The 72,089-nt window shown below is 39.8% G+C and overlaps 1 protein-coding gene across 1 annotated transcript in view; it reads left to right on the forward strand.

Annotated features, from left to right (window-relative positions):
- Positions 1-757, forward strand: part of LOC143117687 (uncharacterized) — a 6,684-nt gene extending 5,927 nt beyond the window's left edge. The window contains exons 7-8 of the mRNA XM_076279288.1: positions 104-389; positions 738-757. Coding sequence (XP_076135403.1) covers positions 104-389; positions 738-757 — 306 coding nt within the window. The remainder of the gene's footprint in view (positions 1-103; positions 390-737) is intronic.
- The last annotated feature ends 71,332 nt before the right edge of the window (positions 758-72,089 follow it).

Here is a 72,089-nt window from a genome sequence, read left to right on the forward strand (position 1 = left end):
CTCTCTCACACACACACAAACACACACACTCGCTCTCTCACACATTCTCACCATCTGTCACGCACACCCACATCCCCAAACTCTCTCTCTCTGACTCTCTCAGATTCCACTGACAGACAGGACGTATGAGGAGATCAAGGACCTCAGACACCCAAAACCGACTGAAGCCACAGACACCAACCCCAACACTGTTTATGTCATGGCTCAATTACCCACAATCCCATCTGATGACCCCACTTACTCCACTGCTCAATTACCCACAATTCCATCTGCTGACCCCACTTACTCCACTGCTCAATTACCCACAATCCTATCTGATGGCCCCACAGGTTCCACTGCTGAATTACCCACAATCCCATCTGATGGCCTCACAAACCCTTGTGATGATGGTACTTATTCTCTTGCTAAATTACCCACAAGCCCCTCTGATGATAATGCTTATGCGTTTGCTCAAACACCCATAATAACCCATTATGATGATAGCACTTATTCCTTTGCTAAATTACTGACAAACCCTTCTGATGAAGGTACCTACCCAGATAGCAAAGGGGCGTTGAGGGGCGTTGAATCCACGTTTGTTTGAAGCGGCAGAGGTTGATTCAACGTGGATTCAACGCCCCTGTGCTATCAGGGTATTCTCTTGCTAAATTACCCACAAGCCCCTGTGATGACCCAACATACTGTACTGCTGAGCTCCCATAAGCTCCTGTGATGATGGGAACTATTCTCTTGTTCAGCCACCAACAGACTCCTCTGAGAATCCCTTAAACTGTACCACTGCATTATCCCCAAACCTCACTGCCCAACTGCCCAACAATCCCTGATGGTGCAAACTGTCCTATTGATGCCTGTATTGAGATCAAAGTAATCAGAACGATTTGAAAACATTTATTATTGTCAAGCGACACTTAGACTGACCATATGAGCAACACCCCCAATGTGAGCCAGGTGCCCGGCTAACCCATAGTCCCCAATACACACCAGAATGCCCCTTACACATTTATGTTGTGTGTTTAATTTCTGAACTGGCTGAATCCTACACAGATGTCTTTTTTGTTTGGTAAATAAAGCATTTTACAATTCAAAGCGCTGTGTGTATGAGTTTCACAAACATGTGCAGATGAATGTAGATTAAGTAAAGACTGGTGTGCAGCAGACACTTTTATCCAAAGCGACACACAAAGGTGGGCCATTAAGATGATGCTGTTAAACCACAACCCATTCTGACCCTATGCAACTGACCTCCAGGAAAGATGATCTCTTGAATGAACTAATGGGGCTTGGAGGTAGACAAATGAGATCAACTATATTTAGAACTAGATGTACCGCATACATAATATGACCGCCGCTCAGTCCTGTACATCCGTTCCGCGAAAATAAATCACACTTCAATTTGTCTCCATATTTTACTCCATCCCCCACTCTTGAAACTTTTGTGTATGTTTGTTTGGCATGCCTGAGTGTGTGTGTGCGGCTGCACAGAAAGTAGCCTACTGGTGCTGAAAAGGTGAATAGATTGTAGAATAGCCAAAGAAGATGTAGCATTGTTATAAAACCTTTAAAATCTCTAAACAATCACAAGTAGGGCAGTTCATCACAGTTCATCCATTGCAACTGGATTGATGAAAGGTCACTTACACCTGTAGGCTACATTGTATTTGGGAAAAGCAAAAGGTATCAGCATAATTTTATTTATTTATTTATTTATTTATTTATTTATTTATTTATTTATAAATAAACAAAAACATCTCTGTCAGTTCCATGCCGTTTTCAACAGCTATTAAAAACAGAGGTCATTTTTGGATGGATGGATTTTTTGTGAATGTTTCTTCTTCTACATAAGATTTTAGTCATCTTTAGTTCATGTAATATTGTCAATGCACAAATTAAGTAACAGTAGTCTGAAACGTTATTGTTAATGCACAAATTAAGTAACAGTAGTCTGAAACGAAATGCTGTTTCACATCTAACCAGTGGTGCAAATAACTGACATGTCCAAATGGGCCTTGATGAAATGCGTCGCTAGACTGTTCATACACATTTTAACGGGCCAAAGTTGAAGAGCTGTTGTCGGATATTGTTCGTGCAAATATAGGCTGATTCATGTTCCCTTGCATTGTGTAACTGAGGTCCATGGCTAGTCTGGCTTTCACCAGACCAAGCTCAATCTTTAAAGAAATCAAAAAATAAATAGCGGGCAGATCAGGCTGGGTTCACCCAGCCTAGTCCATAGGCACCCGATATTGTTTAATTTTCCGATTGAGATATCCACGCTCTGGCTATTCTAAATGCAAAAATGCATCAGGGAGTTATGACAAAACTGTAACTAACAAACTAGATCCTAATAGAAAGCTGTTAGCTTCCCTAAGCTACAGGTAGGCTTATAAGGTAGGCCTATTTACAACATAGGCTAAATTGTCAATAGGCTATGCTGGCGACACAAATAAAATCTCCTTTGGAAACCAATGGCTTACGCCTTACAGTATCAAGCGGACTTAAACTGCCATATCGTGGCGAAAAGTTGTAATAAAATTCACACAGCTCCATGAGTCAAGGAAAGCGTGAATGAAGTAGCCACTTCTAAATGGGACCCCACTACACAGTAGCTTAACGTGTGTTGTTGCTAAAGCAGCCATAATGAAATGAAGGTGTCATTGTTTGGATACTTCACACACATGTGCTTTTTAATTTCACAGACTACAACTACCAAGCTGGAATCAAAGCACATCGATTCCCCTCTCACACCCTGCACGCACTTAAAACAAACAAAATAAACAGGCGTCTCAGGCTCACGCATGTATAGGCAAAACTGTATCAGACCGGTGTAACGTTGGTAAATCTTCCATTGCCCAGAATGCATAGGTGCCAACTCTCACGCATTGGCCGTGAGACACACGCATTTGATTAGTTTCACACACTCACACGCCACACCCCCGATTTCTCACGCTGAAGTGTCAACCCGGTCGGTCAGATGCCTGAAAAATGAGTTTAGCCTATCTATAGATATACCTGTTGAGCCACGGTTATGCTTTCAGAGACGGTGAGAGGGTTCAAGAGCACCCCCTGTCTGTGGAATTTTCTAAATGTTCTCTCATTTGCGATGCTACTTCAGAAGCCGTCCAATATGGAAAGCCGATTGAGCATTTATTCTGATATCTTGATATCAGGCATAATTGTCATGTACATGTAAGCCATTTTTGTCAACTAGTTAACTAGTGAGCCATGTTTCTGTGAACTAGTTAACTAGTGACAGCCAAAATGCTCACTAGTTAACTAGTAAGGCCCAAATTCTCTCTAGTTAACTAGTTCATATGTTTCTTATCTTACTAGTTAACTAGTAATGCTCAGCATGTTCACTAGTTAACTAGTGGACATTGCAATGTGCACTAGTTAACTAGTTTAAAGACTTCTATATATTACTAGTCAACTAGTAAGGTACAAAAATGTTTACTAGCTGACTACTGAATGTCAAATTCCCACTTGTTAACTTCTATGTAATTTGGCCAGCCGCTTAAGCATTTATTCTGATATCTTGATATCAGGCCAACATGCAAGCCATTTTTGTCAACTAGTTAACTAGTGAGCCATGTTTGTGCACACTAGTTAACTAGTGAACACATTTCAGCTTCACTAGTTAACTAGTGAGAGCCAGAAATGTCCACTAGTTAACTAGTAAAGGCCAAAATGCATACCAGTCAGCTAGTTGAAGGCTTTTGGGTCTCACTAGTTAACTACCAAACTGCCAAAAATGTGCACATGTTTACTAAGGCAAAACACCTCACTAGTTAACTAGTTGCAGTAGGTCAATGTCACTAGTTAACTAGTGAACCATAAATGGCTTACTAGCTAGTTAGGTGATGGCAGTAGTCTCACTAGTTAACTAGTTGATGCATCCTTTGTCCAAACTAGTTAACTAGTGAGGTCATAAATGTATACTAGTAAACTAGTTCAAGACAAAATTCACACTAGTCAACTAGTGGCGCAGAATTCAAATTAGGAGGCGGAGAATTCTGGAAATTGAGGCTTTCTATTGGCTCCCTATGTCCAAATAGAACATGACAACCAATCACAGCGCAGAATTTCACAAAATCCCACCCACAACATTTGCATGTGGCACACAAGTTAACATGCTGGCCAAAGGAACTTTAACTAGTAAACTAGTGGCTTCAATGTGACACTTACATGTAAACTAGTGAAGGCAGAACAGCTCACTAGTTAAATAGTGAAGACACAAATGCCCACTAGTTAACTAGTGAGGTCTAAAAAGTGTCACTAGTTTACTAGTGTGCACCAAAACACCCACTAGTGAACTAGTCACGGCAATTTCCATTTGACTAGTTAACTAGTGAGGTGCAAAAAGTGTCACTAGTTTACTAGTGTGCCCCAAAATGCCCACTAGTTAACTAGTGAAGGCCATTGCAGCCCCACTAGTTAACTAGTGAGATGCCAAAACGCTCACTTGTTAACATGTAAAGGCCAAAATGCCCACTAGTTTACTAGTGAGGGTGTTGTGGGCCTTACTAGTTAACTAGTGGCATGCATATTTTGTTCACTAGTTAACTAGTTACACCTAAAAACACAAACAAGCTGACCGTTTTTGTCCACTAGTTAACTAGTGGAACAATTTAAGTCTTACTAGTTGTGTGGCATGTGTGGCAGTGAAGCAGCTCACTAGTTAACTAGTGCCTGAAACGATCATTATGCATATTCTAATGAGAGGGTGGGTAGAAGACTCCTATTGGGTATCATGTAAGAATCCTACCCAGTCTATATGTAAATTTACTGTTCATAGCCTCGCGATCAGGTCCTGATGGGTGCCCCTAGTGGCTAAAGTGACACACTGCTCTGCAACGGTACTTCAGTATAGATAGTAAAGCAGAACCTGCAGTATGCAGTATCTCATATTCTGTCAAAATGGTTTTTAATAATAACAGGGAAACCCCATGCAAGGGATCGATTTTAATATTATTCTTTGTTTATTGTTGCTAGGCAACCACAGACATGTATCCATTCAGTCGCGCTTTTCTGATTAATAACTGAAAAACAAAAGATTGTACACATTAACTGCACACATAAACTGCACATGGTTTCAAAAGTAATTAAAAGCTCAAGAAAAAAAATTCATGCACTTCTAAGGAATTGAACCCTGGTCTCCCACATGATCTCCTGCTGCTTAACCACTTGAGCTACACTTGCCACATCAGCAATGCTATCATCAATGTTCATGTTACTGAAACGTTTCGTTGCTAGGCAACCATATACAAATGCCTCCAGTTTTATCGCGATTTTCAGACTAATAACTGAAAAACTAAAGATTGTAGACATTAACTGAACGAAGATTATAGCAATACACCACAACTTTGTCACTAGACGTGTTATCAAAACATATTTTTATGCCCAAATGATCTTAGTTTATAAAAGTTTGCTCTTAGAACAGCCTGGATGAAGTCAGCCATGTTTTCTAGGTTTCTGAGTCCTAAATGGACCAATCAAAATCCTTGTTCCGCCTTCTTCATTTGCATGTAAGTGCGACATTGCGCACTAGTTAACTAGTGGGACAATGTTACGTCCCACTAGTTAACTAGTTGCACAAAATGCAAGCCGTTTGTGTATTTATTGTGTGAATGGCATTTTTCTCCTGCTAGTTCATTATGGACAGTGTTTTGTCCTCACTAGCTAACATGTAAGGCTCAAAATGCCCTCTATAAGCTAGTGAAAGGCATTAATAATGCAGATATGCTCACTAGTTAACTAGTGAGCATGTCCTGTTCCATTACTAGTAAACTAGTAAGGCCAAACATGTCAACTAGTTAACTAGTGAAGGCCAATGTGTCACTAGTTAACTAGTAAGATTACCTTTTGCATTACTAGTAAACTAGATAGCTCCAAAAACAGCCACTAGTGTGTGTCTTGTGCGCACTAGTTAACTAGTGAGCTGCTTTACTGTCACACATGCAAACTAGTAAGACTTAAATTGTTCCACTAGTTAACTAGTGGACAAAAATGGTCAGCTTGTTTGTGTTTTTAGGTGTAACTAGTTAACTAGTGAACAAAATATGCATGCCACTAGTTAACTAGTAAGCCCCACAACACCCTCACTAGTAAACTAGTGGGCATTTTGGCCTTTACATGTTAACAAGTGAGCGTTTTGGCATCTCACTAGTTAACTAGTGGGGCTAGAATGGCCTTCACTAGTTAACTAGTGGGCATTTTGGGGCACACTAGTAAACTAGTGACACTTTTTGCACCTCACTAGTTAACTAGTCGAATGGAAATTGCCATGACTAGTTCACTAGTGGGTGTTTTGGTGCACACTAGTAAACTAGTGACACTTTTTAGACCTCACTAGTTAACTAGTGGGCATTTGTGTCTTCACTAGTTAACTAGTGAGCAGTTCTGCCTTCACTAGTTTACATGTAAGTGTCACATTGAAGCCACTAGTTTACTTGTTAAAGTTCTTTTGGCTAGCATGTTAACTTGTGTGCCACAAGCAAATGTTGTGGGTGGGATTTTGTGAAATTCTGCGCTGTGATTGGTTGTCATGTTCTATTTGGACATATGGAGCCAATAGAAAGCCTCAATTTCCAGAATTCTCCGCCTCCTAATTTGAATTCTGCGCCACTTGTTGACTAGTGTGAATTTTGTCTTGAACTAGTTTACTAGTATACATTTATGACCTCACTAGTTAACTAGTTTGGACAAAGGATGCATCAACTAGTTAACTAGTGAGACTACTGCCATCACCTAGCTAGCTAGTAAGCCATTTATGGTTCACTAGTAAACATGTGCACATTTTTGGCTGTCACTAGTTAACTAGTGAGACCCAAAAGCCTTCAACTAGCTGACTGGTATGCATTTTGGCCTTTACTAGTTAACTAGTGGACATTTCTGGCTCTCACTAGTTAACTAGTGAAGCTGAAATGTGTTCACTAGTTAACTAGTGGGCATTTATGCTGTCACTAGTTAACTAGTGTGCACAAACATGGCTCACTAGTTAACTAGTTGACAAAAATGGCTTGCATGTTGGCCTGATATTAAGATATCAGAATAAATGCTTAAGCGGCTGGCCAAATTACATAGAAGTTAACAAGTGGGAATTTGACATTCAGTAGTCAGCTAGTAAACATTTTTGTACCTTACTAGTTCACTAGTAATATATAGAAGTCTTTAAACTAGTTAACTAGTGCACATTGCAATGTCCACTAGTTAACTAGTGAACATGCTGAGCATTACTAGTTAACTAGTAAGATATGAAACATATGAACTAGTTAACTAGAGAGAATTTGGGCCTTACTAGTTAACTAGTGAGCATTTTGGCTGTCACTAGTTAACTAGTTCACAGAAACATGGCTCACTAGTTAACTAGTTGACAAAAATGGCTTACATGTACATGACAATTATGCCTGATATCAAGATATCAGAATAAATGCTCAATCGGCTTTCCATACTAATGCCCATAATTGTCTCGTTATAGCCTTCACCATGGGTCTCCAACACGTTGCTCTCTACTCATCACTAGCAGCCCCCTTTTAAGCTAGCCAGAGGCTGAAGCAGTATGCTAATACATTTAAACACAATTGTTGCCGCGAGGCATTCCAGCCCACGAATTTAATAACAGTACACCATGCATAATTAAAAAATAACTCAACTTAGGCTACACAATGAGGTTTCCATTACAGCACAGTGCACATTCAATGAATGAGTGAAAGTGGCTGACTTGTCTCGCAATAGGCTACAGCTGGAAATTCCGACACTTTTTCAACTACATGAAACCTCTATATTTAAGTGCCCATCAGTCTCAACATTTAGAGATATAATAAAACAGTCCTAAAGTAAATGAAGACCCAAACCAAACCGAAAATCGTCTGCTTTTGATAGCCTGGTATGTTGCTATATATAGATCGACTACGGATATTTCACATGATGTTCGAATGCAGGACGGCCGACAGACCGTTCTTGGTTAGGGCCACTGTTAAACCAATGAAGTTGCGCTTCAAAGCGACTCCACGCGCGTTCCCGAGCAACTTTTTCTTCTTCTTGGTAGGAGGCAAGCAATGTATGTGCATTATCGCCACCCTCTTACTGGAGGACGACACTCTTTTTACAGAATATCCAATAAAAATCGACGTTGGTCCATGCGTCATTTCCAGCTTTGGTACTTGGTGCATGCACGGTCAGAGCCGACTGGCGCTGGATCCGAACCCCAGTGTTGAAGATGGCGTTGACTATGAATTGGCCGGATTTACTAGCCTAGCCTCCACTATTCATTTGTATGGAGGGCGGGACTTAGTCACTCTCTCCAGTTATATATAATACCTCCATGGGTTTAACTCTCCTATCTGCTTTCTGCTAGTGTGGTCTGTTTTGGGTGTCTAATGTCGGTTTAACTCTCCTCTCTGCTTTCTACTGCTAGTAAGGTATGTTTTGGGTGTCTAATGTCGGTTTATCTCTCCTATCAGCTTTCTGCTAGTGTGGTCTGTTTTGGGTGTTTAATGTCGGTTTAACTCTCCTTTCTACTAGTGTGGTCTGTTTTGGGTGTCTAATGTCGGTTTAACTCTCCTGTCTGCTTTCTACTGCTAGTGAGGTATGTTTTGGGTATCAAATGTCGGCTTAACTCTCCTGTCAGGTGCTGTTGTGGTTGTCTGTGTGGTTCTGACTGCTGCAGTGGTGCTGCTGTTGATCCTTGTCTACATGCAGAGGAGAAAGAGGACAAGAGGTTACCATCACTGCTTACAGACGCACACACAGACACTGAGGGGCACTGAGACATGACAGGTGGGACGCAAATGACCTGGAAATGTAAACACTACTCTCACTGTATAGCATATCAGTGATCTCAAAATTAACGTCTTCACTTTCACTTTCAGAGGCTGCACCATGATTAATTTTCAAACCTAAATGAAAATCTAAGTGGAAAAATAAGCCACAAGCTATTTCAAGGCAGAATTCAGTGCCTATTTTAGAGATGAGTTTTATTGCAGGTCTACAAATCAAAATGTACTCATCAGTACTCATTCTGCTTGACTTATCGGCTGCCTTTGACACGGTTAATCACCGCATCCTTCTCTCCATACTCTCTAACATGGGAATCTCCGGTTCTGCTCTCTCCTGGTTTGAATCCTACCTCACAGGACACTCGTTTAGCGTATCATGGCTTGATCAGCTATCTGCACCTCACTATCTCACCACAGGGGTCCCCCAGGGCTCAGTGCTGGGCCCACTTCTCTTTGCTATCTACATCACCTCCTTGGGACAGATTATCCGTTCGCATGGCTTCTCATACCACTGCTATGCAGACGACACACAGCTCTATCTGTCCTTTCCACCTGATGACCCCTTGGTTTCAGCACGGATCTCGGATTGCCTCTCAGACATAGCTACATGGATGAAGGCACACCACCTCCAGCTGAACCTCTCAAAGACTGAACTGCTGGTCCTCCCAGCTAAACCTACCATACACCATGACATCAACATCAAATTTGACTCCCTGTCTGTTTCACCTACCAGGACTGCAAGAAATCTAGGAGTTGTTCTCGACAACCAACTAAACTTCTCAGATCATGTTGCCTCAGTTGCCCGGTCATGCCGTTTTGCACTCTACAACATACGGAAAATCAGGACTTACTTGACTCAAGATGCTACCCAACTTCTGGTTCAGGCAATAGTCATCTCACGACTCGACTACTGCAACGCCCTCCTGACAGGTCTCCCAGCCTGCGCAGTGAAACCACTTCAGATGATCCAAAACGCGGCGGCGCGCCTGGTCTACAACCAACCCAAAAGGGCACATGTTACCCCGCTGCTCATCCAGCTACACTGGCTACCTATGGCGGCCCGCATCAAATTCAAGGCTTGCCTACAAAGTAGTCTCCGGTTTTGCTCCCACCTACTTGAATGCCCTCATACAGACATACGCTACTTCCAGACCGCTGCGCTCCTCAGACGAACGACGTCTAGCTCTACCACCGGTACGCTCAGGCCAATCCAAACTTTTCTCATCTGTTGTTCCTCATTGGTGGAACACACTGCCAGTTCCTACAAGGGCAGGGACATCCCTCTCCATTTTCAAAAAACTCCTGAAGACCCAGCTCTTTAGAGAACATCTCCTCTCATAGCAACACTTACAACAAGTCTTATAACATGCCTTATTTCGTGGACAAAATGACTTTCGTGTGACGAAATACATATATGCATTACGAAACCATGTTACATCGTAACGCCTTTTGTCCACGGAATGCACAAATTGGTTTGCATTGTGTCCACGAAACACTGAAGAGAGCACATCATTTCGTGGACGAAATTGACTGGTGGCCTTTTCCTTTCGTGGACATAATGCTGAATGCAGTATTCACTTTCGTAGACGAAATGTTTGGTCAAAAGTAATTCTGTCTACGTAAATACGGAATGCACCTACACGCATCATTCTGTGCATTCTATTTCAATTTCGTCCACATAATTATTGTGTTGTGTTACAGAAGGCATTCCGTCCACGCAATAGTAACTTAACAACTTACGAAATGCATTCAGTGACATATGCTTTCATTCTGTGGATGAAATGCATAAAAGAATCACAAAATCAGTTTTGTGACCTGCTACAATACATTTCGTGAGTCAGCAGTTTACGAAATCAATTATGTGTCACGATAATTTCATTACGTGGACGAAATGCATAACAGAATCACGAAATCAGTTTTGTGAGCTGCTACAATACATTTCGTGAGTCAGCAGTTTACGAAATGAATTATGTGTCACGATAATTTCATTACGTGGACGAAATGCATAACAGAATCACGAAATCAGTTTTGTGACATGCTACAATACATTTCGTGAGTCAGCAGTTTACGGAATTAATTATGTGTCACGACACTTTCATTACGTGGACGAAATGCATAAGAGAATCACGAAATCAGTTTTGTGACCTGCTACAGTACATTTCGTGAGTCAGCAGTTTACGTAATGAATTATGTGTCACGATAATTTCATTACGTGGACGAAATGCATAACAGAATCACGAAATCAGTTTTGTGACCTGCTACAATACATTTTGTGAGTCAGCAGTTTACGGAATTAATTATGTGTCACGTAATTAGAAACTTGATAATTTACGAAATGCATTCAGTGGACAAAATGCTTTACTGAATCACGACATTAGTTTCATGACTTGCTGCAATACATTTCGTGAGTCAGCAATTTACGGAATTAATTATGTGTCACGTAATAGTAATTTGGTAACTTACGAAATGCATTCAGTGACATTGCTTGCATTTCGTGGACGAAAGGCTTTTTATAGAATCACAAAATCAGTTTCGTTACTTTGTGACCCAAGAAATTCAACTTCACATTGGCATATTTTCAATGACCAGTAGGTGGCACTGTGACACCACATGATCTAATTTTCCGCTTAGGCCTACGCTTGATTGTGACAACTAAAGCCCTCCTTACACTGACAGACTTTGGAAAGATTTGCAAGGATTTGGAAAAGATTTTTGAAAGACTACAGTTTCAGACCCTCTCACATCTAAAGACAAGTAGTAGAGTTTTAAGTCACAGACTATGATTTTGCAATGACTAGGGATCTTGCAGGGTCACTATTTACAAGACTGCAACTAGATTCCTTTAAATTATTACCCATCGTGCAATAGATAAACAGGAACCGAAATTATAGCATACTAAACTCAAAGTCGTATTTTCATGTTTCTGCAGCATTGTTTCATGTGTGACATCAATATAGAGTCGTTCTGTCACGTGGAAGAGCCGACTCAATATGTATAAGAAATGACAAATATTATAAGAATAACAAATAATCATAGGCTACAGCTGTCGCCTACTTTGCCCCTTCCTGTTTGGTGTTGGAGAGAGGTCACTATTGGTTTTTATAGTTCACGTCACTATTTGCATGAGCCACGACTAGAAAGACTTGCGATAATATCAAACATGTTTGATATTGTCGTAACGGCAAAACTAGAAAAGGACTGACTCCGACTGAATTAAAACCGCTAAGATTTGCACCTTACACTTAACGATCTAGTTGACGGGAGCGCGCCGCGATTCCAGTACAACTCCCATGATTTCTGTCCGACTTTGGAAATTTTGTCGCCGACTGTGAAAACAGACCAAAATCGTACAATGTAAGGTATGGAGTAAAACTTGTGTCACCTTAAACCGAATTTGAATATGAATTTGAATATGAATTTGAGCAATTGTATTGGAAAAACGAATTTGAATAGTATATATTGAAACTGAATTCATTAGATTGGAACTGAATCTCAGTCAACTTGAAATTGAATATAATATTTTGAAATTTAACTAATTTGCTCTGATACATAAATTATCCTGACTGAAAATTTCGCTCTTGGAACTTTCACATTCAGTTCTCAAAATTCAGTTTCAAAACGTGAAATTCAATTTCAGTCTACCGAGACAAAAACAGCTGGTAGCTAAGGAAGAGCAATCGAGTGCAGAGCTATTGTGATCGATCGCGTGACAAGTGCCGAGCGCGAAGCAAAGAGCATAGCACCCTCTTAGCAAGCTGTCTCCTGAACCTCCTTACAGTGTCGAACAGAGAAAGAAGAGATGGAAGCGACGGGCACATCAGAAAACGTCCAAGTAAGTTGATATCATATGCCATGTCTGTTAACGTTACTTTATATAATGTACATTATATGCTAGCGCTGGCTGGCTAGCCAGCATAGTTTCATCGACTAAGTTAAAGTTTTTTCCATAGTTCAGAACCAGTTAGACTACTATAACGTTACTCTTTGATAGAACAATATGATTGGTCATTGTCATATCATTGTGCCTTTTAGGCCTGTAAGAACACGTTACAATCTCAGGTTAAACAGTATCATTCATGGAAAACTGGATATGTCCCCCTAGTTAAGCTTTTTTCATCGTTGTGTTGTCTGTTAGCTAATGCTACGTGGGGCAATTTTTTCGTGCCGTGATGTTGCCAGACAACTGGATTGCGATAACTAGCAAATGGTAGCTAGCTAAATCTGCATGGAGTCGATGAAGAAGCATAAATCAGCCTGTAGAAATACTGTTAAACTAGGGTCTCTTGAGTCTTGATCATATTATCGATATAGAACATATTCAGTTTGAAACTCTTAGAAGCTAGTAAAAGTTATTGAGAAATAGACACAGTATATTACAATAACCTAATTATTATACTTTAACTGTGTGTTGTCTTGATACTTCTGTTTCAGTAATGTGTGTGTAGATTGCAAATAATGTGTTGTATGACGATAGAAATGTCCTTGGTTCTTAATTAACTCATTGTATTGACCAAGTCGTGTGTGTGCAGAGAAGGTGTAATGATATTTATTATGATGTATACGATCCAAGGTATATATGTGTGTGTGAGAAACAACTGATTGTCTCTTAGGTGCACAGACTTGTGTATCCTGATTGCCTGATGCTTATGAGACCTCTTTGCGCAGAGATGAATAAACAATTAACGAGAAAGACTCACAGTAGACCTTTAAGCTAAACACTGATTGTTTGTTGGTTTTATTTTCATAGGTTGAGAGGCCTCAATGAACAGTGGACAGTGAGAGACTGAGGACAATGGACTGGCACCGATCAGACATGGACACCGAAGCTTGATTTCTCTTAATAAATATCTTTGCAAGATGCAACACATATTGTAAAACACTTTACACACTAATAAACATGTCCACTGTTGTTTTCTCTGGAATTGATGTTTGCCAATTCACCATCACCAATTGTTTGCCATTGGTGGTGATGGATTTCCAAATGGATTTCCAAATGTATGGGCAATCTAAATTTTAGTTTATGTGTGTAATCAGCTGATATTAGATATGATGCAATTGCAAAATCATGTAGGTTTATCCTTTGCAACATAAGGAAGAACAGACCTTATCTAACACAGGATTCCACACAACTTCTTGTTCAGGCCATGGTCATCTCCAAGCTGGACTATTGTAATTTACTATTAGCTGGTTTACCTGCTTGTGTAGTAAGATTGTTACAGCTGAGTCAGAATGAGTCTGGTCTTTAATCAGCCAAAGACATATGTAACTCCTCTCCTAGTTACTCTCCATTGGCTCCCTATTAGGCAGAATTAAATTTAAATCTCTCACTTTGGCCTATAGGACACTGACCGGATCTGCTCCTTGTTATTTTAATTCAATGATCAAGACGTACATCCCCAACTGCCCACTGCGGTCTTCTGAAGAGTGTCTGTTGTGTCGACCAGACATAGGTCAAATTCAAGACTTTTCCTCAGTGGTTCCATGTTGGTGGAATGAGTTGCCCAGTGCTCTCTGTTCCTGTGATAGTTTTGGGTCTTTTAACAGGGGTCTAAAGACGTATCTGTTCAACATGCACTTGAATTAACACTTATGGTTTGTATAGTATTGTTTCATTTTCATTAGGCTGTTGATTAATTTGACATTGTTGTTTATTATTGATATTCTCCATAATGTAGTCTTACCATGCTATTGTTATTTTTATTATATTATTGACTGAATGTACATTATTGTTTATTATTACTATTTTCCCTTTTTTCTCATTGTTTATGTCATTAGGCTATTGATTGAATTGACATGGTTGTTTATTATTGCTATTCTCTTTATTATAGTCTGACCAACATCTTCATTTGTTCCCTGTTCAATTTTAAGTATTATATTGTTTTGTATTTATGTTGCTTTGGACAAAAGCGTAACCATAACCATATGTAATTGGAAGCAAATAAAGGTAGCCTACACATCATAGTATTACAAGAGTGGCTTTAAACGTAAGAAAACGGTAATGATTTGTCCTTTTTTGGTCATTCAAACATGTAGATTTTTATTCACATAATTACTAGGTTGTTGCCTTTTCTATCCAGTAGGTGGCAGTCCAGGATAAGAAATAGAGCAGTAGTTGAGTAGGAAAAACGAAAACGAGAGAAAGTTATGCCCATGACATTTTAAAGAATGACAGGCTAGAAGTTTGCAATTGGTAGACAGTACATTGATGTTTGATGGCAAGCTGAGTAGTTCTGTATGGACTGACCGGGTCCGTGTAACGCTTTGCAGTGCTATGTTCTATTTGCAGAATTCACATGAAAAAATATAAAAATAGGCTTAAAAATCCGTTATCCATTCTTTAGGACGGCACAGTAAATGGGTTATTGTTGCATATTTTGATTTTCAATTGAGCACAGTTACGGTTTTCTGTTCAGAAGTTAAAAATTTAAATGATGCGTCAATTTTCTAATTTTCCTTTTTTGAGCTTTTGGTTGGACTGAACCACGAGCACCGGGGGGAGAACACCATCTAGATGGGCCAGGCTAGATGGTGGAAGAGAGCGCCGCCTGAAGTGCGTGATTTTGACTCATTAGCCTACTTTAGAGATTAATAACTAAAACTTCGCCGATTTTTGGGAGATGGCACGTTAAACATAATTTTCAGCCTATGTTGAACATATCTACAGTATATTTGAATACCATGGCCATGCCATACCATAGCAAATAATTCCCCAAAGCAGAATGCTTTGCCATCGACGTCAGTCTAGGCTATACAGGCTACCCCAAGCACTGTTTGACATGGGACATTTTTGCTTATTTTAACACTTTACGCTAGACTATAGGTTTCATTAGGCTAAACGAAGACACAACAGTGAGTATGCTTAATTTATCAGTTTATCCATTTATTAATTTCAACAGCAAATAGCCTACATTGCTATAGGCTACTACGGCTCAAGTCCATTGGATCATGTAGGTCTCCAAAGCCTCCCAGAACATGAACATTCTACACACGTACTTGTGTCAGGATGCATCTGAAGTTCTGCTCTCGAGCTGACATTATCAATCGCTTAGCACCTTGATGCAAGCTGAACTGTGTTTGATAGCCCTCCATCTCTACATCCGCTGATAAAATGTGATCACCAACGCCTGTGGTCACCCCCCTACGCTTGTGGTTCACCCCAACAAAAACGATAAAAAATGCAAAAATCCAATATTAACTGAATTTTACTTTTGTTTCCAATCCAGTTTCTGTTTTTTTTCTTTATCTTGCGTGACTAATGACACATTTAGAAAATAACAGCAATTATCTATTTGCTGACCAGTTAAAAAATTTGAAAATTGGATTATTGAACACATTTTTTATTTGGATCAGATGGATAAAGCAAATAGAACAAAGCACTGCAAAGCGTTACACGGACCTGACAGGCTGGAAGTTTGAAATGTAATACTGTAAAAAATGTTTTAGCCTATTTAAAATTACAAAAACGGTAGGTAAGACCATACATCGATGTTTGATGGCTAGCTGGGTAGTTCTGTACTTCAAGGATTGACAGGCTAGAAGTTTTAGATGTAATACTGCAAAAACATTTTTATTTGTTTAAAATTACAAAAACGGTAGGTAAGTAGGCCTAGGCTACATCGATGTTTGATGGCTGGGTAGCCTAGGCTGTTCTGTATTTCAAGGATTGACAAGCTAGAAGTTTGAAATAATACTGCAACAAATGTTTTATTTGTTTAAAATTACATAAACGGTAGGTGAGACAGTAGGCCTACAATCAGAATGTGTTTTATGAATCGTGCGTGCAGATCTAATAACCGTGCAAACCAAGTGCCCACACTATGCTCTGCTTCGCGCTCGGCACTAGTCACGCGATCACAATAGCTCTGCACTCGATTGCTTTTCCTGAGCTACCAGCTGTTTTTGTCTCGGTAGACTGAAATTGAATTTCACGTTTTGAAACTGAATTTTGAGAACTGAATGTGAAAGTTCCAAGAGCGAAATTTTCAGTCAGGATAATTTATGTATCAGAGCAAATGAGTTCAATTTCAAAATATTATATTCAATTTCAAGTTGCCTGAGATTCAGTTACAATCTAATTAATTCAGTTTCAACATATACTATTCAAATTCGTTTTTCCAATACAATTGTTCAAATTCAGCAATTCAAATGCAAATACAACATATTCAAATTCGGTTTAAGGTGGCACAAGTTTTACTCCATAGTAAGGCCGCCATTAGTCTACTTCAAAGCAAGGTTAGAAGAAAGATACTGGCATGGCCAACAATGTCACTCCCAATGTCGCTATCCAGCAAGTCATTGCTAGCCTTAATGTCTTGCTGGAGTCATTGTCCGGCAGCGATGCTGCAGCTAGTGGTGGGACCACAGACCCATCGCCCGTCCTCGTATCTCCATCGCTGAGTCGGCCGCTGCAAAATGACAACCTCAATGTTAGGCCTGGTCCCAATGGTCAACATGTTACGGTAAATTGCACTTTTACATCCTATAATAGTGTCGTGTTGTATTTTTGTTGTTGGAAAAATGTATTTAACATTGACGTTTATTGTAATGTACGCAGGAAGAAGAATTGATCAATAAAATAAAATCCATGCTGGCATTAAATATGAATGTGACCGATGTGGCAAGGGCCGCTGGGATCAGTCGCCAAACACTGTATCGTAAAATCGCCCAGTACGGGATTACATATCGGCGCCATTTCCAAATATCAGAAGAGGAGCTGAGAGAAGTTGTCGTGGATATAAAGACCAGATACCCATCAGCGGGAGAAGTGTTTGTTATGGGACACCTGCGATCTCGGCAAATCGTCGTTCAAAGGAGACGTGTTCGAGCCCTTTTGCATGATGTCGATGGGCAAGGCATCTCCGAAAGGAGAACGCATACAATAACACGCCGGCAGTACTGGAGTCCATGCCCTAATTATGTATGGCACATTGATGGGCTTCACAAACTCATAAGGTGGAAATTTGTCATACATGGGTCTGTGGATGGCTTTAGCCGTTTAATAACTTTTTTAAATTGTTCACTGGACAACAGAGCTTCCACTGTCCTAAATCAGTTTCAGGAGGCTGTCCAATTGTTTGGATGGCCTTTACATGTCAGGACTGATCTAGGTGGGGAGAACACTGGTATTTGGAGGGCGATGACAGAGCACCACCACTCAGGCAATGCTGTCATTGTTGGATCCTCTGTCCACAATGAAAGAGTTGAGAGGATGTGGCGAGATATTAACAGAATTGTGTCATCACAGTTTAGGGAACAATTCTTCTCCCTTGAAGCGGAAGGGCTACTGAACCCTTTGAATGAAGCTGACCTTTTTTGTCTCCACTGGGTCTACCTAGACCTGGTGAACAGGATCTTGCATGACCATCTGTCTGCCCACAATCACCACAGCGTGTCCACTGAACGAAATTACACACCACTGCAGCTCTATCACGCAAACATACATCTTCAGGAGCTACATCAACACCACCCAGATAGTGAACGCACCACTCCTTTACAAGTGAGCAGTGGAACTGTGACAGTGGAATCCCTACAACTCAGGCCACCAGCTGGAGTCCTTGCACATCTGACACGTGACATTCCCAGGGATGCTGTTACAATGTTAAATGCAAAGGCAATGTACCAGAGGGCTCTGCATTGCTTGGGCATACATACTTTAAATCACCTCTAACCTACCAAGAGTGAATATCCTCAGTTCAACACCGAATGCAATGTTAGTAATGTTATGTAAACTTCTTTCACCTGCCTTTGCTTACAAAAAATAGTGTATAGACATGTTTTTCTTAGCACTATCACACAATAAAACAATGTGTAAAGGCATGATTTTGTTACTCGACATGATTTACTTTACATTATTTGCCATGGTAGTCACTATGAAACAAAACCCCTCATAAATGCCTTACTTTTGACCTTCAAAGGCTGCTATAATTAAGTAGTTAAGCAAAACTGTGCATAGATTAAGGAGAAAATCCTATGAATTTACCTTTTACTTTTTCAATTTCCCCTTCTTTTCACACCCTTAGTCAAGGAATCCTTGAATTAACACCTTAAATGTAGATTAAGTCACAGATTAAAATTAAAGCTGTTTTACAAATTAAGGGCCCCTAAATATAAATTCAGTGGTTTTGGTATGTTTTCACAGGTAATTTAAGGTACATTATGTTTCGTAGTAAGTAGAGTAATGCATTCTGCATCCACACACTGTAAGACAGGAGACATGTGCCCCAGTAAAGGAATATGGTGAACCAGAAAAAATATTTATTATTTTTAAGGCTAACGTGTAACATTTGCCCATTCATTAGAGAGACAACAAAGGAATAAGTCCTCATTTTATACATTTACAACCGCAAGGTGAATCCAACATCCCCTACACAGAGCTAAAGACAAGGCCATTCATCAACGCGTCAACAAAGGCACATGCAAAGTCCTCACTTGACATTCGGTCATTAACAAATACATGGAGTTCATTTGCACATGTGTGAGCAATCGGATGGATTTTAGAGACATCATGTACAAATATTAATTTTGGGCTAGGTGAGAAACCCATGGCGGGAACAACACTGCTGCCTGTTGCAAATGCCAACACATTTCCTGGAGTTAACACACTGATGAACTCTCTCTGCTTTGCCGTAAGGTCTGTGTGTTCTTCCAGTCGCTCTAGAAGTTCTCCGTCTACATAGACAAATAGACATAGGCAAATATAAGCCAAATGTATATCGTTTCTTACTTTGAATGACAGTACTGTAGTAATTACCATATTGACATACCTTCTATACTTCCAAGAAAGTCTTTAAATCGGACCACCATAAGTTCCTCTTTCATTCTCCGATTGCTCCCAATTACAGAGTATGTTGGCTTAAAAAGGCCCGCCACAGTATCTGCATCAATGGATGGATGTTTGAAATTTAAGAGTGATCTCATTCCCTGGCACCTTCGAAGAAGATCAATGACCTTGGGAAGACAAATCATTAAACAAATAATGCAGGTTTTTTAGAACAAGGGATGAAGAAGTTGTACATCACAAGTTGGTCCTAACACATTACTGTAACTGTAAAATGATGCAGAATTAAGACTGACTTTGGTCATACAATGATTTAGGCACATTTGACAATTGATTTAGGCACATTTGGAAAAAAAAATGCTAAAACATTACATGAATAATACATCAAAGGGGAAAAACTGACTCTTCCTACAAAATATGACAACTAAAAATAAATACAGTAAATCCTAAATGCATCCAATTTTTTACCTCGTAATGGGACAGGCCATGGGCAAGCTCATCAAGGCAGGCCTTTCTGTACATGATTGCCCAGTAGACAGTAGCACACTGAACGAAGTTGGACTTGTTGGTAAGACTAACAGAACTTGGCAATCCTTCTATGGAGAAACGCCACTCACAGTCATCCAACGCCTCCTTCAGTTCTGCCTCACTGTTAGACTTTTCTATCTGAACATAAGACAACAGAAAAAGAGAAGACCATCATTTCAGGTACAACAACTGTATTGCAAACCATAAATACATAATTACATAAAACAAAAATACAACAAGTTCTCTTGTCCTGTACCTTGTGTAAGCACTCCCTTACATCCACTTCAGGTATGTCATCAACTGTAACTTGAGTCTGTGTCATATCCCCAGTTATAATGTAATCCACAATGCTTGGAGCTAAAAAGGAGGGTGGTTGACCTCCTTGCACTAGGATTGTGGAAATCATCTGCCCAATAACTCTGAACGTCCCGTTGCTGACAAGAGATATATTAAGCCTGGGAACAAATCCATTGGGGGTCTCTAAACATAGATAAAGGGTTACAAAATAATAGCAATGGTGAACTGAAAACAAATTAATAACTAATTATAGGACAATAGATGAGAAGAGAAGAGAAGAGTTGAAATGAGTATACAGAACAGTACAGTATAACAGTGTTTCCTCTAGATTTTTTTTTAGCAGTGGGGGCAGACCATCCGCAACAACACCCCCCCCCCCCCCCCCGCCCACACACACACACACAAAAAGTCACACTAAATATCAGAGGGTTACAAGATTACAATATGCAAAAAAAAATTTTCATGGCATTTCATTACAATAGAATATCTTTCTTAACCATCCACTCTCCATTGTTTAATTTTTGCTGTTGTTGCGAGCGAGCTAATAGGCTACGACAGGGCTATTCAATTACAAATTCATTTGGGCCACATTTTAAAACCACAGACAGAAGTGAAGCTGCTGTAGCCCTCTCTTGTGCAGTGCATGACCGCACCATGGTAGCACAGCTCCGGTTGTAGGATGCAATCAAACTCTGTGCTTTTGCAGCCCTCTCCGAAGAGCCCTTGGGGAAATTTGTCCGGAATGCCGCATGTTTTTCAATGTGGTGTCTACGGACATAATATTCTTTTTGAATAGTAATGCACTCATTGCAAATCAAACACATTGGCTTTGCGTTTGCAGCTGATAGCAAAATAAAAAGGTACCTGTCCGTCCACGTTGGGTTGAATCAACGGTTTTCATCTGTAATTTTACGTTTTGGGGTTGAAAGAGACATTTTATTTTAAGCGCAAACTGCAAACACCAACTCAGAACCAGGCTCTGCTCTGAACTATGCGCAGCATTATGGGTCGTTGCCAGGCGACGCGCAGAGTTTTGGGGCTTTCCCAAACTAGCTACTTGGCCCTCCCCTATTCATTTCTCCTCGCGTTTGCCCATAGCCAGAATACATGAATCCAGTGGAAGTGAGTAGGGCTAGATCGAAGTAACTAGCTTCGGAAAGGGCCCTCGCCTGTCCGTAGGACTTTCGGCCGGGCCACTCGGAGGCTGTGTCTGCTAATTGAATAGGCCTGGGCTACGATATGGGAAATACTTTGAATACAGTCAGCTCCAGAAATTAATGGGTTTTCCTTAGCCTGTGCTACACCTTTTCATCAAGTTGTGCGAAAATTTTAGTTTTTGCGATGTTGACAAACATGCGTAGCACATGTAAACTCTTGATAGCCCATGCCACTAACGTCTATAAAAACAATATATTTTATAGCGGGGGAGGATACGTCGGCAGGATTATTTAAAAAGAAACCACAACTACATTGTGCGTCTGCCCTGATTCTGATACCGTGGCGGTGTTAATTTTGGCATGGTGGGTTGCCATGCTAAAATCAACGTAGAGGAAATACTGGTTTAATACTCTGAAAATGCTGAATGACTATAGCTACCTTGGAATCCTCCACTCTCTTCAAAAATGGCCTTTCCAAGGAGTCTCAAAAACTCCCGTCTTGGTCCTCCGTCATCAATGGCGTCCTCCTCCCTCTCATCACACGCAAAAGTTACATTAACCCCTTAACGCCTGAATTTATATAGCTGTATATAAAAAAATGTTTTATGTGTGTTTTTGCCTTTAAGTAGATGGTAAATAATGTTGAGATTATTAATTTCACTTTTGCACAAAGAATAAATAGAAATTTTGGTATGTTGCAAATTTGCGACAACAGGCATAATGGTCAATTTGGGTTCAATTTGGTATGTTGCAAATTTGCAACAGCAGGCATAATGGCCAATAATAAGATAACAATAACACAGTAATATAACAGTGAAAAAACAATGTTTTATTTATTCACCCTTTTTTTACTTATTTATTTATATAAATCTACAACAGCAGGTATTAAATAATAAGAATTATGACCACTTTCATGTCACCAACACAATATACAAACGTTACTGTTAAAGCTATAGGAAACATTGCATTCATTTGAATGGTAGATTCATTTCAAATGTAAATTAAGTTTTCAAATGTATGTTGCTGAACCTAAAAGAATGAGAGGGAATGCACAGAAGCAGTTCTGTGTAATATAACAATGTAACAATGTAACATAACAATACTACTCCACTCTTTAATTATTTAAGGAGCAGGGGCCGTGACACACCTCTTGGGTAGCCCAAGGGTTAACCTCACCACACACACACACACGCACACGTGGACACACATGCATACATACATACATACACACACTCACGCACGCACGCACACACATGCATACATACAAACACACACGCACACATTCACGCACACGTGGACACACATGCATACATACATACACACACTCATACACACGCTCACGCATGCACGCACGCACGCACGCACTCACACACGCACAACAATGTAAACAAACAATGTAACATAACAACTTAACTCATGCATGCGTAACATAACTCATGAGTGCGTGAGTGTGTGTATATGTGTTTCTCACTCGTGGAATGCACAGAAGCAGTTTTTGTTTTTGTTTAGGCACAGGTGAACATCACATTTTGTACACTTGATGCTAGTGTGGCCCGTGCACTTAGGGAGTTTGCAGCGTTGCCGCACACTGTCAATTTGCGGCCAGTGACCCACAGCATCAGCACGGACATCTTGTGTGGGAATAGCCTTAGTTGGTCCCCTGCGCTGCTTCTTCTGGAACTCTCGCTCCACGTCAGATGAAGGCCGCCCCCTCTTTTTGGCCGACAGATCTTTGCCTTGCATGCAGAGGGCCTGTGCAATGGAAAGCTTGAAAGCCAGCAAGTCCTTCTGCTTCTTCCGTGGAACATTCATATTGTCACAATCACGCCGATAGAGCAACCAGCCGTTGACAACCACCATGTCCACGAAGTGAAAGAAGAATCGGTGGTAGTACTTCTTAGACCTGATGTGGATGTGGTAGTAGGCGATTAGGGCATCAAGTGCATCAACACCACCCATGAACTTGTTATAGAGGGTGATGATGCTAGGACATTCCACAGACACTTTCCTCCTTTGCTTTCTGTCCCACCTCTCTGTGAAGGAAACAGGCTGGGCACTTGCAAAAGTGCTGGCAACAATCACTCCTCTGTTGTCAAACCATTTGACAGCCCTAACCTCCACACGGTCAACAACAGCCTGTTGCTCTTCAAATGTCCCTCTTCCCTTCTTTTTGAGCTTTTTGTCTTCGCTGAAACTGCAGCCTCGCAGGCGATTTTGACGCACAGTGCCAAGGGCTGGAATCCCCCTGTTTGCAAGAGCTACGAACAAATCGAGCGAGGAAAACCAGTTATCAAAGTATAGCAGGTGGTTGACAGAGCCTTGAATAACTTGTGCAAGTTTTAGCACGACGTTCCCGCTTGCCCCGATGTCTTGTGAACCTGGTGGAGGATCAGATTTCCCTGCATAAATATCAAACGAGTGCACCAGGCCTCTTGTGTCACACAAAACAAAGATTTTGTATCCCCATTTGTACGGCTTTTTGGGGATGTACTGTTTTAGAACAGATCTTCCTTTGAATGGCACCATTTGTTCGTCAATAGACAGCATTTGATCTTGAGGCAGAGCTTGGAATTTGGGGAGCAGGGAATCAATTAGTGGCCTAATTTTGAACAGCCTGTCACTGTTGTTGGGTGCCGTGTTGTCATTCAAATGAATGAAATGTTTAATTTCTTCCCACCTGTCGCGGGGCATCACATCAGCCACCTGCTCTACACGACATGCATTAGACCAGTAGATCCTAGAGCGAGGTAAGCGGATAACACTCATGTATAAAACAGTTCCAATGAACTGCTCCAATTCTTTTTGATCTAATTTCAAGGCATGGTTTGGATTTTCTTGTGTGCAGTACAGATTGCTCTGATTGACAATAAGAGCCAAAAGTTCAGTGTCAAAAAACTGTCTGAAATAATCAACAGGCTGTTTGATTGAGTCACTGTCTGGGAGAGCACCTTGCCACACTGGCACATTTTTTGCAGAGCTCTGAGTCTGTTTCACCGTCTTCCACGCCACTTTGTCTTTGTTTGGTCTCTTTTGTTTCTTTCTTGCAGCTTGGGCACTGGTGCTATCAACCTCCTCATCACTGCTGCTCCTGTTGCTCTCTTCATCCCTGCCCGCACTGCCCGCATCGCCCGCATCTTGGTCTTGAACCTCCTCCTCACTGCTGCTCCTGTCGCTCTCGCTACTGTGCTCACCATCACCTGCAGGGGTCAAAATTAACTTTTAGAAATGTGAAAATCTATAGATAATCTATGGATAAACTGGTGAAATTCACTAGCCATTCAATAGGAAATCAGCATTTCAGTCTAAAATCTAGTACCAGCCAACATAATTTTTTCCTTATCTCCTGTCTATTGGACAGTGGAGTTTGGTTATATGTTTATACTTATACTTATATTTACCATTTGCTGTAAGTGCATGTTGTGTGTGATGTCTGTATGCTACTGAGACCCCCTGAATTTCCCCTTGGGGATCAATAAAGTATTTATCTATCTATCTATCATAAAAATTTGGCTGGTGCTGGTGCTAATTTTGAATCCTGATTCACCTGGCTTGACAACATTTTCCTCATCACTGCTGCTCCTGTCGCTCTCACTGTTGCTCTCTTCATCACCTGGCTTGGGAACATATTCCTCATCGCTGCCTGCACTATCGCTGAGACAACTATCCTCACTGTCCTCCGGGGGAGCTCTGACGTGAGGTTGCGCGATTACGCGCTTGCCGTAAAACACGGAAGGTTTCATTCGGATCTGCATAAAAATAAATAGCTTTTGTATTCATATCCCAGCATGGTGTATCCCACCATGGTGTCTGTATAAAGACTATTGAAAATAACTAAGCAAAATACAAAGGATTACCTAGATAAGCCGTCCTGAAAAGCGTTTTTCTATTTAGCGCTAGCTAGCGGTTAGCATTAGTCTTATGGTCTACTGTCGCTAATATGCTACAAAGCTAAATATTATAATAACTTCAAAAATACTTGTCACACATATTTCACCTCATTACATCGAGTGTATAAGCACACAATAAGCAGGTCAGTATTTTTATCTTAGCAAAACTTACCTTATATACACCTCAGGATCAAACTTTCCCGCCTCATATCGATAACCTCGCGACCGGAGTAATCCTTGTGCGTAAACAGGAAATAAGTCCGTCACTTTGCGGTCCCACTAGAAACAAGTGCTTGTCGAAGGTTCCTAGGTCCGTAGCGAATATGCACTAACCGGCATTGGGGGAATGAAGACGTTATTTCGGCTGGTTAATTAAGTTAAACGGTTTGTCGCATATTTATGACAGTAGGCGTTTTAGGCCTTTCTTATTTGTGAAGGTGCGCCTTCTAAACTGCTCTATGGCAGTACTCCACACAGCCTTCCTACTTATGAAAATCTTTCTTTCTGGAGGGACCACCACTTTTTCACTGTGGGCAGAAAGGATGCCTGCAATTTCTTCAGGTGACAAATTCTCTTCTGGTCTGTAACAACAGAAAAGACATTGTATATTTTTGTTATTACCTTACCTTATGTTACCTTATTACAATCAATTACCCACAACAGATCCATACCTAATGAAAGCTGGAATCTGTGAATCCTCTGAATGAATGCTCTCCAAAATTGCCTCCTGAATCTCATCATCATCATCTGAAATAAATCTAACACATTAAAACAAAGCAAAATTAAAATTCAAGCAACAAAACCATGGGGGGAGGGGGGTCAGACATTAATTCAGACATTTCAGACATTTATTAATGACAATTATTACACGGCTCTTCACAATGCAAGTAGAACGCTCCATTGCGCTCCATTGACTCAAATGGGATTTCACAAAGTTCTAGCGGTCATTATTTTCGACTAAAGGACCTCTGAAAAAAATAATGACCGCTGTCAATGGCAACGGAGTTCGTGCTTCTAATTCAGATCTTTCATATCACTGTGCAACTACTGGAACTGGTTGATCAGCTGTGTTCTAAAGAATGTTTGATTCAAGTTCAGTGTGTGTTGTTGCAAACTATGTTTCTCAGCAAAAGCCACCATGAACAGTAACAAATAGGCTATAGCCTAGGCTATGTAGACTAAAGGTATAAGGTATATAGGCCTACAGTTGCTTTACTAGGCTATTCTTTACACACTGTGCTCCTGTCTTCCTATTATCATACCTGCAAACTCAGATGGGCTGAAAAAGGTGACATATTTCCGAAAGAGAAATCCACCCCCCCAGAAGATTTGAAAAAGATTTTACATTTTAACTATTTCCATTACATGCACATAGGTAGACCTGCAATAATGAATATTGAATATTGAATATTATATTATAATAAACGTGCAGTAAGCAGAATTCAAATATGGCTGTATTTGACACTTTTACATTTTAAAATGACATAGTCCTAACAGTAGGCCTACCAGCTGTTTTGAGTTAAGGCCATGTTTAGCCTAATTGAATAACTTAATGATGGAGAAGACATTATCAGACCTGCCATCCTTGAAGAAATGTCAGTATTACCTCAAACCAGGGAAAACACATTGCCCACTTTGGCCTTCATGTATGCAGCCAAAAACAGACCAAACAACATACATGTCGACAATCCGTTTTAAAGCCTAATCCTTATCTATAAAAATCACTGGTGTTGATATAAAGGGACTATGGATATCCATTTTCTGGTCTCTATTCTAGCATGTCTGGTTTATTAGTACCTCTTTTCAATCCATTAAATTAAATACATCTATCCCTCATGTTATGTTGGTGTCTTTCTGCTCTTCTCGTGTCTACTGAGGCTGCAATGATCACATTCCAACCAAGGGGCGGGTCTCAGCAATAGGTGCGTTATGTCAGTCTACTCTAGAAGCCTAGCTCTCGCTTGTTTGCGCGCTAATTATCAAGAATTATGATCTATATGCTACACAGAAAACAAACAAATTACACACCTATCACTGAGCAAGTCAAAATATTTTGCTAGGTCCACTTTCAGATTTGTTGCAAATAACTACATTTGGCCTTGGAAAGGTCTGCGCTCCCTGAGAACATCATGTCTAACCATCATCGACACATGAAAAATATGCTAAATGAAATAACTCGTGAACAAGCAATAACTTTCCAAGACAATATTAAACTATTAAGCCGAGCTAAGTTCACAATCGCACTCAGTGTAGAGTCGTTTTGTTTCGCAAAGCAATTCAAAACGGCCAGCTGCGGGAACGTGAATTTGCGAGTAAACACTTGTTAACCTCACCTCAGCAAGTCTTTCATTTAACCCACCGAGGGCAAGAGAAAAGTATCCTAACAATATGATATTTTACCTTGAGTTTATAGTCAGAGAGAGTGTAGCATGTGGCCCGTGTTTGTTAGCTCTGATTTTTGTCTTTTTTTCTTGGTCATATCGGTGCTGCAGGCCATAGCCATAGCAGGCAGGCTATGCGTAACAGAAAGTGAGAGAAAGCCCGCCCTCAGAAACAACTGATAGGTAGGTCTTCAGAAATAGCACAGAGAGGCCAATCACTTGTCTATAAATCTCGCATGAAATCGACGATAGTCTCACTCCAGACTATGGGAAGTTGATCCCCCTCTTCGGATCTACACGATTCACGTGAATGACATATTTTGATTCAAAAACAGCGATTTTCGCCGAAAGGTGACTAGTTTGCAGGTATGTATTATGAAAAAAAAAAACACTTACACAAAATCAGCAAACTGAATGGAATTGTTTTGTCTTTGCAGGGGAACCACTTCTTGTGGTTCTATTGCAGTCAGGTCTTCAGTTGGTGTCACCTCCACTGTGTAAGGACATTTAAAAATGTTTAAAAAAAATTACAAATGGAACATTGGGGGTACAATGCAAGTAGCAAATATGTTTAAAAACAGTGCTTGTGTATTGTAAAGGCCAATGACAGGTTTAATGAAACCATAGTCAGAATTCTGCTTACATCAATGTCATGTTGAGTTTGGCTCAGCAATCTCAAAATACATTTAGCCTGAAAGGTGCAGTCTGAGATTTCGCAGGAAGTTGCATTTGTTTGTTTTTATTTAAATGTATTATCAGACGCTTTTGTGCAAAAAAAAGAACGTATGTTATATTTTAACCAAAAAGCAAATCAAACATGCCAGAAGGGTTGCTTACCCCTACCTTCAGTATTCCCAGAGAGCTAGCGGTCGTGAGGAGATGAATGCTGAATGTAACAAAAATGTTATGGCCTTGAAATCGCTGACAGCACCTTTAATGCATTTTGTGGTACCTTGCACGCATACACACAATTTTCAACTAGAATTGCTAACCACAAATTATGTATTACAATGTCAATATTGTTAATTATGTACCTCTGCGTCGTGTTCTTGGAGGAGAAATGCTGCCTGTGCTGGTGTCATCTGGCAGTTCAATCTTCATCAAAAAAAAAAAAAATACATATATACATACATACACACACACACATATATATATATATATATAAAATATATATAAAAGCAAGTAAGTCCACTTTACAGAGATGGCATAACAACAGCCAATTTATGAAGAATTTGGATTCATGTACCTCAACTACTCGCATATCGCTTTCTGTTGAAACATAGAGTCCCCCTTGACCACAGAGACTGAGGACTTCTTTCCCATTCCACACAAAACTGGAGGTGGTTCGGGGAATCATTAGGAAACGTGCACCTGGTAGACACTACAGGAAAAAATGCAGACTGTAAATTGAAACACAATGAATTTCCCCTTGAGGATCAATAAAGTATCTATCTATCTATCCAATAAAGACTGTGGGTCCGAGTTTGGTGGCGATATAGGTAGTGGGAAGCTACGTCAAGGTAGAGACTCAGAAATAGGCAAGACCTCCGCGGTGAAGTGAAATGTCTTTGGTGAAGTGAAATTAAATAAACCAGTGTTATTTTCTGATCTATAAATCTTTAAATAAGATGCTGCCAAAATCACACCTTGTATCTTTTGGTCAAAGAAAGTGTAATGTTCTTACCTGAAGTAAGTGCATTTTCCAAATCAAACCTAGTAGAGACAGCCTTTCTCGTTCTTCTCCTCTGGGCACTTTCCATTTGCCATTGACTGACAAGTTTTTTGGAAGGCAAATTACGTCTTTGGAGACAACCCGTTCCCTTCCTGCCGGGGTCCTCCTTCTCCTAACATTACCCAAGTTTGACCCCCTGCCACCAAATATTGATGGCAATGTAGGAAGTCTCTGTGGAAAAACAGTATTTTTGCACATTTACATTAGTGTTAAAACATGCAAGGTAGAATTTAATTGTGTACATGTTGTTTACTGTGATTCGTTTTATTAAGCTTAATAGGTAGCTCTGACTTCAATAAAGGCAGAAAAGTTGGTTGCTGCTACTGGAAGCAACTGGAATCCATGCATTTTGGAATTTGATCGATCCCTTATCATACCTGTTCATTCATACTTGTCGCTAGACTTATCGTTACTAAATTCAAGATAACGGTGAAAGGTAAACTTCCTGAAAGTACTTTCTGTATAAATTGTCTTGTAAATAAACTAACGTTACCAGTGCTTTTTCAGTCGTAAGTCTACCAATGAAGTGTGGAGCTACTTTGAGCCTCGTAAATTGTGTAAAACAGTGATTTATTTGCATGGCTAGTCCGATGCAGGAGGCAGCCCCATCTAAAACCTTTTGGTAGCATCGGCTATCTAGCGCCAGATTTCGGAGTGCAGGGGACAAGCCGAGATGAGCTATGAGACGAAAGTTCACACTCGGTATCATGTTTCAACACACTTTAGGTCAATATCACACCGAACTTAAGGCCCATTCACACCAAGAACGATGATAACGATAATGATAACTATATCCATAACGATAAAAGCGTTCACACTGAACAACGATAAACAAAGTCTCTCCTTGTGTTAATGAATGCGAGGCTAAAATTCGATGGGTTCTGATTGGCTATTAGCATTTTATCGTTGTGAAAATCGCTCTGAAAGTGATCCCCAACGATATCGTTCTTCATGTCGTTATCATTATAGTTTGTGTGAACGTCGTCATTCATATCAACAAGAACGATATTTATTTATAGTTATCGTTATCGTTCTTGGTGTGAATGGGCCTTTACATTTGTACTTTAATTTCCCCCCAAGTGTATGCAATGCAGCTTTTTTTGTAATTGCTATTATTAGCCTATTATTATTCACAAATACAATTCCAGACTATGTGGTCTCTAATGAGTTGTGCAACGTTAACTTAGAGGAGTGTTAGCTGCTAGCCTAAAATAAATAACGTTATTGTGCGTCTAAACTTTGATGTAAAAATCCATTTTAAATACATTCATTTGTTCTTGTGGTTCTATTGTTAATATATTGTTATACTTATCCAAATAACTAAAATACAACACAGCACTATTACATTTGATTGCAACAAAAGTGTAACTTACCATAGCATGCTGACCACTGGGTCCGGGATTAACGTTAACGTTAACGTCGTCATTCCGCAGCTGCCGACCCAATGGAGATAATGGTGCGGGCGATGGGTCTGTAGTAACGTCACCACCACTTGCGGCAATGCCACTGCTGGACAATGACTCCAGCAAGACATTGAGGTTAGCAATGACTTGCTGGATAGCGATGTTGGGAGCAACATGGCTTGTCATGCCACACTATATTTTTACTAGCTGCTACCTGGTAATGAAATAGCGCGCACCCCACCTATATAGTAAAATATTTGGCGCCAATGGGTGAACTATGACCTTTGATGCGTTCACAATAATAGCCTAAATTATACAGCAATTACATAATTAATACCGGTAGTTCAATTTCCTAAGAAATAGTTCACGTGTTTATTTGTAACATATGCAATCCAGTAAAGTCTACAGAACATTAGCACATTTGTACAGCCAATACAGCAATGAAAGGGAAAAGCTTTGTGGACTGGGTCCGTGTAACGCTTTGCAGTGCTTTGTTTTATTTGCTCCATCCATCTGATCCAAATAAAAAATGTGTTCAATAATCCAATTTTAATTTTTTTTTTAACTGGTCAGCAAATAGATCATTGCTGCTATTTTGTAAACGTGTCATTAGTCACTCAAGATAAAGAAAAATTTGGAAACAAAAGTAAAATTCAGTTAATATTGGATATTTGCCTTTTTTTTACTGTTTTTGTTGGGCTGAACTACAATCGTGGAGGGGGGGGGGGCGTGTTGGTGATCACATTTTATCAGCGGATGTAGAGATTGAGGGCTATCAAACACAGTTCACCTTGCATCAAGATTGATTATGTCAGCTCGAGATCATAACTTCAGATGCAGAGGGAGACATTGCTGCATCCTAAAACGCATGAGTACGTGTTCTAGGCCTATGTTCTGGGAAGCTTTGGAGACCTACATGAGCATTACCAATGGACTTGAGCCGTAGTAACCTACAGCAATATGTAGGCTATTTGCTGTTGAAATTAATAAATGGATAAACTGATAAATTAGGCCTACTGTTGTGTCTTTGTTTAGCCGAAACCTAGTCTAGCGTAAAGTGTTAAGACATGTACCATGTCAAACAGTGCTTGGGGAATTATTTGCTATGATATGGCATGCCCATGGTTTTCAAATATAGGCCTACTGTAGATATGTTCAACATAGGCTAAAAGTTATGTTTAACGTGCCATCTCCCAAAAATCGGCGAAGTTTTAGTTATTAATCTCTAAAGTCAAAATCACGAACAACTTCAGGCGGCGCTCCACCATCAAGCCTGGCTTAGCTAGATGGTGTTCTCCCCCCGGCTCGTGGTTCACTCCAACCACAAGCACAAAAAAGGAAAATTAGAAAATTGACGCATCATTTCAATTTTTAACTTCTGAACAGAAAACCGTAACTGTGCTCAATTGAAAAATCAAAATAAGCAACAATAACCCATTTACTGTGCCGTCCTAAAGAATGGATAACGGATTTTTAAGCCTACCGGTATTTTTATATATTTAATGTGAATTCTGTTACACGGACCGTCCTTTGTGTCACAGTGCCACCTACTGGTCATTGAAAATATGCCAATGCGAAGTTGAATTTCTTGGGTCACAAAGTAACGAAACTGATTTTCTGATTCTATAAAAAGCCTTTCGTCCACGAAATGCAAGCAATGTCACTGAATGCATTTCGTAAGTTACCAAATTACTATTACGTGACAAATAATTAATTCCGTAAATTGCTGATTCACGAAATGTATTGCAGCAGGTCATGAAACTAATGTCGTGATTCAGTAAAGCATTTCGTCCACTGAATGCATTTCGTAAGTTATCAAGTTACTAATTACGTGACACATAATTCATTCCGTAAACTGCTGACTCACGAAATGTATTGTAGCAGGTCACAAAACTGATTTCGTGATTCTGTTATGCATTTCGTCCACGTAATGAAATTATCGTGACACATAATTCATTACGTAAACTGCTGACTCACGAAATGTACTGTAGCAGGTCACAAAACTGATTTCGTGATTCTCTTATGCATTTCGTCCACGTAATGAAAGTATCGTGACACATAATTCATTCCGTAAACTGCTGACTCACGAAATGTATTGTAGCATGTCACAAAACTGATTTCGTGATTCTGTTATGCATTTCGTCCACGTAATGAAATTATTGTGACACATAATTCATTTTGTAAACTGCTGACTCACGAAATGTATTGTAGCAGCTCACAAAACTGATTTCGTGATTCTGTTATGCATTTCGTCCACGTAATGAAATTATCGTGACACATAATTGATTTCGTAAACTGCTGACTCACGAAATGTATTGTAGCAGGTCACAAAACTGATTTCGTGATTCTTTTATGCATTTCGTCCACAGAATGAAAGCATATGTCACTGAATGCATGTTAAGTTACTATTGCGTGGACGGAATGCCTTCTGTAACACAACACAATAATTATGTGGACGAAATTGAAATAGGATGCACATAATGATGCGTGTAGGTGCATTCCGTATTTACGTAGACAGAATTACTTTTGACCAAACATTTCGTCTACGACAGTGAATACTGCATTCAGCATTATGTCCACGAAAGGAAAAGGCCACCAGTCAATTTCGTCCACGAAATGATGTGCTCTCTTCAGTGTTTCGTGGACACAATGCAAACCAATTTGTGCATTCCGTGGACAAAAGGCGTTACGATGTAACATGGTTTCGTAATGCATATATGTATTTCGTCACACGAAAGTCATTTTGTCCACGAAATAAGGCATGTTACACTTGGCGCCCCATACTCACCAGCCGTCTTAAAGTGATACGTAACTGTTAAAAACAGCACTCACTGATGCACTTATTCTTACTGTACTCTAATGTTTTTTAAATTGTCCAAAAATTGCTGAGAATTGCTCTAAAACTTAAACTGTTTACCATGTTGTTAGTCGCTTTGGCTAAAAATGCGTCAGCCAAATGTAATGTAATGTAATGTAATGTATTGAGATCAAAGTAATCTGAACAATTTCACAATGATTTGTTATTGTCAAGTGTCACTTGTTGCCTGAACTATAAATTGACCCTTTAGACCAGTGTTTCTCAAAGTGTGGTCCGGGGACCACTGGTGGTCCGCAAGCTATCCCAAGTGGTCCGCGAGCAGACGTGGTAAAATATAATATAGATGAGTTGCTTGCAATATTGAACCAACTTGTATGTAAATCCAAACAGTTCTGCAACACTGTCTATGTAAGACATGCCAGTTTAAGTCATATGAATCCTCTGACACAATAAGCAAAGTGCAAAGACAATAAACAAGGTGGTTCAGTGAGTAGGCCTATTGTGTAGGCTAATATACTGTTGAAGTAGGTCTAATCTTTTTTTTTTTAGCTAGGTGGTCAGTGCGTTTCTTTTTTATTGGTTAAGTGGTCCTTTGTCTGAAAAAGTTTGGGAAACACTGCTTTAGACCCTGGACCTACATGTCCCTTGCAAGCACACCACACACGTATCATCCCATATGACTCACCAGTACACAGCTGCACACGGAGCCATGGGGGAAATAAAGATAATAAAAGAAGAAGAAAAAGATGCCAATGTGAGCCAGGCTTTTTGCGCTAAGCCTGAGTCCCCAGTTCACACCAAAATGGCCCAGACACATTCATTTTGTATGTTCACTGTCTGAACTGGCTGAATCCTACACAGATGTCTTTATGCTTGCATAACTTTTTGTTTTTTTGGTAAAAAAACATTCTACAATTCAAAGCAGTGTGTATGATTTTCTCAAACATTTTCAAATAAAGATGAATAAAGTATTGTGATAAAGTAGATGAAGTACAGTGATGGGTACTTTGCAAACACTCTTATTCAAAGTGACACACAAAGGTGGACCAACCGTTTTAAGACAATGCCAACACACCATCATACAGAATTCTGACCATATGAAACTGGCCGCCAGAAAAGAAGATGACCTCTTGAATGAACTAATGAGGTATGGTGGTAGAAAAATCTAGACCTCAATGAGACCAACTTAATTTACAATGATTACCATGGCCATCACACACAAGGGTTGTCGCTTTACCAATGTCCCAAAGTGAAAGAAATAGAAAATATTTATAAGGGTTACACAGTCAGAGTGATATTTATATATGAATTCAGACCAAAGGAATTTCACCATGTTTGAATGATGCAATTCCATTTTTAATCCAGCAGAGGTCGCTGTACCTCTTTCTATGTGCTGTAGCATTATGGAACCTTTTTATCATTCATGTACTGTATATGTTTCTCCAATTCTTGGGAGTTTTACCTCGCCCCTGTTACTCATGGGCTCTGTCTGAATGTTTAACACTCTGTAAAGCGCCATGAGACATGGGTAATGTTTTGACGCTCTATAAGTGAAATTAAGTTGAAATTGAAATTCTGAGAGCACACAGGCAAGCAAATGTTTGGGCACAAGATACAGTGCCTGCTCCAAAGATTCTTGACTCACTATCACTAGGATGGAGGCAAATTGTTGATGGGCAATGGGCTCCTGTTTTGTCAAAACTTCCACCAGCACCAGAGGCTGTTGTGGAGCTTGTGGAGTGCTGTTGTCTTGCCAGCCAATGCAGTAGAAAGTGTTCTTGCAAGAGTAACAACTGACCATTCACACAACTTTGCAGGTTTGAAGGCTCTGAGGAGATGTGCACCAATATTAAAAAGACAGTGACAGTGGTGAGGATTAATATTTGAGTGACAATGACAATGTTTTGTTGAACTCTTCAATTATGATAATGAATAATGAACAAGATGCAGATTTTAAAACAATTTTCATTTTTTTCCATTTTTTCTCCAAATTTCTTGGCAAATGATGCAATACATCTTTTGTAAATAGTCTGTATCTCACTTGTCTACCTTATTATGTGTATATTTATCAAAAAATTTGACCACTTTAAGCCTTTATATTATTTTTCTGCATAAATTGTCCGCTATCTTGAATTTTGGCACTGAAAATGAAGAAAAAAATTGGAAACAGGTTGTTTTGTATTCAATGGGGTCCTAGCAAGTAAAAAATCACCAGTTGCAAAAATCTATATGAACTGTTCCTAAAATTGTACGATTCCCAATACTATGAATCTTTCCGACGCTGTTTTCCCTAGTTCAGTTCAGTCAAGTGGTCTATGAGCAGGATTAACGACATGGAAGACACTGGATTAAATGGATAGGTAAGTAATAACAACTAGCCAGAACAATTTATTATCGGTTTCGATGTGTAGTGCCGTTTTTAATTTCATAGACTATAAATAAGTCCTTTGATAAACAATATACTGTATGTTAAAACTGTACACCATTTTTAACATTTAGTTGGTTATTGGTCATTTAGTTGGTTAGTTTAGGATATTGTAGTTGAAAACAAAGTATTCAAACTACTTTGTTGCTGATGGCATCATTGGATGCAGTTAGGTGTCATTCTTTCATTTTTCTGCTTGTTCTCAGAATCTAATCCCAGTATCTCAGAGTGCTGCTGTGTTCATCACCGTCATCATCATTATCATCATCATCATTATCATCATCGTCATTGTCATCATCAGTACAAAGCACATGTACAAAGGAAACAACACACTCCATACAGTATATGATCTTTTGTTACTGAATGTGCTTCTCATAAGTGTGTAGATCTAGCGGAAGAGGTGGACTTCACACATTTGAGTGGACAGAAAACTCAACCACGTATGTCACAGGAAGAGGACAGATATAGAACGTCCTGCATGCAGCGTAGAGCAGAGAGAGGGCATCTGTACTAAAGGAACCAGAGAGCATTCTAGAATGGAGATCCTTGCTGTCGTGCTTCTCTTCATTCTTCCAGGTAAAGTGCATTCTATTTCTGAACTGGCAGAACAACAAATGCGTTTGTGATTGTGCAGCTTTTCAGTTGGCAAATAAGGCATTATGTATATATATATACTGTAACTCATACATCCACAATCAGACAGCTATGAAGGAACGGAATATGCTTTTTGTGGTATGCACTCTGATATATAGATATAGAACAATAGAGTCCTGTAGAGTTCAGCAATGGCAGCAACAGAACTATCACACACATTTGATTATGAATGTGCTGAGATACTGAGTCTGACCAGAGTGAATGTGCTGCAGATGGTGACCAGGCATATGGTCACTGAGAAGGCCGTAGTCTGCTCTTACTGATACTGAATATCAGATAGAGTACTGTTGACTGAACAAGAAGGTGAAGAGATCAAAAGATCTAGAGGTCAGCGATACCTATAGAGTTACAGTATGTTTACAAGTGTGTGCCTTCCAGCAACAATTAAATGTAAACATATTGGACCATTGCAACTGTAGTTCCATCCAGCAGATGTCACTATGTCTCCTTGTTGAAGATATTTCTATGTACTGTACTACTAATATTACACCATTATTTTAGAATTCACAAGTTTAGCATACTAATAGTCATCATATATTTTTGCTGAATCAAGTAGAGTGATGTACTAAGGATATTGTAAAATGTGTTCTCTCTTGTAACGGTAAAAGTGTCTCTCAGATGTAAGCAGAAATAGAGGAAGAGGTGAACCTCAGACATTTGAGTTGGCAGAACAGCAACGACTAAACGCCATGAGTCTGAACAGGAAGAGAGCAAACATAAACTGTGTGTGTGAATTAGCTGCAGCCAGAATAGAGCAGAGCACACTAAACCTCTGGACTAAATAGTATGGGAAGCCATCAGTAATGGAGATTATTATGACCGCCGCGCAGCAAAACGGCGGTCATATAGGTTTAGTCAGAATTTTTCTTTTTCGCATGCCCAAATTTCCGTCAATGATTCCCGGGACACTGAAAGACCGGGGTACACGAAACTTGGTGGGCATATAACCCCACATGGATAGCATGGAACCATCATTTTTCGTTTTGATCTGTAGCCCCCCCGCTGGACTGGACCCCCCGAAAGGAGGGTAGGGCAGACACAGTTTTCTGTGAATATCTTGAGAACTGTAGGGCCTAAGATGACAATTTTTTTCCGTATATTTGCCTCCAGGGGTCATGTTAACCCATTTCATGTGCACACATGTGCACAAACAGATATACACACACACACACACACACATTCACAGTAATCATACGTATGACACATACTCACACAGTAGACATATGTACGCTTGCATGCACAGGCACACACACAAGCACGCACACACACACACACACACATAACATAAACATGACACAAACAATCAAACATAGTCAAAACTGCACGAAATTGGAAGTGTAGGATCATTATGACACCCTCTGTATGCATGCCAAGTTTTGTGGAATTCCGTACATGGGGGGCCACACAATAAATTAATTTATGTTACTATACACCAATTGGCCTGTAGGTGGCCGGAGACAGTTTTCTGTGAATATCTCGAGAACCGTAGGGCCTAGGAGGTCCACCTTTTTTATGTATGTTGGTCTTAAGGGGGCCTGTCAACCCATCCCATTACCACTTATTTCATGTATAGCGCCACCTAGTTAAAAATTAAAAAGCAAAAAATTAGGTGTTTTCATCACAATATCTCTGGCTGACAAGGTCAAAACTGCACGAAATTAAAAGTGTAGGATCATTATGACACCCTCCAAATGCATGCCAAGTTTTGTGTACTTTCGTTCATGGGGGGCCTTACAATAAAATAATTTATGTGTACATTTAGTGACGTACACCAACAAGGATTCCCGGGACACTGAAAGACCAGGGTACACAAAACTTGGTGGGCATGTACCCCCACATGGATAGCATGGAACCGTCATTTTTCGTTTTGATCTGTAGCCCCCCCCGCTGGACTGGACCCCCCGAAAGGAGTGTAGGGCAGACACAGTTCTCTGTGAATATCTTGAGAACTGTAGGGCCTAGGATGACCATTTGTTTCCGTATGTTTGCCTCCAGGGGTCATGTTAACCCATTTCATGTGCACACATGTGCACAAACAGATACACACATACACACACACATACATTCACAGTAATCATACGTATGACACATACTCACACAGTAGACATATGTACGCTTGCATGCACAGGCACACACACAAGCACGCACACACACACACACACACACACACACATAACATAAACATGACACAAACAATCAAGAATTTCTCAGAATTATGAACAGGCAAGATGGAGGTGGGGTTGTATAAAAATGAATTTTACATGTGAAATCTATGAACTAATCATGTTTTGGTACTTGTTGTCTAGCAGATACCAGTGAGAATTGAGTGTGGATAATGCAATTTAGTGAGACAGTTAGAATCATATAGGCCTTTCAGCGTGATTTCTTTTTGTGGAAAAAATGTGCTGGTCTGGGCGGCGGTCATATTTTGTACCGCTCTGCAGTACATCTAGTTGCTTTTCTAGTTGTCTTTCTTTTGATACTCTCAGGTAAATCTTTTTGAAGGCCAATTGTAGATGCTGAAGGAAACATTACACATCACTATGCCTAAATTGCTACTTTCAGTGTTGCTGTCTTATTGTATTACTCAATTTTGCTTAAGTTGTCCTGATTATCTTAATTATACTTTTTATATACTGCGCACAACTGTATGTTCAAGTTCAGTCTGTATAACAAGGTCAAAGTGTGTATTCCTTCATGACTGCATACGGTCATGTTGGGTCATGTTTTTATTCAGCATGTGTTAGTGTTTGTCTTCAGCTTTGCTGAAAACATTGCTGACAATACAACTCCAAGTGAACAAATGCTCATCAGCAGAATGCACCATGCACATGCTCAGTGTACAAGGCCTGGACATGTGCTTCTGTTCTGACCACAGCCTCACACTAAACTCTTTTATATTTCCTACATATTTTCTTCATGAACAGCTGGAGTTGAATCCTTTGAGGTGACTGGACATGAAGGGGGTGCTGTCATCATTAAGTGTAAATATAAGTCGCTTTACCAATACAACAGGAAGTATCTATGCAAAGGATCAGTGTCTGCTTGTTCAAGAAATATAAAGGCAGATAGTAAAATTAGCCCTGCACAAAATGGAAGGTTCTCTCTACAAGACAACCCATCAGAGAGGAACTTCATGGTGCTCATCACTCAGCTGACTACTGAGGACAAGGGGGGCTACAGGTGTGTGGTGGAGAACGCTCCTTCTGATACCTCTACTGACATACAGCTGAACGTTCAGCAAGGTTTGTACATTTGCGTCACTATATTATACCACTAAATTATATCACTTGAGTTGTGACCTTTAGTCTTTAGTTCCTAAAAGAGATAATGAGATATAGATGATGATGGAGTTTGAGTGTGTGCAATAGAATTATTCTTCTCTCTTTTAGCTTTGACAGGAAACTGGAATCATGAATCAATGACTCAAATTCCTGGGGGAAGTATTGACATAAGCTGCACTTTCCCAGAACCCTACAAAGTCAGATCCAAATACCTCTGCCAGCGTCATGGAAAGTTATCCTGCTTTAAACTGCCTTCACTCCAAACACCGAGGATGAAAATAGAAATACTATTCCCTGGTGGAGATAAAGCGAACTTCTCTGTGACCCTCCTCCAGTTGACTGAAAGAGATGCTGGAGAGTATTGGTGTGGATATGGTGCAGTTGTAGAACCAGACAGATCCATCACTCTGATCAAGTCAACTCAACTCATCATTGGTGAGTTACTAAATGGCTAAAATGGCTAAAATCAGCCATGCCTACATTTCCATCTGCCCCATCACCTGTTCCCTCTGCTAACCCCTCACCTTTACAACCACCAGCCATCTCACCCCAGCCATCACCACCATCCTCATCTCCACGAACAACAACATCGCCATCCACACCATCTTCATCATGGCCACCGTCATCATCTTCAACATGTATGTTTAATATCATTTGCATATTTAGAATAGGGATGCACACTATTGGATTCAATTATGTTATGAACTTCTTTGTCTCTTCTAGCTTGCACCGCACTTCTGTCACTAGCTGGGATGGCTGTGTTTGGAGTAGTGCTTTTCATATACATCAAATATAAAGTGAAGAAGACAACAGGTACAGTACACACATTTCAAATATGCACACATACACACACATACACACAAACACACACACACACACACACACACACACACACACACACACACACACACACACACACACCTACACACACACACACGCACATACACACCTACACATACACACACACACACACACACACACACACACACACACACACACCTACACATACACACACACACACACACACACACATACACACCTACACACACACACACACACACACACACACACACACACACACCTACACACACACACACACACACACACACACACACACACACACACACACACACAGACACACACACACACACACACACACCTACACACACACACACACACATCTACACACACACACACACACCTACACACACCTACACACACACACACACACACACACACACACACACACACACACACACACACAGACATAGAATAACACCCACATGTGTTATTTCTCAGTTTCTGCTGTGCCTCTTAGCCAGATAACTGCGGCTCCTTCTGCCACACCTGAGGTGAGATGTGATATCAACTTCTTTCACACTACGCAATACTACTCAATACACATCAGTCACAAACACTGAACTCCTCACTCAATGTTGTTCCGTCTATGGAAATCTTTTTCAGCCAGCTGATTATGAAAATGATGCGACTGCAACATCACTTGACGAAGTTCTGTCTAACACGACAGCATCTGAATCAGTCTATCAGCACCTGAACCCCAACACCATGGTACAGGATCCAGTCTGCCAGCACCTGAACCCCAACACCATAGTACAGGATTCAGTCTACCAGAGCCTGAACCCCAACACCATGGTACAGGATTCAGTCTACCAGCGTCTGAACCCCAACACCATGCAGGATTCAGTCTACCAGCACCTGAACCCCAACACAATGGTACAGTCTATCAACACCTAAACACATCATCTTGCAGATTCTATAACACCATGAACCCCATCACTGGTGATGGTGATTCAGCACATCAGTCCTACAAGACCAGCACCAATCATCTCCATTTTCTCAGAATCCACCAATTACATCCAAATATGCCATCATAAGAGGAAGTTTATGGTGAAAGGAAAGGAAAGGAACATGGCAAATCTGCCTGCTCAAGGCTTCCTTACATTCTTTAATTATGGATTTCACTGAACTCCAGCAGGTGTGATTTTAACATTATTTTTGTATCAATCCCCTCACTTATTCTTGTCAATAACCTTTTCTTTGAGTTGTTTAGCGTTATTTTGTCTTTATGGTAGAATAATTGTTTTAGCCAAGTTGGCTTAAAAATAGGATTTACTTTAGTGAAGCAAAGCTACCTGTAATGGCTATGCTATATAATATTCAAGCGCAAATTCCAGTCTCACTTAAAACTGCAACTGTTAACAATGATTTGTTCACAAAATGTACACTTGTTATCATCCAAAAAAAAGTCAAAGTTGTCGTTAGACTTGGAATTTCCATTCATGCTTCCGTGTGTATATTCATAATTTTTCGGTGTATGACTTCAAAGTATAACCCTCACAGCGAGATAGATATAGACCTAGCTTACTGCCAATCAGTCTAGTTTTAGTAGTGGCTCAGTTACCGACACAGCCTTTCAGACACACTTGTGGTTCCACTGAATGGCTGTCGAGGGAGCAGTGCCTATTAGCTTTAGCCCTAAAGTGTGTATTTTTGTAGTTTTGTTTTGATTTGAAAGAAAAGCATATATTTTCAGTGTTGAAGTGAGGGTGTGAGGTACAATGTATTTGCATTTTTGACCCTATGACCATCAATAAATTATTTATACTGAGATGAACTCAGTTTGTCATTATTCAGTCATTGCATTACATTTTTGATTAGCTGATGAGACCTCTGCACTGATATCAGTGGAGGAATTATAACTAATCTTACCCAATTATGACCCAATTATGGGTCACTTATCATTTAGGGGCTTGGAAACTTGTCTTAACATCACGCTTGTAGTTTTATTGTGTTATGTGTTTGTAGTGAACCAAGGCCATTTCTCTGTAAGTGATCCATGGATTCTCTGGCCAACCACCTTAGTCAGGTAAGGGTACAACACCAACAGAGCCCATTCCCTTAGATCCACAGCTGACTATGGCCGATCTACTGGACACAATCCCAAGACCAGAGCCAGCAGAGATTATGGCTTTCCAGCTGTTCCTATTACTGTGCCTTTCACATCAAGAACAATAACTCTAATGATAACAATGAACGACAACATCATTAAATTGGGAATCAGTTTAAAAATGATTTTGAGAACGATAAAAAGCTGACAGCCAATGGGAATCCAGCAAATTTTAGCCATCAAATTATTAACATGAGAGGAGACGTTCCTTAACCTTGGTCAATGTGGACGCTTGTATCACTATAGTTATAGTTATCTATATAGTTATATATATATGTAACCCATATGAAATGGTTACTATTGAGCCATTATTAGCATGAAAAGATGTCGTAGCATAGTTTGACCTCAGGGTGGCGCACGCGCCCCTTATTCAGCTGTTGTTATGCCAACGTCAGTTTATCGTTACGCTTTCATACTGGAGAAAAAACCCAAGCCTAACGTCCGAAAGGAAAAAAAGAGACCAACCCAGAAGTGAAAACCAACTTGAAGCCAGTGCTCAACGTTATACTTTTCACCACAAAGCTCCGATCAACCCAGAAGTCAAAACCGACGTGAAGCCAGTGCTCAACTTTATGCTTTTCACCACGAAGCTCCGATTGGTTTTTTTATTGACTCCCGACCAGAACCGATTCTGAACCGTGCGGTTCAGTGGCGAGCCAACCCGAGATCTGAAGATTGTAGACAGACCCCTACCCACCGGTGTGGCCAGCCGGAGAGCGAGGATTTGCCTACAAAGATTGAATTGACTGACTTGACTGACTGACCACCAAATCTCAACCGGATTCCAGATAAGATCTTTTAAGATTGTACATACTGAAAGAGACATTGATTCACACATTCAAGAACTTTCATACACACACACACATATACAGTACATACATATTTTATTTATTTTGTTTTTTGGGGAAGAGCTCTTTGGGTGGTTTAATTTTATATTACTGTCTGCACTTTATAGTGCTCTGATCTGTAGACAATAAAATTGTCACCTGTTCAATTGTAACCAACTTGAATGACTTTATTGTTTATTTGTTACTCTCCTAGTCATTCATACGATTTCTAATAACCTTATACCAGCTCCTAGAACCTAGCAGATACGGTAGTTCACATTGTTCTTATTATTAATTTAAGGAGCAAGAGCGCTACATATATATATGTATATATAGTTATAGTTATAGGTGACCTAGAGGGCCCACATTTAAGCAGTTCCAGAGATGTATGTTCCTGGCTGAAAGAAAAAAGCAACATTCAAGCCTCTGTAACTCTTTGCCAGTCCCACAGTCACTCTGACTATTTCAGAGGTTCAGCTTCCAAATAAGGTCAACCATTTGATGGTGGGCCAAAGTAAGTGGGAACCCAAGGGCGCAGGAGGCATGGGAGACGTGGGGGACGTGTCCCCCTGTGAAGATGCTGACTACATCTTCCCTGTTTTAGAACACAGTTTTTAATTGAATGCACTTTTGCACATATTCCTGTCTGTGTGTTAGCTGACTAACTGAGCTGAATATCCTGTTTTTATCTTTTTAAAAAACAAGATGGTGGACACATTTTTCACACCCCCGCAGTGCTGAAGAGACGGCCGTCGTCCCCCTCACTTTTGATAAGGAAAAAAAGCCTTATAGGTATGCTAAATAAATACTAACCTATAGGATTTGCGCTAAATATGTAAAACTCCCCATTAACAGCATCACATCACTAACCACAGCCATCTACAGACGGCACAATCTCATAATCACTCTGTTGGATATCTGAAGCCAGTTTGTCTACTAACAACCATCATAAAATAATCCAGGCTACTTGCTTAGCGTAAATCCTCAAATTATGGCTGGGGTCTTTTGCAAAGCACAGCATCTTTATTTGAGGCAAGCTGGTAGGCTATTCGAGGCAGGTTTTTTTCATTTCCAACCTGCATTTAGGCATGCGTTTCATTTGGAGCGGCATACCGGTAGGCTATCAAAGGCATAACATTTTCATTTTGGTTTAGGATTTAATTTACTTTGGACTGTTTGATTATATTGCTAAACGTTGAGACTGATGGGCACTGAAATCTGGGAGATATTTGATGGTTCACTGTTATGTTTCATGCAGTTGAAAAAGCGTCGGGATTGTGACACTGAAGTGAAACAAGTGCCGCTGTTTATTGCGAGACAAGGCAGCCATTCATTGAATAGGGGTTGTGCTGTAGCCTAATAGAAACCTTTTTGCGTAGCCAAGTAGCCTAAATTGAGTTATTGTTTAATTATGCATGATTTAGTACTATTTATTAAATTCGTAGGCTGGAATGCATTGAGTCACGCAACAATTGTGTTTAAATGTAGCAGCCTAGGCTTAGCCTGGCAATTAGCTCGAAAGGGGCGGCAAGAGAGTGAGCTTGAGAACGTGTGTTGGAGACCCATGGTAGGAAAACGACTTTTCTTTGCCAACTGTAGGCTATTAATCCAACCAACAATATAATAAAATATTAAGAAGAGGTGTTATTTCATTGACTTAAATCGAAACAATGTCTTCTAGTGCTGGTGGACTGATGGCAATTGTTGGTATAGGCAATTGCTACCCCGTCTTGTATATGGGAACCTGCTTTTATTTGTCCGGCTATAAATAGATAAATCAATAAATCAATCATAATTTGAGGATTTATGGTAGCCTAGTTTCCTGCTCAACATGACATTAGCTGTTATGTTTATTGATAACAAACTCAACTAGCCTACTGATCAACTCGTTTTTACTACTAGCCTAACTATAAAATACAAGTCTATACCCAACGTTTTTGTTCTAAGACATTTATTTCAAACATAATTTCAAGACACAAATTGGATACGTCAGTTACCTTGGTGCATACATCCCAGAGGGCAGGCTACCACACCCCAGAGTGATGAGCCTATAGCGTTCACGCATTCAGTGTGGGGTATAAACAAGCTGAGAATTTAGCGGTGTCACATCTGCCTGTCACAGACGTGGGGAGCTCTTTGAAGCTTGGGATAATGTGGTACAGTTACTACAGTAACCGTTTTTTTTTTATATATATATATAAATGCTTTGTTTAAATGCTGTTGGAACAAATAGTAGTTGATTATAAAGTCAACTTTCTGTTGCAATTTTCTGTGTGTTCTGGACTGGTAACTTGTTAAGCCAACATGTTCTAACGTTGCATAAATACTAACTGCAAACACATAGTGGAGAGTTGATTTGGTTTATATCAGACAATTTAAGTATCATGTAGTCTATGTTTGGATCATAGGCATGATGATTCTGAAAATCTGAGCATCGGCGTGGATTTAGCGAATGTATGGTCTAACATGTAATCTGTGTGTATTAATAACGTTTAATAAATGAGGCCCCATATATTGGCAGCTTACGAAAATTAACCATGGTTTTACAATGTTTTTTGGGGTAACCATGATAACCATGGTTTATCACTATAGTTGTGCGTCCCCTAGCCTGGCCATTGGCCATCCCCTTGGTACGCTTCGCTTCTAGGGATATGAAAATCGAGCGGAAGTACGTAGGAAGGCAAGGCCAGGCTACGTGTCCCCCCCCCATGTGAGGATCAAACTCATGACCTTCAGATTATGAGACTGACACGTTACCTACTGCTCTAACGAGGCTTCAGCTGCAGATGTCAGTAACCATGGTTTTCCTCAGAAGGTATAAACCACACTGTGAAAAATACGTCTGATTTTAGTTAAAAATAAAGTTAACCTATTTCACTGTTTTTTTTTTAGTAATTTCTCTTTTTCAGCCACCAACTATATCACTACATCACACTTCAAACCTCACTGCCGAACTTTCCAGCAATCCGTGATGATGCAAACTGTCAATTGAGGCCTGTATTGAGATCAAAGTAATCAAAACAAGAACTTGTTATTGTCAAGTGTCACTTAGACCCTGGACCTACATGTCCCCTGCAAGCACACCACACAACTAACTTCCCATATGACTCACCAGCCCACAGCTGCACAAAGAGCCATGGGGGAAATAAAGATAATAAAATAAGAAGAAAAAGATGCCAATGTGAGCCAGGCTTTTTGTCAAAACCCAGTCCCCAGTTCACACCAAAATGGCGCAGACACATTCATTCTGACTGGTTAACTGGCTGAACTGGCTGAATCCTACACAGATGTCTTTATGCATGCATAGCTTTTTGTTTGGTAAAAAAAAAACATTCTACAATTGAAAGCAGTGTGTATGAATTTCTCAAACATTTTCAAATAAAGATGATTAAAGGACTGTGATTGGTACTTTGCAAACACTCTTATTCAAAGTGACACACAAAGGTGGACCAACTATTTTAAGACAACAACATATCATCATACAGAATTCTGACCATATGAAACTGGCTGCCAGAAAACAAGATGACCTCTTGAATGAACTAATGAGGTATGGAGGTAGAACAATCTAGACCTCAATGAGACCAACTTAATTTACAATGATTACCATGGCCATCACACACAAGGGTTGTCGCTTTACCAATGTGCCAAAGTGAAAGACATAGAACATATTTATAAGGGTTACACAGTCAGAGGGATATTTATAGATGAATTCAGACCAAAGGAATTTCACCATGTTTGAATGATGCAATTACATTTTAGTCCAGCAGAGGTCGCTGTACCTCTTTCTATGTGCTGTAGCATTATGGAACCTTTTTATCATTAATGTATGTGCACATAAGGCACAAATAAGACACACTGAAGTACAAAGCACATGCACAAAGGAAAACACACACTCCATACAGTATATGATCTTTTGTTACTATGAATGTGCTTCTCATAAGAGTGTAGATCTAGCGGAAGAGGTGGACTTCACACATTTGAGTGGACAGAAAACTCAACACTAAACCACGTACGTCTCAGCCTGAACAGGAAGAGGACAAATATAGTATATATAGTATAAATATAACGTGCTGCATGCAGTGTAGAGCAGAGAGAGGGCATCTGTACTAAAGGAACCAGAGAGCATTCTAGAATGGAGATCCTTGCTGTCGTGCTTCTCTTCATTCTTCCAGGTAAAGTGTATTCTATTTCTGAACTGGCAGAACAACAAATGCTGTTGTGACTGTGCAGCTTTTCAGTTGGCAAATAAGGCATTATATAAAATGTAGCTCATACATCCACAAACAGACAGCTATGAAGGATGTAATATGTTTTTTGTGGAATATATGCACTCTGATATATAGATATAGAACAAAAGAGTCATGTAAAGTTCAGCAATGGCAGCCTCATCTAACAGAACAGTCACAAAAATTTGATTATGAATGTGCTGAGATACTGAGTCTGACCAGAGTGAATGTGCTTCAGATGGTGACCAGGCATATGGTCCCTGAGAAGGCCGTAGTCTGTTCTTATTGATACTGAATATTAGATACTGTTGACGGAACAAGAAGGGTGAAGAGATCAAAAGATCTAGAGCTCAGCGACACCTAGAGTTACAGTATGTTTACAAGTGTGTGCCTTCCAACAACAATTACATGTAAACATATTGGACCATTGCAATTCTAGTTCCATCCAGTAGATGTCACTATGCCTCTTTGTTGGAGATATTTCTATCTAGGCTACTGTACTACTAATATTACACCATCATTTTAGCATTCACAAGTTTAGCATACTACTAGTCATCATATATTTTTTCTGAATCTAGTAAAGTGATGTACTAAGGATATTGTAAAATGTGTTCTCTCTTGTTACGGTAAAAGTGTCTCTCAGATGTAAGCAGAAATAGAGGAAGAGGTGAACCTCAGACATTTGAGTTGGCAGAACAGCAACGACTAAACGCCATGAGTCTGAACAGGAAGAGAGCAAACATAAACTGTGTGTGTAAATTAGCTGCAGCCAGAATAGAGCAGAGCACACTAAACCTCTGGACTAAATATGACGGGAAGCCATCAGTAATGGAGATTATTGCTCTTCTCATTGTCTTTCTTTTGATAGAAAGGCGCTATATAAAATGAACTTATTATTATTAATTATATATACTTTTTATATACTGTGCACAACTGTATGCTCAAGTACGGTCTGTATAACAAGGTCAAAGTGTTTTTTTTCTTCATGACTGCATACGGTGATGTTGGGTCATGTTTTAATTCAGCATGTCCTAGTGTTTGTCTTCTGCTTTGCTAAAAACATTGCTGACACTAGAACACCAAGTGAAGGAATGCTCATCAGCAGAATGCACCATGCACATGCTCAGTGTACAACTGCAGCAAGGCCTGGACATGTGCTTCTGCTCTACCCACAGCCTCACACTAAACTCTTTTATATTTCCTACATATTTTCTTCATGAACAGCTGGAGTTGAACCCTTTGAGGTGACTGGACATGAAGGGGGTGCTGTCATCATTAAGTGTAGCTATTCACATTATGAAACAAGGATCAGGAAGTATTTCTGCAAAGGACCATTGTTTGGTTGTTCCAGTAACATAAAGGCAGATAGTAAAACTAGCCCTGCACAAAATGGAAGGTTCTCTCTACAAGACAACCCATCAGAGAGGAACTTCATGGTGCTCATCACTCAGCTGACTACCGAGGACAAGGGGGGCTACAGGTGTGTGGTGGAGAACGCTCCTTCTGATACCTCTACTGGCATACAGCTGAACGTTCAGCAAGGTTTGTACATTTGCGTCACTATATTATACCACTAAATTATATCACTTGAGTTGTGACCTTTAGTCTTTAGTTCCTAAAAGAGATAATGAGATATAGATGATGATGGAGTTTGAGTGTGTGCAATAGAATTATTCTTCTCTCTTTTAGCTTTGACAGGAAACTGGAATCATGAATCAATGACTCAAATTCCTGGGGGAAGTATTGACATAAGCTGCACTTTCCCAGAACCCTACAAACACAGATCCAAATACCTCTGCCAGCGTCATGGAAAGTTATCCTGCTTTAAACTGCCTTCACTCCAAACACCGAGGATGAAAATACAAATGCTACTCCCTGGTACAGATAAAGCGAACTTCTCTGTGACCCTCCTCCAGTTGACTGAAAGAGATGCTGGAGAGTATTGGTGTGGAGCTGGTGCAGATGTAGAATCAGACAGGTCCATCACTCTGATCAAGAAGACTGAACTCATCTTTGGTGAGTTACTAAATGGCTAAAATGGCAAAATCAGCCATGCCTACATTTCCATCTGCCCCATCACCTGTTCCCTCTCCTAACCCCTCACCTTTACAACCACCAGCCATCTCACCCCAGCCATCACCATCATCCTCATCTCCACGAACAACAACACCATCTACATCAACATCGCCATCCACACCATCCACACCATCTTCATCATGGCCACTGTCATCATCTTCAACATGTATGTTTAATATAATTTGCATATTTAGAATAGAGATGCACAATATTGGATTCAATTATGTTATGAACTTCTTTGTCTCTTCTAGCTTCCACCGCACTTCTGTCACTAGCTGGGATGGCTGTGTTTGGAGTAGTGCTTTTCATATACATCAAATATAAAGTGAAGAAGACAACAGGTACAGTACACACATTTCAAATATGCACACATACACACACACACACACACACACACACACACACACACACACACACACACACACATAGAATAACACCCACATGTGTTTTTTCTCAGTTTCTGCTGTGCCTCTTAGCCAGATAACTGCGGCTCCTTCTGCCACACCTGAGGTGAGATGTGATATCAACTTCTTTCACACTACGCAATACTACTCAATACACATCAGTCACAAACACTGAACTCCTCACTCAATGTTGTTCTGTCTATGGAAATCTTTTTCAGCCAGCCGATTATGAAAATGATGCGACTGCAACATCACTTGACGAAGTTCCACAGCACACAGCATCTGAATCAGTCTACCAGCACCTGAACCCCAACACCATGGTACAGGATCCAGTCTACCAGCACCTGAACCCCAACACCATGGTACAGGATTCAGTCTACCAGAGCCTGAACCCCAACACCATGGTACAGGATTCAGTCTACCAGCGTCTGAACCCCAACACCATGCAGGATCCAGTCTACCAGCACCTGAACCCCAACACCATGGTACAGTCTATCAACACCTAAACACATCATCTTGCAGATTCTATCACACCATGAACCCCATCACTGGTGATGGTGATTCAGCACATCAATCCTACAAGACCAGCACCAATCATCTCCATTTTCTCTGAATCCACCAATTACATCCAAATATGCCATCATAAGAGGAGGTTTACAGTAAGGTGAAAGGTTTAAGGTGAAACCCTGCTCAAGGCAGATTTGCCATATTCCTTACATTCTTTAATAATGGATTTCACTGAACTCCAGCAGGTGTGATTTTAACATTATTTTTGTATCAATCCCCTCACTTATGCTTGTCAATAACCTTTTCTTTGAGTTGTTTAGCGTTATTTTGTCTTTATGGTAGAATAATTGTTTTAGCCAAGTTGGCTTAAAAATAGGATTTACTTTAGTGAAGCAAAGCTACCTGTAATGGCTATGCTATATAATATTCAAGCGCAAATTCCAGTCTCACTTAAAACTGCAACAGTTAACAATGATTTGTTCACAAAATGTACACTTGTTATCATCCAAAAAAAAGTCAAAGTTGTCGTTAGACTTGAAATTTCCATTCATGCTTCCGTGTGTATATTCATCATTTTTTGCTGTATGACTTTTTTCAAAGTATAACCCTCACAGCGAGATAGATATAGACCTAGCTTACTGCCAGTCATTCAGTCTAGTTTTAGTAGTTGCTCAGTTAGCACCACAGCCTTTCAGACACACTTGTGGTTCCACTGAATGGCTGCCGAGGGAGCAGTGTCATCTGGATAGCTCTACTGGTGACCTGGGGAAAACCAGTAGAACCACTGGCTACAAGAGAACACTGTCAACTGCCATCTTGTGTCGGAGATGCAGGGAGTTGTGGTTAAATCCCTCTCCCTCTCTCTCCGTTTGTTTACAACGGAACAGTGAGTACAGAAATACCATTGTTTCAACAAGAACTGTTCACAGACCTGCAACATTTTTTCCCCTTGAAACTGCTTTTGTATTTTCATTTCTATGTGATTTGTGAATTGTTTGCTATTGAGAGTGCCACTGAAACAACTGTATTGGTTTCATATTGGAGGTTTTTTAGTTTCAAGATGATATATAATGGGATGGGGGCCTATTAGCTTTAGCCTTAAAGGAACCATATGTAAGATTGTGGCCAAAACTGATACTGCAATTACTTTCAAAATACTGAAGAGCGGTGTATTCCCCCCCCCCCCCCCGACTCGAGGTTCGCCCTGATGGCGAAACACTACTGACTTCGTGATTAGTAGATAGGTGGAGGGTGGCGCATCAGGCCAAAACACAACATGACATGACAAAACACAACATCAACATCAGTTGAGGGCTGCAACTTCACTTTTTAAATGACAATATCCTGGCCGGACTACTGTTGTCAGTGATATAAGTATTTGTTTGAAATGAACATGATTTCTTAATGTCTAGTGACATATCAGGGCCATTTTATGATTAATTGAAATATTTTTCTTACATACGGTTCCTTTAAAGTGTGTATTTCTGTAGTTTTGTTTTGATTTGAAGTGAGGGTGTGAGGCACAATGTATTTACATTTGTGACCCTATGACCATCAATAAATTCTTTATACTGAAATGAACTCAGTTTGTCATTATTCAGTCATTGCATTACATTTTTGTTTAGCTGAGGAGACCACTGCATTGATATCAGTGCAGGAATTATTACTTAATAATCTTACAAACCCAATTATGGGCCACTTATCATTTAGGGCTCGGAAACTTGTCTTAACATCACACTTGTGGTTTCATTGGGTTATGTGTTTGTAGTGAACCAAGGCCATTTCTCTGTAGGTGATCCATGGATTCTCTGGCCAACCAGCTTAGTCAGGTAGAGGTACAACGCCAACAGAGCCCATTCCCTTAGATCCATGCTTACAGCTCTTTAATAAACTATGGCCGATCTACTGGAAACAATCCCCAGACCAGAGCCAGCAGAGATTATAGCTTTCCAGCTGTTCCTATTGCTGTGAGGTTCACATCAAGAACAATAACTCTAATGATAGCAATGAATGACAACATCAATAATGTCAATCGGCCAATCGGAATCCAGTACATTTAAGCCATCACATTCATCAACATGAGAAGAGACATTTCTTTAACTTTGGTCAATGTGGACGCTTGTATCACTATAGTTTTAGTTATTTTTATTGTTATCGTTCCTGGTGTGAACGGCCCTTTAGGTGGAAAAAATAGGGCTTAAACAACCCTGCTTAATGGATGATTAGTGTGAGTGAAAAGTGAAAACTAGTAACTAACATAGCAAGCTTACAAACCAATTAATTAGAAAAAAAGTATGCAAACCTATTTTCCGGTAAGAAAATGTGTGCAGGATGTCGTTCCCTTGACTAGTTAGATTGATGCACATCGGCGTGTGCGTCAGACAATTTGTGTCTACCGCAGGGAATTGGCAAGCAAGTTGTCAATCAGGCACCCCAGCTTCGTTTGACATAAGGCTACAGGCTACAACAAACCTCAAAGATATTCCTGAAGCCAATGAATTAGTGTCTCAAGTTCAAGTTTCAAGTTTATTGTCATGTACTCAAAAAAAGACGTTTCCAATGACATATGATTTTACTGTAAAACCCCTAGAAAACACCCTACACATTGTATTGAATCATGTTATGAGCCTTTTTTTCTCTAAGGAGACTCTTTGGTAAAAGCATTACCTTGGTGTCAAATGAAACTGAATCCTCTTAATGCATTTGTTAAGAAATATATATTTTACTCTATAGTGATCTACTTTGAGCTACAGATGTACAAGATCTGGTTCCAGGCCTCAGCTGTGCTTCAAAGGAATGTAGGTGACCTAGAGGGCCCACATTTAAGCAGTTCCAGAGATTGATAGTGGGCCAAAGTATGTAGGAACAGTTACCTTCTAAGTACTGTAGATGATGTGCAATGTTGGGCAAAACAATTCAAATGAGGGTGATTAACTGTTCAAAAATCTGTGCACCGGCGTGGATTTCAGCGTATGTATGGTCTAAGATGTAATCTGTGTGTATTAATGACATTTAATAAATGAGGCCCCACATATTGGCAGTGAATCACCACCAATTCAGCTGCAAACCCTTGATAGGTACGCTTACGAAAATTAACCATGGTTTTACTATGGTTTTTTGGGTAACCACAATAACCATGGTATCACTACAGTTGATAAAAAAGCATCGTGCCCCATGTGAGGATCAAACTCATGACCTTCAGACTATCAGACTGACACGTTACCTACTGTTCTAACGAGGCTTCAGCTGCAGATGTCAGTAACCATTGTTTTCCTCAGAAGGTATAAACCACACTGTGAAAAATACGTCTGATTTTACTTAAAAATAAAGTCAACCTATTTCACTGTTTTTTTTTTAGTAATTTCTCTTGTTCAGCCACCAACAGACAACTATATCACTACATCACCCTTCAAACCTCACTGCCGAACTTTCCAGCAATCCGTGATGATGCAAACTGTCAATTGAGGCCTGTATTGAGATCAGAGTAATCATATCAAGAACTTGTTATTGTCAAGCGACACTTGTTGCCTGAACTATAAATTGACCCTTTAGACCCTGGACCTACATGTCTCTTGCAAGCACACCACACAAGTATCATCCCATATGACTCACCAGTACACAGCTGCACAAAGAGCCATGGGGGAAATAAAGATAATAAAATAAGAAGAAAAAGATGCCAATGTGAGCCAGGCTTTTTGTCAAAACCCTGAGTCCCCAGTACACACCAAAATGGCCTAGACACATTCATTTTGTGTGTTAACTGTCTGAACTGTCTGAATCCTACACAGATGTCTTTATGCATGCATAGCGTTTTTGTTTGGTAAAACAAAACATTCTACAATTCAAAGCAGTGTGTATGAATATCTCAAACATTTTCAAATAAAGATGAATAAAGTACTGTGATAAAGTAGATGAAGTACAGTGATGGGTACTTTACAAATACTCTTATTCATCGTATCTTACTCAAACATTCTTATTTTTGAATTCCCCCTTGGGGATCAATAAAGTATCTATCTATCTATCTATCTATCTATCTATCTATCTATCTATCTATCTATATATATATCTCTATCTATTCAAAGCGACACACAAAGTTGGACCAACCATTTAACATACCATCATACAGAATTCTGACCATATGAAACTGACCTCCAGAAAAGAAGGGGACCTCTTGAATAAAGTAATGAGGTATGGTGGTAAATCTAGACCTCAATGTGACCAACTTTATTTACATTGATTACCATGGCCATCACACCACAAGGGTTGTCACTTTACCAATTTATTATAAGGGTTACGCAGTCAGAGTGATATTTATAGATGAATTCAGACCAAAGGAATTTCACCATGTTTGAATGATGCAATTCCATTTTTAATCCAGCAGAGGTCACTCTACCTCTTTCTATGTGCTGTAGCATTATGGAACCTTTTTATCATTCATGTGTGTGCACATAAGGCACAAATAAGACACACTGAAGTACAAAGCACATGCACAAAGGAAAACACACACTCCATACAGTATATGATCTTTTGTTACTAATGTGCTTCTCATAAGAGTGTAGATCTAGCGGAAGAGGTGGACTTCACACATTCGAGTGGACAGAAAACTCAACCACGTATGTCACAGGAAGAGAACAAATATAGAACGTCCTGCATGCAGCGTAGGCATCTGTACTAAAGGAACCAGAGAGCATTCTAGAATGGAGATCCTTGCTGTCGTGCTTCTCTTCATTCTTCCAGGTAAAGTGTATTCTATTTCTGAACTGGCAGAACAACAAATGCTTTTGTGAATGTGCAGTTTTTCAGTTGGCAAATAAGGCATTATGTATATATATATACTGTAACTCATACATCCACAATCAGACAGCTATGTTGTATGTAATATGCTTTTTGTGGTATGCACTCTGATATATAGATATAGTCCAGGCTAAGTAGCGTTTTACGACAGACTAATTGTAAAATAATGTTTTGCAGCTTAGATCATTTCTATGAGGTGTCCAGAACAACATACTAAAAGTCCTAAGAAATCCTAGTTGAGGAAATATGTTAAATTCTCATCAATCCAAGATTTGTGCCAAGAAGACCAGGCAACAATAGGCCTACACCATCAATGGGGCTATTCCTTTACTCCTATCAAAATTAAACTTTACACAATGAAAGTAGCCATGAAAAGTTTTTTGAAAATAAATGTTATGCAAATGAGCTATACACTAATCGAATATGCCCAAAATACACCCAAATAGGCTTAATTTTTCCTTTACTCTTACCACATAAACTGATTTAACTATATAAACCATATATTTTCTGGAAGGTTAGACCCTCAGGATGTGATCTAACATAGGTTTTGACCTTTCTCACCCTCCCCTTTACTTTGCTGCCCATTCATAATAGATAGGGTATGAGTAAATTGGGTATATGGCTCATACCTTTGGGTCTGTGCCATTTAGGAAAAACTGTTTCAACCATATAAACCATATATTTTCTGAAAGCTTATACCCTCAGGATGTGATCTAACATGACATGAAACATGTCCCATCCTCCTCATTAGTATGCTGCCCATGCATAACACATGGGGTATTGGTAAATTAAGTGTGTTCTGATACATTTTGGGCTGTACCATGAAGAGAAAACTAATTAAACCACCTAAACCATATATTGTCTGAAAGCATATACCCTCAAGATGTGAACTAACATGGATTTTGACATTTGTCACCCTCCTCATGATATGACAGCCCAAAAAGGTATTAGCCATATACACTATTTACCAATACCCAATGTATTTTGCATGGACAGCATACTAATGAGGAGGGTGGGGCATGTCTCATTGTACCCATTGTAAAAAAAAATGTTACCTTCCATATATATTTTCACTGCGAGGATTGATTATGATAGGAGTAAAGGAAAAAATAAGCCCATTAGGGTGTATTTTGGGCACATGCGATTAGTATGTTGCTCATTTGCATATTCAAATTAATTTTCAAACAAACTTCTAATACAAAATGTTTTACTTTTCATGTAGACTTTCATTGTGTAAAGTTTTATTGTGGTAGGAGTAAAGGGAAAAAATAAGCCTATGGGCCTATTTGATTAGTGTACAGCTCATTTGCATATTCAAATTCATTTTCAAAGAAACTTGTAATACAAAAAAAATTACTTTTCATGGATACTTTCATTGTGTAAAGTTTTTTTTTTTGATAGACGTAAAGTGAGAAAATAGTCCCATAGGGGTGTATTGTTGTCTGGCCTTATACTGGCACACATCTTGGATTGATGAGAATTAAACATATTTCCTCAACTAGGATTTCTTAGGACTTTTAGTATGTTATTCTGGACACCTCATAGAAATGATCTATGCTGAAAAAAAATATTTTACAATTAGTTCTATTTTTGGCTCCAAAATGGGTTACTTTGCCTGTAGAGTTCAGCAATGACAGCCTCATCTAACAGAACGGTCACACACCAGAGTGAATGTGCTGCAAATGGTGACCAGGCATATGGTCCCTGAGAAGGCCGTAGGCTGTTCTTATTTATACTGAATATCAGATACTGTTGACGGAACAAGAAGGTGAAGAGATCAAAATATCTAGAGCTCAATGACAGAGTTAGAGAATGTTTAGAAGTATGTGCCTTCCAACAACAATTAAATTTAAATATATTGGATTATTGCAATTCTAGTTCCATCCAGCAGATGTCACTATGTCTCCTTGTTTGAGATATTTCAATGTACTGTACTACTAATATTACACCATCTTTTTAGCATTCACAAGTTTAGCATACTAATAGTCATCATATACCTTTGCTGAATCTAGTAAAGTGATGTACTAAGGATATTGTAAAATGTGTTCTCTCTTGTTACGGTAAAAGTGTCTCTCAGAAGTAAGGAGAAATAGAGGACGAGGTGAACCACAGACATTTGAGTTGGCAGAACAGCAACGACTAAACGCCATGAGTCTGAACAGGAAGAGAACAAACATAAACTGTGTGTGAATTAGCTGGAGCCAGAATAGAGCAGAGCACAGCCAACCTCTGGACTAAATATGACGGGAAGCCATCAGTAATGGAGATTATTATGACCGCCGCGCAGCGAAGCGGCGGTCATATAGGTTTAATCAGATTTTTTTTTTTTTTCGCATGTCCAAATTTCCGTCAAGGATTCCCAGGACACTGAAAGACCGGGGTAGACGAAACTTGGTGGGCATGTAACCCCATATGGATAGCATGGAACCATCGTTTTTCGTTTTGATCTGTAGCCCCCCCGCTGGACTGCCCCCCTCGAAAGGAGGGTAGGGCAGACACAGTTTTCTGGGAATATCTTGAGAACTGTAGGGCCTAGGATGACCATTTTTTTCCGTATAAAAACGCACACATAACATAATCATGACACAAACAATCAAACATAGTCAAAACTGCACGAAATTGGAAGTGTAGGATCATTATGACACCCTCTGAATGCACACCAAGTTTCGTGGAATTCCGTTCATGGGGGGCCACACAATAAATTAATTTATGTTACTATACACCAATTGGCCTGTAGGTGGCCGGAGACAGTTTTCTGTGAATATCTCGAGAACCGTAGGGCCTAGGAGGTCCATCTTTTTTTGTATGTTGGTCTTAAGGGGGCCTGTCAACCCATCCCATTACCACTTATTTCATGTATAGCGCCACCTAGTTAAAAATTAAAAAGCAAAAAATTAGGTGTTTTCATCACAATATCTCTGGCTGACAAGGTCAAAACTGCACAAAATTAAAAGTGTAGGATCATTATGACACCCTCCAAATGCATGCCAAGTTTTGTGTACTTTCGTTCATGGGGGGCCTTACAATAAAATAATTTATGTGTACATTTAGTGACGTACACCAACAAGGATTCCCGGGACACTGAAAGACCGGGGTACACAAAACTTGGTGGGCATGTACCCCCACATGGATAGCATGGAACCGTCATTTTTCGTTTTGATCTGTAGCCCCCCCGCTGGACTGGACCCCCCGAAAGGAGTGTAGGGCAGACACAGTTCTCTGTGAATATCTTGAGAACTGTAGGGCCTAGGATGACCATTTTTTTCCGTATGTTTGCCTCCAGGGGTCATGTTAACCCATTTCATGTGCACACATGTGCACAAACAGATACACACATACACACACACATACATTCACAGTAATCATACGTATGACACATACTCACACAGTAGACATATGTACGCTTGCATGCACAGGCACACACACAAGCACGCACACACACACACACACACACACACACATAACATAAACATGACACAAACAATCAAGAATTTCTCAGAATTATGAACAGGCAAGATGGAGGTGGGGTTGTATAAAAATGAATTTTACATGTGAAATCTATGAACTAATCATGTTTTGGTACTTGTTGTCTAGCAGATACCAGTGAGAATTGAGTGTGGATAATGCAATTTAGTGAGACAGTTAGAATCATATAGGCCTTTCAGCGTGATTTCTTTTTGTGGAAAAAATGTGCTGGTCTGGGCGGCGGTCATATTTTGTACCGCTCTGCAGTACATCTAGTTGCTTTTCTAGTTGTCTTTCTTTTGATACTCTCAGGTAAATCTTTTTGAAGGCCAATTGTAGATGCTGAAGGAAACATTACACATCACTATGCCTAAATTGCTACTTTCAGTGTTGCTGTCTTATTGTATTACTCAATTTTGCTTAAGTTGTCCTGATTATCTTAATTATACTTTTTATATACTGCGCACAACTGTATGTTCAAGTTCAGTCTGTATAACAAGGTCAAAGTGTGTATTCCTTCATGACTGCATACGGTCATGTTGGGTCATGTTTTTATTCAGCATGTGTTAGTGTTTGTCTTCAGCTTTGCTGAAAACATTGCTGACAATACAACTCCAAGTGAACAAATGCTCATCAGCAGAATGCACCATAAACATGCTCAGTGTACAAGGCCTGGACATGTGCTTCTGTTCTGACCACAGCCTCACACTAAACTCTTTTATATTTCCTACATATTTTCTTCATGAACAGCTGGAGTTGAATCCTTTGAGGTGACTGGACATGAAGGGGGTGCTGTCATCATTAAGTGTAAATATAAGTCGCTTTACCAATACAACAGGAAGTATCTATGCAAAGGATCAGTGTCTGCTTGTTCAAGAAATATAAAGGCAGATAGTAAAATTAGCCCTGCACAAAATGGAAGGTTCTCTCTACAAGACAACCCATCAGAGAGGAACTTCATGGTGCTCATCACTCAGCTGACTACTGAGGACAAGGGGGGCTACAGGTGTGTGGTGGAGAACGCTCCTTCTGATACCTCTACTGACATACAGCTGAACATTCAGCAAGGTTTGTACATTTGCGTCACTATATTATACCACTAAATTATATCACTTGAGTTGTGACCTTTAGTCTTTAGTTCCTAAAAGAGATAATGAGATATAGATGATGATGGAGTTTGAGTGTGTGCAATAGAATTATTCTTCTCTCTTTTAGCTTTGACAGGAAACTGGAATCATGAATCAATGACTCAAATTCCTGGGGGAAGTATTGACATAAGCTGCACTTTCCCAGAACCCTACAAAGTCAGATCCAAATACCTCTGCCAGCGTCATGGAAAGTTATCCTGCTTTAAACTGCCTTCACTCCAAACACCGAGGATGAAAATACAAATGCTACTCCCTGGTACAGATAAAGCGAACTTCTCTGTGACCCTCCTCCAGTTGACTGAAAGAGATGCTGGAGAGTATTGGTGTGGAGCTGGTGCAGATGTAGAATCAGACAGGTCCATCACTCTGATCAAGAAGACTGAACTCATCTTTGGTGAGTTACTAAATGGCTAAAATGGCAAAATCAGCCATGCCTACATTTCCATCTGCCCCATCACCTGTTCCCTCTCCTAACCCCTCACCTTTACAACCACCAGCCATCTCACCCCAGCCATCACCATCATCCTCATCTCCACGAACAACAACACCATCTACATCAACATCGCCATCCACACCATCCACACCATCTTCATCATGGCCACTGTCATCATCTTCAACATGTATGTTTAATATAATTTGCATATTTAGAATAGAGATGCACAATATTGGATTCAATTATGTTATGAACTTCTTTGTCTCTTCTAGCTTCCACCGCACTTCTGTCACTAGCTGGGATGGCTGTGTTTGGAGTAGTGCTTTTCATATACATCAAATATAAAGTGAAGAAGACAACAGGTACAGTACACACATTTCAAATATGCACACATACACACACACACACACACACACACACACACACACACACACACACACACACACATAGAATAACACCCACATGTGTTTTTTCTCAGTTTCTGCTGTGCCTCTTAGCCAGATAACTGCGGCTCCTTCTGCCACACCTGAGGTGAGATGTGATATCAACTTCTTTCACACTACGCAATACTACTCAATACACATCAGTCACAAACACTGAACTCCTCACTCAATGTTGTTCTGTCTATGGAAATCTTTTTCAGCCAGCCGATTATGAAAATGATGCGACTGCAACATCACTTGACGAAGTTCCACAGCACACAGCATCTGAATCAGTCTACCAGCACCTGAACCCCAACACCATGGTACAGGATCCAGTCTACCAGCACCTGAACCCCAACACCATGGTACAGGATTCAGTCTACCAGAGCCTGAACCCCAACACCATGGTACAGGATTCAGTCTACCAGCGTCTGAACCCCAACACCATGCAGGATCCAGTCTACCAGCACCTGAACCCCAACACCATGGTACAGTCTATCAACACCTAAACACATCATCTTGCAGATTCTATCACACCATGAACCCCATCACTGGTGATGGTGATTCAGCACATCAATCCTACAAGACCAGCACCAATCATCTCCATTTTCTCTGAATCCACCAATTACATCCAAATATGCCATCATAAGAGGAGGTTTACAGTAAGGTGAAAGGTTTAAGGTGAAACCCTGCTCAAGGCAGATTTGCCATATTCCTTACATTCTTTAATAATGGATTTCACTGAACTCCAGCAGGTGTGATTTTAACATTATTTTTGTATCAATCCCCTCACTTATGCTTGTCAATAACCTTTTCTTTGAGTTGTTTAGCGTTATTTTGTCTTTATGGTAGAATAATTGTTTTAGCCAAGTTGGCTTAAAAATAGGATTTACTTTAGTGAAGCAAAGCTACCTGTAATGGCTATGCTATATAATATTCAAGCGCAAATTCCAGTCTCACTTAAAACTGCAACAGTTAACAATGATTTGTTCACAAAATGTACACTTGTTATCATCCAAAAAAAAGTCAAAGTTGTCGTTAGACTTGAAATTTCCATTCATGCTTCCGTGTGTATATTCATCATTTTTTGCTGTATGACTTTTTTCAAAGTATAACCCTCACAGCGAGATAGATATAGACCTAGCTTACTGCCAGTCATTCAGTCTAGTTTTAGTAGTTGCTCAGTTAGCACCACAGCCTTTCAGACACACTTGTGGTTCCACTGAATGGCTGCCGAGGGAGCAGTGTCATCTGGATAGCTCTACTGGTGACCTGGGGAAAACCAGTAGAACCACTGGCTACAAGAGAACACTGTCAACTGCCATCTTGTGTCGGAGATGCAGGGAGTTGTGGTTAAATCCCTCTCCCTCTCTCTCCGTTTGTTTACAACGGAACAGTGAGTACAGAAATACCATTGTTTCAACAAGAACTGTTCACAGACCTGCAACATTTTTTCCCCTTGAAACTGCTTTTGTATTTTCATTTCTATGTGATTTGTGAATTGTTTGCTATTGAGAGTGCCACTGAAACAACTGTATTGGTTTCATATTGGAGGTTTTTTAGTTTCAAGATGATATATAATGGGATGGGGGCCTATTAGCTTTAGCCTTAAAGGAACCATATGTAAGATTGTGGCCAAAACTGATACTGCAATTACTTTCAAAATACTGAAGAGCGGTGTATTCCCCCCCCCCCCCCCCCGACTCGAGGTTCGCCCTGATGGCGAAACACTACTGACTTCGTGATTAGTAGATAGGTGGAGGGTGGCGCATCAGGCCAAAACACAACATGACATGACAAAACACAACATCAACATCAGTTGAGGGCTGCAACTTCACTTTTTAAATGACAATATCCTGGCCGGACTACTGTTGTCAGTGATATAAGTATTTGTTTGAAATGAACATGATTTCTTAATGTCTAGTGACATATCAGGGCCATTTTATGATTAATTGAAATATTTTTCTTACATACGGTTCCTTTAAAGTGTGTATTTCTGTAGTTTTGTTTTGATTTGAAGTGAGGGTGTGAGGCACAATGTATTTACATTTGTGACCCTATGACCATCAATAAATTCTTTATACTGAAATGAACTCAGTTTGTCATTATTCAGTCATTGCATTACATTTTTGTTTAGCTGAGGAGACCACTGCATTGATATCAGTGCAGGAATTATTACTTAATAATCTTACAAACCCAATTATGGGCCACTTATCATTTAGGGCTCGGAAACTTGTCTTAACATCACACTTGTGGTTTCATTGGGTTATGTGTTTGTAGTGAACCAAGGCCATTTCTCTGTAGGTGATCCATGGATTCTCTGGCCAACCAGCTTAGTCAGGTAGAGGTACAACGCCAACAGAGCCCATTCCCTTAGATCCATGCTTACAGCTCTTTAATAAACTATGGCCGATCTACTGGAAACAATCCCCAGACCAGAGCCAGCAGAGATTATAGCTTTCCAGCTGTTCCTATTGCTGTGAGGTTCACATCAAGAACAATAACTCTAATGATAGCAATGAATGACAACATCAATAATGTCAATCGGCCAATCGGAATCCAGTACATTTAAGCCATCACATTCATCAACATGAGAAGAGACATTTCTTTAACTTTGGTCAATGTGGACGCTTGTATCACTATAGTTTTAGTTATTTTTATTGTTATCGTTCCTGATGTGAACGGCCCTTTAGGTGGAAAAAATAGGGCTTAAACAACCCTGCTTAATGGATGATTAGTGTGAGTGAAAAGTGAAAACTAGTAACTAACATAGCAAGCTTACAAACCAATTAATTAGAAAAAAAGTATGCAAACCTATTTTCCGGTAAGAAAATGTGTGCAGGATGTCGTTCCCTTGACTAGTTAGATTGATGCACATCGGCGTGTGCGTCAGACAATTTGTGTCTACCGCAGGGAATTGGCAAGCAAGTTGTCAATCAGGCACCCCAGCTTCGTTTGACATAAGGCTACAGGCTACAACAAACCTCAAAGATATTCCTGAAGCCAATGAATTAGTGTCTCAAGTTCAAGTTTCAAGTTTATTGTCATGTACTCAAAAAAAGACGTTTCCAATGACATATGATTTTACTGTAAAACCCCTAGAAAACACCCTACACATTGTATTGAATCATGTTATGAGCCTTTTTTTCTCTAAGGAGACTCTTTGGTAAAAGCATTACCTTGGTGTCAAATGAAACTGAATCCTCTTAATGCATTTGTTAAGAAATATATATTTTACTCTATAGTGATCTACTTTGAGCTACAGATGTACAAGATCTGGTTCCAGGCCTCAGCTGTGCTTCAAAGGAATGTAGGTGACCTAGAGGGCCCACATTTAAGCAGTTCCAGAGATTGATAGTGGGCCAAAGTATGTAGGAACAGTTACCTTCTAAGTACTGTAGATGATGTGCAATGTTGGGCAAAACAATTCAAATGAGGGTGATTAACTGTTCAAAAATCTGTGCACCGGCGTGGATTTCAGCGTATGTATGGTCTAAGATGTAATCTGTGTGTATTAATGACATTTAATAAATGAGGCCCCACATATTGGCAGTGAATCACCACCAATTCAGCTGCAAACCCTTGATAGGTACGCTTACGAAAATTAACCATGGTTTTACTATGGTTTTTTGGGTAACCACAATAACCATGGTATCACTACAGTTGATAAAAAAGCATCGTGCCCCATGTGAGGATCAAACTCATGACCTTCAGACTATCAGACTGACACGTTACCTACTGTTCTAACGAGGCTTCAGCTGCAGATGTCAGTAACCATTGTTTTCCTCAGAAGGTATAAACCACACTGTGAAAAATACGTCTGATTTTACTTAAAAATAAAGTCAACCTATTTCACTGTTTTTTTTTTAGTAATTTCTCTTGTTCAGCCACCAACAGACAACTATATCACTACATCACCCTTCAAACCTCACTGCCGAACTTTCCAGCAATCCGTGATGATGCAAACTGTCAATTGAGGCCTGTATTGAGATCAGAGTAATCATATCAAGAACTTGTTATTGTCAAGCGACACTTGTTGCCTGAACTATAAATTGACCCTTTAGACCCTGGACCTACATGTCTCTTGCAAGCACACCACACAAGTATCATCCCATATGACTCACCAGTACACAGCTGCACAAAGAGCCATGGGGGAAATAAAGATAATAAAATAAGAAGAAAAAGATGCCAATGTGAGCCAGGCTTTTTGTCAAAACCCTGAGTCCCCAGTACACACCAAAATGGCCTAGACACATTCATTTTGTGTGTTAACTGTCTGAACTGTCTGAATCCTACACAGATGTCTTTATGCATGCATAGCGTTTTTGTTTGGTAAAACAAAACATTCTACAATTCAAAGCAGTGTGTATGAATATCTCAAACATTTTCAAATAAAGATGAATAAAGTACTGTGATAAAGTAGATGAAGTACAGTGATGGGTACTTTACAAATACTCTTATTCATCGTATCTTACTCAAACATTCTTATTTTTGAATTCCCCCTTGGGGATCAATAAAGTATCTATCTATCTATCTATCTATCTATCTATCTATCTATCTATCTATCTATATATATATCTCTATCTATTCAAAGCGACACACAAAGTTGGACCAACCATTTAACATACCATCATACAGAATTCTGACCATATGAAACTGACCTCCAGAAAAGAAGGGGACCTCTTGAATAAAGTAATGAGGTATGGTGGTAAATCTAGACCTCAATGTGACCAACTTTATTTACATTGATTACCATGGCCATCACACCACAAGGGTTGTCACTTTACCAATTTATTATAAGGGTTACGCAGTCAGAGTGATATTTATAGATGAATTCAGACCAAAGGAATTTCACCATGTTTGAATGATGCAATTCCATTTTTAATCCAGCAGAGGTCACTCTACCTCTTTCTATGTGCTGTAGCATTATGGAACCTTTTTATCATTCATGTGTGTGCACATAAGGCACAAATAAGACACACTGAAGTACAAAGCACATGCACAAAGGAAAACACACACTCCATACAGTATATGATCTTTTGTTACTAATGTGCTTCTCATAAGAGTGTAGATCTAGCGGAAGAGGTGGACTTCACACATTCGAGTGGACAGAAAACTCAACCACGTATGTCACAGGAAGAGAACAAATATAGAACGTCCTGCATGCAGCGTAGGCATCTGTACTAAAGGAACCAGAGAGCATTCTAGAATGGAGATCCTTGCTGTCGTGCTTCTCTTCATTCTTCCAGGTAAAGTGTATTCTATTTCTGAACTGGCAGAACAACAAATGCTTTTGTGAATGTGCAGTTTTTCAGTTGGCAAATAAGGCATTATGTATATATATATACTGTAACTCATACATCCACAATCAGACAGCTATGTTGTATGTAATATGCTTTTTGTGGTATGCACTCTGATATATAGATATAGTCCAGGCTAAGTAGCGTTTTACGACAGACTAATTGTAAAATAATGTTTTGCAGCTTAGATCATTTCTATGAGGTGTCCAGAACAACATACTAAAAGTCCTAAGAAATCCTAGTTGAGGAAATATGTTAAATTCTCATCAATCCAAGATTTGTGCCAAGAAGACCAGGCAACAATAGGCCTACACCATCAATGGGGCTATTCCTTTACTCCTATCAAAATTAAACTTTACACAATGAAAGTAGCCATGAAAAGTTTTTTGAAAATAAATGTTATGCAAATGAGCTATACACTAATCGAATATGCCCAAAATACACCCAAATAGGCTTAATTTTTCCTTTACTCTTACCACATAAACTGATTTAACTATATAAACCATATATTTTCTGGAAGGTTAGACCCTCAGGATGTGATCTAACATAGGTTTTGACCTTTCTCACCCTCCCCTTTACTTTGCTGCCCATTCATAATAGATAGGGTATGAGTAAATTGGGTATATGGCTCATACCTTTGGGTCTGTGCCATTTAGGAAAAACTGTTTCAACCATATAAACCATATATTTTCTGAAAGCTTATACCCTCAGGATGTGATCTAACATGACATGAAACATGTCCCATCCTCCTCATTAGTATGCTGCCCATGCATAACACATGGGGTATTGGTAAATTAAGTGTGTTCTGATACATTTTGGGCTGTACCATGAAGAGAAAACTAATTAAACCACCTAAACCATATATTGTCTGAAAGCATATACCCTCAAGATGTGAACTAACATGGATTTTGACATTTGTCACCCTCCTCATGATATGACAGCCCAAAAAGGTATTAGCCATATACACTATTTACCAATACCCAATGTATTTTGCATGGACAGCATACTAATGAGGAGGGTGGGGCATGTCTCATTGTACCCATTGTAAAAAAAAATGTTACCTTCCATATATATTTTCACTGCGAGGATTGATTATGATAGGAGTAAAGGAAAAAATAAGCCCATTAGGGTGTATTTTGGGCACATGCGATTAGTATGTTGCTCATTTGCATATTCAAATTAATTTTCAAACAAACTTCTAATACAAAATGTTTTACTTTTCATGTAGACTTTCATTGTGTAAAGTTTTATTGTGGTAGGAGTAAAGGGAAAAAATAAGCCTATGGGCCTATTTGATTAGTGTACAGCTCATTTGCATATTCAAATTCATTTTCAAAGAAACTTGTAATACAAAAAAAATTACTTTTCATGGATACTTTCATTGTGTAAAGTTTTTTTTTTTGATAGACGTAAAGTGAGAAAATAGTCCCATAGGGGTGTATTGTTGTCTGGCCTTATACTGGCACACATCTTGGATTGATGAGAATTAAACATATTTCCTCAACTAGGATTTCTTAGGACTTTTAGTATGTTATTCTGGACACCTCATAGAAATGATCTATGCTGAAAAAAAATATTTTACAATTAGTTCTATTTTTGGCTCCAAAATGGGTTACTTTGCCTGTAGAGTTCAGCAATGACAGCCTCATCTAACAGAACGGTCACACACCAGAGTGAATGTGCTGCAAATGGTGACCAGGCATATGGTCCCTGAGAAGGCCGTAGGCTGTTCTTATTTATACTGAATATCAGATACTGTTGACGGAACAAGAAGGTGAAGAGATCAAAATATCTAGAGCTCAATGACAGAGTTAGAGAATGTTTAGAAGTATGTGCCTTCCAACAACAATTAAATTTAAATATATTGGATTATTGCAATTCTAGTTCCATCCAGCAGATGTCACTATGTCTCCTTGTTTGAGATATTTCAATGTACTGTACTACTAATATTACACCATCTTTTTAGCATTCACAAGTTTAGCATACTAATAGTCATCATATACCTTTGCTGAATCTAGTAAAGTGATGTACTAAGGATATTGTAAAATGTGTTCTCTCTTGTTACGGTAAAAGTGTCTCTCAGAAGTAAGGAGAAATAGAGGACGAGGTGAACCACAGACATTTGAGTTGGCAGAACAGCAACGACTAAACGCCATGAGTCTGAACAGGAAGAGAACAAACATAAACTGTGTGTGAATTAGCTGGAGCCAGAATAGAGCAGAGCACAGCCAACCTCTGGACTAAATATGACGGGAAGCCATCAGTAATGGAGATTATTATGACCGCCGCGCAGCGAAGCGGCGGTCATATAGGTTTAATCAGATTTTTTTTTTTTTTCGCATGTCCAAATTTCCGTCAAGGATTCCCAGGACACTGAAAGACCGGGGTAGACGAAACTTGGTGGGCATGTAACCCCATATGGATAGCATGGAACCATCGTTTTTCGTTTTGATCTGTAGCCCCCCCGCTGGACTGCCCCCCTCGAAAGGAGGGTAGGGCAGACACAGTTTTCTGGGAATATCTTGAGAACTGTAGGGCCTAGGATGACCATTTTTTTCCGTATAAAAACGCACACATAACATAATCATGACACAAACAATCAAACATAGTCAAAACTGCACGAAATTGGAAGTGTAGGATCATTATGACACCCTCTGAATGCACACCAAGTTTCGTGGAATTCCGTTCATGGGGGGCCACACAATAAATTAATTTATGTTACTATACACCAATTGGCCTGTAGGTGGCCGGAGACAGTTTTCTGTGAATATCTCGAGAACCGTAGGGCCTAGGAGGTCCATCTTTTTTTGTATGTTGGTCTTAAGGGGGCCTGTCAACCCATCCCATTACCACTTATTTCATGTATAGCGCCACCTAGTTAAAAATTAAAAAGCAAAAAATTAGGTGTTTTCATCACAATATCTCTGGCTGACAAGGTCAAAACTGCACAAAATTAAAAGTGTAGGATCATTATGACACCCTCCAAATGCATGCCAAGTTTTGTGTACTTTCGTTCATGGGGGGCCTTACAATAAAATAATTTATGTGTACATTTAGTGACGTACACCAACAAGGATTCCCGGGACACTGAAAGACCGGGGTACACAAAACTTGGTGGGCATGTACCCCCACATGGATAGCATGGAACCGTCATTTTTCGTTTTGATCTGTAGCCCCCCCCCTGGACTGGACCCCCCGAAAGGAGTGTAGGGCAGACACAGTTCTCTGTGAATATCTTGAGAACTGTAGGGCCTAGGATGACCATTTTTTTCCGTATGTTTGCCTCCAGGGGTCATGTTAACCCATTTCATGTGCACACATGTGCACAAACAGATACACACATACACACACACATACATTCACAGTAATCATACGTATGACACATACTCACACAGTAGACATATGTACGCTTGCATGCACAGGCACACACACAAGCACGCACACACACACACACACACACACACACATAACATAAACATGACACAAACAATCAAGAATTTCTCAGAATTATGAACAGGCAAGATGGAGGTGGGGTTGTATAAAAATGAATTTTACATGTGAAATCTATGAACTAATCATGTTTTGGTACTTGTTGTCTAGCAGATACCAGTGAGAATTGAGTGTGGATAATGCAATTTAGTGAGACAGTTAGAATCATATAGGCCTTTCAGCGTGATTTCTTTTTGTGGAAAAAATGTGCTGGTCTGGGCGGCGGTCATATTTTGTACCGCTCTGCAGTACATCTAGTTGCTTTTCTAGTTGTCTTTCTTTTGATACTCTCAGGTAAATCTTTTTGAAGGCCAATTGTAGATGCTGAAGGAAACATTACACATCACTATGCCTAAATTGCTACTTTCAGTGTTGCTGTCTTATTGTATTACTCAATTTTGCTTAAGTTGTCCTGATTATCTTAATTATACTTTTTATATACTGCGCACAACTGTATGTTCAAGTTCAGTCTGTATAACAAGGTCAAAGTGTGTATTCCTTCATGACTGCATACGGTCATGTTGGGTCATGTTTTTATTCAGCATGTGTTAGTGTTTGTCTTCAGCTTTGCTGAAAACATTGCTGACAATACAACTCCAAGTGAACAAATGCTCATCAGCAGAATGCACCATGCACATGCTCAGTGTACAAGGCCTGGACATGTGCTTCTGTTCTGACCACAGCCTCACACTAAACTCTTTTATATTTCCTACATATTTTCTTCATGAACAGCTGGAGTTGAATCCTTTGAGGTGACTGGACATGAAGGGGGTGCTGTCATCATTAAGTGTAAATATAAGTCGCTTTACCAATACAACAGGAAGTATCTATGCAAAGGATCAGTGTCTGCTTGTTCAAGAAATATAAAGGCAGATAGTAAAATTAGCCCTGCACAAAATGGAAGGTTCTCTCTACAAGACAACCCATCAGAGAGGAACTTCATGGTGCTCATCACTCAGCTGACTACTGAGGACAAGGGGGGCTACAGGTGTGTGGTGGAGAACGCTCCTTCTGATACCTCTACTGACATACAGCTGAACATTCAGCAAGGTTTGTACATTTGCGTCACTATATTATACCACTAAATTATATCACTTGAGTTGTGACCTTTAGTCTTTAGTTCCTAAAAGAGATAATGATATATAGATGATGATGGAGTTTGAGTGTGTGCAATAGAATTATTCTTCTCTCTTTTAGCTTTGACAGGAAACTGGAATCATGAATCAATGACTCAAATTCCTGGGGGAAGTATTGACATAAGCTGCACTTTCCCAGAACCCTACAAAGTCAGATCCAAATACCTCTGCCAGCGTCATGGAAAGTTATCCTGCTTTAAACTGCCTTCACTCCAAACACCGAGGATGAAAATAGAAATGCTACTCCCTGGTGGAGATAAAGCGAACTTCTCTGTGACCCTCCTCCAGTTGACTGAAAGAGATGCTGGAGAGTATTGGTGTGGAGCTGGTGCAGTTGTAGAACCAGACAGGTCCATCACTCTGATCAAGTCAACTCAACTCATCTTTGGTGAGTTACTAAATGGCTAAAATGGCTAAAATCAGCCATGCCTACATTTCCATCTGCCCCATCACCTGTTCCCTCTCCTGACCCCTCACCTTTACAACCACCAGCCATCTCACCCCAGCCATCACCACCATCCTCATCTCCACGAACAACAACACCATCTACATCAACATCGCCATCCACACCATCCACACCATCTTCATCATGGCCACCGTCATCATCTTCAACATGTATGTTTAATATAATTTGCATATTTAGAATAGAGATGCACAATATTGGATTCAATTATTTTATGAACTATGTAAATGCAGAGAATAATATGCTGATATCTTCAGACTCATTTTGGCTAATTACTGATGCCAAAACCAATATACACATTTTGGGGGCTGTAG

The sequence above is a fragment of the Alosa pseudoharengus genome, unplaced genomic scaffold, assembly GCF_046254945.1.
Source record: "Alosa pseudoharengus isolate Yale_2024_CS ecotype anadromous, Long Island Sound unplaced genomic scaffold, YU_APseudo_1.1 YU_APseudo_1.1_scf_1, whole genome shotgun sequence".
In the NCBI taxonomy this organism is placed as follows: domain Eukaryota; kingdom Metazoa; phylum Chordata; class Actinopteri; order Clupeiformes; family Clupeidae; genus Alosa; species Alosa pseudoharengus.